Source organism: Silene latifolia, chromosome 5 (genome assembly GCF_048544455.1).
Source record: "Silene latifolia isolate original U9 population chromosome 5, ASM4854445v1, whole genome shotgun sequence".
Taxonomy (NCBI): domain Eukaryota; kingdom Viridiplantae; phylum Streptophyta; class Magnoliopsida; order Caryophyllales; family Caryophyllaceae; genus Silene; species Silene latifolia.
In genome coordinates this window covers 24,648,362-24,720,450 of record NC_133530.1, presented here as the reverse complement: position 1 = coordinate 24,720,450, position 72,089 = coordinate 24,648,362, and the positions used below count along the sequence as shown (strand labels likewise).

Genomic DNA, 72,089 nt, shown 5'->3' with positions numbered 1-72,089 from the left:
TAGCGCCTCTCAGCCTATGCTACTAGTCCCTAGGTCTCACTAATACTAGCTCTCGCCCTGAAGAGTGATTCCTAATGCCTAAATTACCTATCTTTCGATCTTAGCAATTTAGTCGTCTCAAATTATTAATCTATTTTCCCTCCCCTATCTCTCGATCTTGTGGGTCGGTCAAATACTAAGCATTTAACAAGTCTCCTCTTGGTCTCGTTGTCAAATATTGCAATTAAAACATTGAAACGGTGCTATTCTATCGCGCGTCGATCGATCGACCTGGCTTAAGCTAGTCGATCGACCAATCAGTCCAATCGATCGATCGACTAATCCGGTCGATCGACCAAAGGCCGACATCGGTTTACTAATCTACGTCGTCTTCGCTACAGCTCCCCTCACATCTTAGCACGGGGTTTCTAGCTACGCATGATAGAATTGATAACAACAACTAAATTAACAATTAACGGAAACGAATACATAATTAAACTAACTAAGCAATAGAGATGCAAAGAACGAAATATTGATGGCTTTGGGAACTAATCTAATCAATTCTAAACTAACAAAATAATAAACTTAAAGACTGAAATTATGATTGAGCAATACCGAAACTGAAGGCAGAAAGGAAATCCAGATGCAAAATAGCGAACATGATTGAGAAACTAAAATATTTGAATTGAATATAAACTATGCTAAAATCGAGACCTAATGTCTCTCCTAAAAACTGATGATTATTCTGAAAACATAGGTTAGTTTATATAGGAAAAATCCTGCGTAACCTTTATTCCTAAACCTAATCACAATGGGCTTTGGAATTCTCGATCTTTTAATTTGCGCATCAGACCCGTTGTTCAGTCGATCGACCATAAGCATCAGTCGATCGACCAAGTAGCAGCGAACAGTAGCTACTGAACCCGTGGGGTGGTCGATCGACCACTTGGACCAGTCGATCGACCAACAATACGCATGCATTGCATTTCGACGAATTCTGCATCGCGCACCGATCTTAAAACAGCTGCCATTTCTTCGTTCCTTGGTCAAATCAGGCGTTCTACGCGGCGTTGGAAAGCTAAGAGGATAAGCTTTCACCTCCAAATGGAATCACTCGATTATCAGGTCTAGAACTCAAGATATAGCCATCTGAACAGGCTGCAATGTCGAGAAGCACTTCTTTGCTTGTTAAACTCGTACGCACCCATGCTTTTGCTATCTTTAGGACTTGAAACGCGCACCAAGCTCATTCCTCGAGTCAATACTTCATGTCAAATGCAATGTCAATTACTTAGGGATGGATTCGGCTCGATTTCCGCTCAATTCTTCATATTTCTGCAATAATAGACAAAAACACGAAAGTAGAGGAAAATAGGGAAATAATGGCATATATTGCACATTTGAGCTCTGAAATGCGTGTAGAATAAAGTGTGAAACATCATATTTTAGACACGCATCAATCATTCACACTCAATTTGTTCCACTTGTCATTTAATAATTGGCCCTTTAGTTTCCTATATCCTTGGTCTTTGTGCCAAAATAAAGGACAATATTAATCGGGACAGACAATTCTTTCCTTGGTCTTTGTGTGGTCTTTGTGACGAACTAGGTATTTAATTTTTAAGACTCAAGTTTCAACTCGTTAGTTATCCTAATGGGTACTATTCAATAACATGTTTACAACCATTTTAAGCCCTACTAGTTGTTGCACCGCGCCCTATCGGGCGCGGTGCCCCAATTTGATAGAATGCTAAGCGAAGTAAGTCGGTAGTATATCAATAGAAAAGAGTGTAGTAAGTCTGAAAACACCATGTCCAATGCCACAAAGGCATTGGAGGCCTTTTTTTAAACAGCTAAAGACCAAGATTACTACACGAACGCTGTTGAACGATTACATAACACACTTAGTAAACTTTGGTCTCGTGCCACAATGTCGCCCTGGAAAAAATTCACGTGCAAACCGCACGGAACACGTCGTTGACGTTAGCGAAAGCACATGCAACATTTGCATAGAGCCTGAACCTGATGCCAGTGTGTATTAAACATCAAGCATTCAACATCCAGTAATCTACCAGACCAACACCCTGAAACATAATCAAAGTTTAGTCATAGATTTCATATTTGTCAATTTGCCAATTTAGATACTTATATAATATTACTAATAAAATGCCCGGATGAAATACCACATTAATTGGGCAGGAGTCAAAACTATCCTCAAATAAAAAGCTCTTATTAACCACAAGTTGTCATGGCACGACAAATAGCCCAATGCCCTAAGGGTTCTCGCTAATGGCAAGGTAAGGCAGGGTCACGTTTTCACAACTTTACCCTTATGGCCTTATGTTAGATAGCCTCTTGTTTTCAGATACAAAATCAACAGTGGTTTAGTTCCAAAATGATTTGGGATCGATTGACATGAAACCGCTCGCAACATGAGAGCCTCCTGTTTCCAAATGACTGGCGAAAATTGCGTCTATAATTGCGTCAAATGACTACTATTTCACAATAAAAAGAAACAGAACCAATTTAGTGAACTATTTTGTTTAATTTTATCATAATCAAGCACCAAAGTATTATCAACTTTTCGGCTCCATTAGAAATGAAAACCAGTTAAAATCCTTTGTTTGCAGATATGAAGGACTCTTGATTAAGCATGGGTCCGAGGAGGAAACAAAAGACAGTGAACTAAGCATAAATTTACGCAGCCACGGATGTTTATTACCTCCATCAACATCACTGTCATCAGTATCCCATTACGGAGGTGAGGTCGAGGACGTACCATTCTCAACCTGCTCAAAAGACCTTCAGTCAGCTAATGCATCACTCGACTGATAACGCTGCCCATTCGACAATCCGTTCGCTACTCTTTCACCAACGGTTTTATCACTTGCAGTTCCGGCCATATCACAGCTCTCAAACAACTCCCTCAACACCCTTTCGGCTCTTATCGATGCAAATCAATATTAACATCAGAACATTCAATAAACGGAAAAACTATTCTGATGACGACGATGATAAACATAATTCTAGTCACTCTTCAGACGAAAAGAAAAGGTTGTTGACTGTCATATGTGTAACAGCTACGATTGTGCTGTTTGTTTTCGCTGTTATTGTTGATATAGTTATTTAGAAACCTAATTTGAAACCTACAGGAAGGGGTAAGAAAAAAGAATTTGGCTCTAATGCTCAGAATTGAGTTGAAAAAGGGTCCGATTAAGTTGTCACTGTCAGATATAATGTCGGCTACTAATGGGTTCAGTAAGAGCAGGATCATAGGCCGAGGAAGAACAACTGTAGTCTACAGAGGAATTCTCAGTGATGATCAGGTCGTGGCAGTGAAGCGATTTTATCATGTTAATCATCTTGATATCCTTACCCCGTTTACCAATGAATTCACTATCGTGTCTCGTGGTTTAAGGCATAAGAATTTGGTTAAACTCCGCAGTTGGTGTTGCGAAAACAATGAGCGTGTCTTGGTTTATGAGTTTTACGTAATGGTAGCCTTGAATCCTTGATAATATTCTCTCTGTGTCGAATGGTGTGCTCACATGAGAGCAGAGAATGAGTATTGTTCGAAGGATTTCTTCTTCCCTTGCGTACCTACATGAAGAATGCAATGTTCTAATCATTCACAGGGATGTTAAGTCCTGTAATGTCATGCTTGATTATGATTTTACACCTAAGCTTGCCGATTTTTGGGTTAGCCGAGGTCTATAACCATGGGTCCAAACCGAAAATCCATCCCGTCAGGTGGCACAATAGGGTACTTGGCTCAAGAATACGTTTACCCAGGCTTACCAACTGTGAAGTCTAATGTTTACAGCTTCGGGGTGGCACTGTTGGAGGTCATGTCAGGAAGGCAGGCTTTGTTGAGAATAATTAGAGGACTCACGGCGAGTCTATTAACTTGGTCATTTCTGGTATTGATTGCTTGTGTGCTGTGACCGCTTTCTGGTGTTGTGGGATTTCCATATTTTGTGGGTTGTATACGAAGGATCAGCTGTTACTCTGTTAGTCATCGTTCCTTAAAACTTTAATGCCCTTGATTAAAGGTCACTTTTTTTAATTAGTAAGCTTGCATACACAAACTATTTACTAGACTGCTAGATACTTTGTGCTTTATTTGAGCACACCTTTAAAGACTGTGCATATTGACATTTCAGTTCTGCAACTACATTTTTGTAACTAAAAAAAACTGAACACTCATATTTTGCTCAGATGTTAATTGCACTCTATCAGTCATTTACGAAATGAGTTTTCGGGGTCCCCCATGGACTTTCCATCTTATCATCACTCTGATCGTTGACTCGGAGCTGTATATTCGGCTTCTTTGCTGGTAAACCAGAAACCTGCAACTCCTGTGTTAGCATTATTACTGCTTCTTTAGCAGTAGGCCTTTTATTACTGTCAGGGTGAGTACACCATAATCCCACTTTAATCACCCTCTCGATATCCTTCCGACTACACTTTCCCTTTAGCTTTGCACTAACAGCCTTGGTTAGTCTACCTATCTCCCATAAGTTCCAAACCAATTCTACAAGCTGCAGCCCACCCTCGTGTAAAGCCTGTTGAGAATAATTAGAGGACCCAAGTGTTGTAGGTCGGGTTGGGAGATACGGTTTTATCCGCATTAGTGATCGTTTCGGATGGAGGTGCACTGCCATTGATATAGGGCAAGAGACCATAGCCATGAAAGAGGGATTAAAGTTGTAGTCGCCATTGGCGATAGTTGGATCCGTCAAACTTGGCAATGGAGTGCACGTTGAGGAGGATAAGAGGTTTGGTTGGTTCGTCCGAGTTGGGAATAGTTGCGGACGACATCGTGGTTTTGGTTGTTTTTGATCGGAATTGCGTTTGTTTGTGATGTGTGATTAGGGTTTAGGCAGTTGAGGAAGGAAGGAACCTTTCTACTGATACCATGATAGAATTGATAATTGTATTAGTTGAATGAATGATAACAATGATACAGTGGTTAGGTATATATATTGTGTACAAGAGATATGTTAACCTAAATGTGAGATATTCTATCCTAAAGACTAGGAAACAAATAACAAGAATTTACACAATAATAGGCAAGAATAATTATAGTTGATTGAGTCCTCTAATTATTCTCAACACTTTGTGTGCGTTTTTCTCACCTTGTGCTCCAATTCTTCTTTCAAAAAATGTAACACGAACATTGATATGGGCTTATAAGAAATTTATCCCCATAAAATCTTTAAAACATAAACAAATGAGTGGGAATTTTTGATTTGACAAGCACACCAAAACGAGAATAAAGTCAATATGATAACATTACCATAATGATTAGTAACAATGAAATTCACAGGCAACACAAAGCAATTACTCTACACCCATTTTATGCTAAATGCAGAGAATTAAGACCTCGTCCAACATAGGTGTTATCATAATCCAAGTGGTCATTCCTCCACCACCCTAAAACTGAACTATTTGAATACCTTATTATTGGAATTCGCATAAAACAGTAGAGATTTCATGCTCTACACAAATTCTCATTTAAGACGGAACTACCCGTCTTAAGTTTAAGACGGGTCAAGTAATGACCCATTTGCATAGATAGGACAAAGAGCTTGTTATTCCCAAGACATTACCTTTTTGTCTTATCCTTGCAAGTGGATACTACTTGACCCGTTTTAACTTAGGACGAATATAACCGTCTTAAAAGAGACTTATTGCATACTCTATAATCTTTACTGTTCAAGAACATTTTTCACTCAAAACGAACTATCTGAATCCCTAATTGCAATAATGTAATCAAAATCCATTACCCAGCTAAACTATCTTCTTTATAAATCAAATCCCACTTATGTTAAACTCACCAACTTTTTTAATGCCAAAAGCCTTGATTTCTTTCTATACTCAACTTTAACCAGAACCAATTTGCATCAAACAAAGAATATATTATCATGAAATTCCTCGGTAGCTACAACGCAGAACAAAACAAAATGCAACATCTAAGCACGACCATACAAAATGTTATCAATCAACATCTAAAAACGTCAACAAACTCATCGTTCAACCTCATACGGGCGTCGCCACCAGGCCCCAGGCCCCACACCACTGACACAGCAATTTAACTATTTGTCTAATTGATTCATAAAAGAATTTGATTGGTCTATCATGAAGCAAAGTAGAAAACTAAAAAAATAGAACACGTAAAGAAGAGAGGTATTGATGTTGATTAAAGAAAGACCGAACCCACAACACCAAAAGCAAAGGAAGAAGCATTAGCGAATAACTACAAACTTCAAAGTTCAAACCACTGGCAGTTGATGCATAAATTGAAAAAAAAAAAAAAAAAAAAAAAAAAAAAAAAAAAAGGAACCCAGATCATAGAAACCCATCTACTCAGCAACCATGAACATTAAGACAACGGACTTTCTCATTTCTCGACGATTTCACACTTGACAGCAATCTGCCAGTTTGAATCCACCAGAACTAAAAAGAAGAGACAAGTTGCTACGCCGATGCAAAATTATGAAAATTATAAGCTCACTCTCACAGCTTCAGTTTCTGATTGTACACATCCTTCAAACCACTATGTATGTCATAGAGGACAAATGCACCTACAAATGCAACCAGTGAACAAGGTCAAGACTCATAATGACAAAGACAACCACAAATTGTGAGTGTTTAATCAGCTGAACGTTACTCTTAATTGCAGAAAGAAGTAAATTGTAAAACAGCAAGTAGCAGTAAGTCAGTAACTCAAAATATAAGAAGAATACGATAGCGAGTCAGAAAGAAAGGCTATATACAAGAAATCAATCTAAAAACCTTAAAATTCAACAGGGCATGGGATGATTGACTGGTCGACCTTAAAATTCAACAGGGCACGTGATGATACAAATCACAAGTAACAGAGTAAATGAAAAGAGGTAAAGGTCAAGTAATTAATAACACTTAACACATTGTAGATACCCCATTTCTGCACCTCACGCAAATCACCCGGTGATGATTGGGCCGCATGTTTGGTACACGGAACGATTTGTGACAGTTCGTAAGTTTATTGTCAAGTGATTGCTCAAACACTGATGTCTACCTCTTAGTTATCATCTACGCGCCGATACGGTCGTTTTGACAATAATTAGAGTACATTTGGAGTCCGGGCCTAAAACCGTCTTCATTTTCTGATAACCGCCAAATCCCGAGTTAGAATGTTCTGGAATGTTCCGGATATTTCTATTCCATATTTTATAAATCTTTCACAATCTTTTATTCTTTGGTAAAGTATTTCCCGTAATATTCATACAAAATATTAAGGAAAATAAGATTATCCCGTCACTCCATAAACCAAACACGGAAATCTTTCTTCCGCAGGAGAAAACCACTTGGGAACAGACGCAGCAGGTGCTGCGCCTCTTCCAAGAGACGCAGTGACTGCTGCGCCTCTTCCCAGGTCCCTTTCTGCGTATTTTTCGTATCTTTTCATATCTTTTCGAGATTCACTTCCAAAGTTTCTCCGAAAACCCTATTCCTTCGTGTGATTAGTATAAATAGGAGCCTTCGCTCCTCATATTTCTCACGCGAGTGTCCGCCCTTCTCTTCTCCCTTTGCATTCTAGACCACGTTCTTACTTTTTGGCGTCTACGTGCTTGAACATTCGACCACGTATGCTCGGATCCTTCTGAATACCAGCCTCGTTTGCATGACCGACCAATTTGACCAACTCCACAAAAATCAACTTAATTAATCTTAATCGTTTTCCTCTTACGAGGGCATTTTCGTTACATTCGAGTCGAGCATCACTAATCATAAACTTAGATCATCTCGTTTCGTCAAACATGTAAGTCTGAGGGTGTAAATCTCTCTTTTATTATTGTTATTTACTTTTTGTATCATTAATGCAAGGTTTATGTCGAAAATACTTCTTAAAACCGATTTATAAAACTAGGGTTGTAAATGAACTGAGCCTGCTCGACAAGCCATCGGGCTCGGCTCGGTCAAAGCTCGGCTCAAGATCAGTCAAACTGGGCTCGAGCTCGGGCTCGAACTAAGCTGAGCCCAAACCGAGCCAAGCTCGAGCACACTAAGGCTCGGCTCGGAAGCTCGTTTGAGCTCGTTATTTTTAAAATTATTTAATGTTTTTTTTTATATTTACTTAATTTGTATCAACTTTAAAATAAATAAATTAAAATATTAGTTTATAAGATTAAATTACATAATAATTGTTATTATAAGCTAACAAAAAAGATAATATTCTCGTTTGAATTTGAATTTTTAAATAAAAAATTACGTTATAATTAAAATAATGCTTGAAAAAATGGTATGCAAACAAAGCTCAGGTTCGGGTTCGTAAAATATTATATGAGCCGATCCCGAGCCTTGATTAAAAGAGCTCGGGTTCGGGCTCGAACTCAATTTTTATAATATGAGCCGAGCTCGATCATAGGTAAGCTCGAGCTCGGCTCGGCTCGGTTACACCCCTATATAAAACCATGCTTTAAAACCATTTTTACAGATTACCAGAAGATGACCGTCGAGAAAGGACGCAGCAACTGCTGCGCCTCTTCGTGAGGCTGCCGCGGTTCCTGCTTCCTTTCTTCTTCCTTCGTCCTCTGTCAATTCATTGTTCATTATTTGTTTTCGTTTGTTCTTCGATTCTTTGACATACAAGCACAATAATTTCACATGTATATTGTTTATCATCATTAATGCGTATAATTCATCGTTAATCCCGACTTAAATCCCAAGTAATCCAATATTTGCGGGTTTTTGTCATTAAAATCAATCCGGGTTGTAGAGATTCGATTCTTTCATATTGAGTTTCTGGAATTCGATCTTTGGTATATTTCCATCTGTCTATTGTCCTATTCGTCGTTAATTTGTCGTATTTAACCTATTTAGTTCACCTATGTCACTAATCAATCCTTCGTTCATGTAATTATTTCGTTTACGTTCGTCTCATCCATATTTTATTGTTTTTATGACTCATTCGCATGTAATTAATCTGTTAAATCACTTTCATCCGTTCTAATATCATAATCAATCCTTAAATTCACTAACGAATACTAACGATTTGCAGTTCCGGCTTCACAGCCAGAATTCACCCTTGGAATAGACGCAACATCTGATGCGCCTCTTACAGGTTGATTTCTGTCTCTGAACATCCGCTCTGCCTTGACCTAGTTTAATTAGTTTACGTATTCAATTAATTATCATTCGTATTATTGCTAATAATCTTTTCGTTCATTTATTTATTCTTTTTTTCCCAAATTATCCGTCTTAAAGGTATTTTCGACATAAATCATTAACTCAATGTAATTATTGTAATTTTTCATTATTGTAAATTCATTATTGTATCATTTGTATGCCTTCACATATAATTGAATATTAAATTCCTACTTTGACCCAATTGTATGCTAAATTACGTGTTAACCGACTTAGTTAAATCTTCACATGCTAGGATTAAAACTTGGATGTTGCATTGCATGCATATAATCGACAATACATCGAGTATAGACGATTTTCCCTAATCATTAGTAGAGGCCGCTATCGAGGAGGGCGGGATTAGGTGTTCGATCAAAAGAGCTTCCTAATACGTACCCTCACCCCTTACTCCAGATCTTTGTGAACATCCGTGTTCATTGGCATCCATGAGAGTCATTCTAGACATAGAATGCTAAGGGTAACGAGTTCTTGGTGTTCATGTCACTACTTTGTGTCTTGACATGGCACGAGGTATTCAAACGGTTTCCAATTTTCCACAATAAATTGGTGGCGACTCCACAAATGCAAACGCTTGTTTCCCAAGCGCCCCCGTGGCCCCCGTGTCCACAGTTTGGCGACTTCACTGGGGATAATACACTTACGTGTAGCCAAAAGGGTGAAACTTGAACAAGGTTAGGGAATAGTTTGTACAAGACAATTGTCGGTTTTCATAACTCGGTCTTCCTAGATCGTTTCATTCGGCCTTCCTAGGCCCAACCCAACCTATTCGACCAATCGACCCGTCTAAACGGTCCTAATTCTTATTTGGGCCTAAGGATGGATAGCGATTGACGTCATCCATACCATGGTACTTACTCTTTTTTGTATCAAGGACTTTCACTACTTGAGGAAATGGACTAGGAATCGGCCTTACTCTTGTTTGGTATGAGCCTCTCCACAAACTTCAGGTTTGATTGTTCGGTATGGCAACCCACCCTTTAAACCAAACCCCTTTTAAATGCACTCAGCATCCCGTTATAATGCTTGTATAAATGTTTGTACCTTACGTGATCACCATTTCTAAACGAAACCATGACGATTTTTGTAAAATCAAATCCCTTTTAAAATGTAAATTTCGAAAAAGGCCAATGATTAGCGTAAAACCGAGTCAAAACTCTGTCCATTTGTCGAGTCAAATTTCGGGCCCAAGCCCATTTCAAAACCTCACTTCGAGTCCACTCCTAGAATACACTAAAGTTGACTAGGACCAACATTTTTCAAACCTTGTCATTTCTTCAAAAGCTCACTGACACAAGTGGCACACACCCACTTCATGAGTCAAAACATTTCTTTCTTAGTAAGTGTGCTAGAATGGTAGATCGTGTTTTGATTCGTCGTCGATCACTTATCCAGTTTCCAAGATGCCTGAAACAAGCGACTTCAATCAACTCCGGGATAGTAATGATCGAATCCTAACCGTGCTAGCTCAACTCCAAGTTACTCAAGACCAAGTGTATGATCGCCTTGACACCATCGAGGGCCGGATCTACACCGTGTTGGAGCTTGTGTCCTCGACAAATTAGTGTGATAACATTTGTAAATCTCTTACAGGTTCACAAGGGTATACTTCGTATTTTAATCAGTTGATTAACGATTACCTAATAACGGTTGGCTTGCTAGAAAGTTTGACGTTATTATCATACAGATGACGGTGATCAACTGGTCCCTAAAGGTCACACCTATAGGATGTGTTTGAGAGATGTGGTTATGGAAATGTAATCACATTGATGCCTTATATGACTAAACAGTTACTCAATGTGTTGATGAGACAATTATTTAATGAAGATTAAATAATATTAGTTGAGACGAATTAACTATCAATTCGTAAATTTAATATAATAAGTTATATTTAATTAAATGTATGTAATGTTAGCTTGGACGAATTAATCTGTTAATTCGTAATTAAATGTAATCGGTTATATTTAATATCAACCAGATGAATGTGTCATAGTGGTAATAGTGAGGGTACTCAAACCAAGAGGTCATGGGTTCGATCCTCACTAGATGACAATTTACACATTTTATACATTTTTGGAATAACTGAAAAAAGAGAAATTAACTCTCTTAATTTCGGTATATGGGCCGAACATTTGGAAGGAAAAGATCTACCCTATTACACCTTATACTCGGTTTTATAAGGGAATGGGAGATCATTATTTTCTAACCTAATTTTAACCTAGTTTTGCTCATCATTTCTCTCATCAGAAAATCACACAAAAACCCTAATATTTACAGAAAATTGGGGATCTCATTCTAGCAATTTTGAGGGGTATTTCTCGGAGCATCTTGGGTGCAACTGATAGGAGAATATCATTGTGATATTGTTCATAGGCCGAATTAGCTAGGACCGAAGGTTATTTCTAATTCTCTTTACCCTTTTGTTTATGTAATTTAATTTTATGACTAGCATTCATCATGATATATTCGTTATAGTCCTTAAATTCAAAGGGATGCATACAGATAAATCGCACAAGTGGTATTAGAGCCAAAGCCACGAATTTTATTTTGATGATTTTCATAAAATTGGATGTAAACTATTTTTAGGGTTTCGAAAAAAAAAAAAAAACACGGCTGAAAAAAAAATTTCTTTATGCCGATTGGAAATTTTTTTTGAGCAGACGGTTTTTGTTTTTTTTTGGTGATGCGATTTCCATTTTATTTTTTCATATTGTTGTTTTAATCAGTTAAAATAATTATATGAAGAATTGGTAGATGTTTGATTTAATGAAGATTAAGTTAAAATGTAAATGGAATCGTCTTGTTGATGATATAAAAATTTGTTTTTGCTATATAGTTTTTAGCATATACGGTTAATCATGTTTCATTAATTCATATGCTAATCTTATTCTAATAGAAACCATAAACAATTTTTGTTCATCTTTTGTTTTCTATTTTACGGGCTGTTTTTTTTTTAGCCGAATGATTCAAGAAAAATTTGGTTTCTTTTTGTTCTTGAATGCCGTGAAAGAAAAAAATAAGGGGCTGCTACTGTTTTTTTTCCTGCTTCGGTTACTGTTCACGTTCAGCATTTTTTTTAAAAAAAAAATTTGTTTTTTTTCTTTCGGTTTTTGCTGAAAAACCGAGAAAAAGTTTTTTTTTTTTTGGGCTGTTTTCGGTTTTGCCGAGAAAAATTTTAAGGGAAATTTTTTTTTGTTGATTTTGGCCAATGATTATAATTATACATTTTAATGTATGATTAATTGTAGTGAAAAGGTTCACATATAAAGATACCTAATTATTTTAAAGCAGTTTAAAATATTGATGGATTAAATTCATATTACAAGTTTAATATGAATTAAGATTAAAATTAATGTGATTAATTGAGGAATTGTCACTTAATTTGATCAATTTAAATAGGTGGTTTGGATAAATTAATCAACATAATTAAGGAATTGTGTCATGAATGTTTAATTTATTTAGTTAATGTTTTTTTTTGTTGAATGAATCGTTGAATGAATTTAATTTACGTATTTTTGCAATCGGTTGTAATTTGTAATACTTAGTGTGGCCTTAGTCAAATTATGTTTTCGTAATGAAGAAAACATAATTTTTATGTAATTATGAGATCTCGAATCTCCTTTATTTTTCTTTAGTTTTTGGGTTTTTGAAATTAGAATGTAATAAATAGGTTTATTATGTAAATTTATTTATTGTAATTTTCAAAGAAGACTAAAGATGGAGATTGGAGCTCACTCCCGCTACATGGATCAAGATGGAACATCGAGACAAGCTTCTCGGGTCCAAAGATGGATTCCAAACTTGTATTTAATGTTCATTTTGATAGGATAGGCCACACTAGGACTTTATTATTGTTTTTACGTTTTCATTCCTATTGCTTTTCATTCACATGATAGTTTATGCATCATATTCCGCCTAAAACCAAACCACCTACTACTAAAATGCATGAAAATTGACACATGTAGGTTGTATGTTAGTTTTCATAGACATACAGATGTCACGTGTTTATTAAGCCATCATCTTAGTTTATTCATTCACGCATGCTAGATATTAGTTCACTTAAAATGAATTAAAATAAAGTTGATGGGATCTTCCTCTAAAACGGAAATTGAGATTAGTCTTTATTAGGGCAAACAACTATGAATCCCTTCTTCGTCGGTAGGTATAATATGACCCCTTCTACGTTGGGTAAGTAGTTGTGTTGACTTAGTTTACCTCAACATCATAGTCCGAAGAGTTTCTCGTGATTATGATGGACTAAAGATAGAATTTCTGTAAATTTATCGACCAAGAATTCTAACGGTAGAATTAGCTAAAAGGTTAGCTTATCAATTTACAGATAGTTGAGTCTTGGGATCATTTATATAATTCTTGAGGAAGGTCAATTGTATAAATGTTTTGAGTCTTCGCGTTATGACATTAGTTCATTAGACTTAAAATTATGAACGATGCACATGCTTATTATTTTTATTCTTCTTCTCGCAGTATAGAACACGATTATTTTGATAATACTGTTACAACTAAATGGCTGGAAATAACGCAATCCCAATGCCTACTGCCACACTTGATCGCGAGTCGTGGCTGAAAGCTTTCATGGACCACATGAATCAGTCCACGCGACTGAAGAATGATGGGTCCAACTTTGCGGACTGGGAGGCGGCACTACGGAATGCTGACGGTAAACTCAAGTACTTAACTGAGACAATACCGGTCAATCCAGGCCCCAATGCAGGAGTCAACGAGTCACTCGCTTATAGTGACTTCGTTATGGAAGCGGGTGCGATAAAGAACGTACTCATATTTGCAATGGAAACCAATTTGCAGAGACGCTTCATTGCCCAAGGTGCGAACAAGATTTTCACCACGCTCACTAACGAGTTCTCAAAAGCACCGAGAATCGTTACATATGAGCATACCTGTCGCTTCTTTGATGCGAAACTCCAGAAGGGCCAACCGGTTAGCCCACACATTCTTCACATGATTGAGAATGTCGAGAAGCTGGAGGCACTTGATTGTAAAATCAGTGAGAGCATTGGCATAGACCGAATGCTTCATTCTCTTCACGATGGTTTTGCCCTTTTCAGGGCGAACTACTACATGAATGACTTGAAAAAGAGTCCTCATGAGCTACACTCCCTTCTCGTATAGACCGTGAAGGATATGAAATTGAGTGGGAGTGTGAAGCAGGATGTTCTCACGATTTTCAACAAGGGTAAAGGTAAGGGCAAGACTCATGGCGACCTAGCTGTAGGTGAGCCAAAGTTTAAGAAGCCAGGAAACGGTAAGAGTGGGCCCGGTGATACTAGTGGCTCACAGGGCAAGGCAAAGAGCAAGGGTGGTGACATTGAGTGTCACCATTGTCACAAGACTGGACATTGGAGGAGGAATTGTCCCGTGTACCGTGAGGACATCAAAGCAGGCCGCGTCGTTCCTGTTGGTATGTCATCTTATATTCATATGATTGAGATTAACCATACAAGTTTCGGAAATTGGGTACTTGATACTGGTTGTGGTTCTCATTTGTGTAATAATTTGCAGGACCTAAAGAACATCATACCTCTCGAAAAGGGTGATGTGGACCTGCGAGTCGAGAATGGAGCACGAGTTGCTGTAGTCTCGAAGGGAACATACGTAATCCAACTCCCTAGTGGTTTTGAGTTATTTTTATAACTGTTACTATGTACCCAGTTTATCTAAGAACATTATTTCTATTTCCGTACTCGATATAGACGGTTTTGCATTTTCAATAAAGGATAATAGCTGTATTTTCTTTTTAATGAAATGATTTATGGCAAAGCGGTTTCCATGAATGGAATTTACATCTTAGATCAAACCACGGAAGTATTACACGTGAATAATAAGAAATTAAAGGTTGGTGACAAAGATCAAACCTATCTATGGCATTGTCGAATGGGACACATAAATGAGAAACGTGTAAAGAAACTCGTCGATAATAGGACTATTCCCGCATTCGAATTTTCTACATATGGCACGTGTGAATCATGTCTCATTGGCAAAATGACTCGAATTTTCTTCAAAGGTGTTGGAATGCGCGCTAGTGACCTATTAGGACTCATAAATACTGATGTTTGTGGACCTATGTTAATTACCGCTAGAGATGGCTATAGATATTTTATCACTTTCACGGACGATTTGAGTAGATACGGATATGTCTACTTAATGAAGCATAAAAGTGAGTCCTTTGAGAAATTCAAAGAATACCAGAACAGGGTTGAGAACCAACTGGGTAGAAAGGATAAAGCACTCCGTTCAGATCGGGGTGGCGAATATCTTTCAAATGAGTTTGATCAACACCTTAAAGACTGTGGAATCGTTTTACAGTTAACTCCACCTGGAACACCTCAATTAAATGGTGTGTCCGAACAGAGAAATAGAACCTTACTTGATATGGTTCGATCCATGATGAGTCACACGGTAGTGCCTGATTCATTATGGGGTTTTGCTCTTTTGTCAGCTGCTCTTATACTTAACCGAAGTCTGACTAAAGCTGTCGACAATACTCCATATGAAATGTGGAAGGGAACGGTCCCTAACTTGTCCTTTATTCGGGTTTGGGGCTGTGAGGCTTATGTCAAGTGGAGACACGAGGATAAGCTCGGCTCGCGATCGGTCAAGACATAATTTATAGGTTACCCAAAAGAAACATTTGGTCATTACTTTTATTCGCCTACCGAACATCGAGTTTTTGTTGTGGCTAGTGCGACGTTCTTAGAGAAAGAATTTCTCGAGAACAAGACGAGTAATAGAACCTTCGAGATGTCGGAGATTCTAGAACCAACAACCGAGGAACGGATGGAGGAAGTTGTTCCTTCAACTGATGATACGGTTAATATTCCTGAGGAACCTAGGAGGTCGGGTAGAGTCTCTCATCCTCCGGACAGATACATTGGTATGGTCGAGGAGAATGACGTTTTACTCCTAGAGAGTAATGAACCGCTACCTATAAAGGTGCTATGGCCTGTTCTGACTCAAAGCTATAGCTCGAAGCCATGCAATCCAAGATGGACTCCATGTATGCGAATGACGTATGGGACCTAGTTGATTTACCTAATAAGGTAAAACCTCTACAGTGCAAATGGCTTTACAAAATAAAGCGTTCTGTAGACGCGTAACCAGATACCTATAAGGCACGACTAGTGGCAAAAGGTTTCACTCAATAGCACGGATTGCATTATGATGAGATTTTTGCACCTGAGTCATGCTACGTTCCATTCGGATAATCTTAGCGATAGCCGCATTTCATGATTATGAAATTTGGCAAATGGATGTGAAAACCGCCTTCTAAAACGATTATTTGGAGGAATAGTTGTACATGGTGCAACCCGAAGGTTTCATAGATCCTGAACATCCTAAGAAAGTATGCAAGCTTAAGCGTTCCATTTATGGACTTAAGCAAGCTTCTCGGAGTTAGAATCATCGTTTCGACCAGGTGATAAAAGAGTATGGTTTCACTCGATCGGTCGAAGAACCATGCTTATACATCAAGTCAAGTGGGAGCAAGATTGTATTCTCGATATTGTACGTCGATGACATACTCCTGATTGGGAATGACATTCCTCTCCTATCTTCTGTTAAAGAATGGTTGAAGAACCATTTCCAGATGAAAGATCTGGGTGAGGCACAGCGCATTTTGGGAATCTGTATCTACCGAGATAGATCACGACGGACGTTATCACTTAGTCAGGAGTCTTATTTGGATAAGATTCTTGAGAAGTTCAGCATGACCAACTCCAAGAAGGGGAACCTTCCAATGACGTCTGGGATGCAGTTGAGCAAGTCTCAGTCACCCACGACGCCTGAAGGGATTGAGCGCATGAGTCGTGTTCCTTATGCATCAGCTATAGGATCAATCATGTTTGCCATGATATGCACACGTCCAGACGTGGCATATGCATTGAGTATGACGAGTCGGTACCAAAAGAATCCATTTACCTACGGAGGACTAAGGATTGGGTATTGACTTATGGAGGAGATACTAAGCTATGCGCAACCGGTTACGCAGATGCTAGCTTCCAAACGAATCGAGATGATTAGAAATCTCAGTCTAGATTCGTTCTTACTCTTAATGGTCTTTGTCATTGGAATAGTTCCAAACAGGAAGTTGTAGCAGATTCTACTACTGAGCCATTGAAGTATGATAAGCATGGAGGGCACGTTATTTCCATGAGAATTAAACGTGTTCTTGAGTTGTAATAGTCGATTATGAATTTGATACATTATCTTTTTCATATACTATTTATAACTTCATCGTATTAATATAATATTTTGTTTTTCATGTGGATTGTACTGACAACTTTGAACGCCACAAAGTGAACTGAATTACATTATATTTTGTTTTGGTCCGTAATCGCCTACAAGAGCTGATAACTCTGGCTATTATATTGTGCAATCGATTGATGGTGGGTTCAACGAGCCATAAGTCAAACTGTTGATCGATCGATCATAAATGCGAGATTATAACGATACCTCGTAGGACAAATTTTTGTGACAACGTAATGGAGTCCTAAATGTTTAAAAACATTCGGTGCCGGGTCGTGGATAGGACATCCATTGTGTTCCTAGAGTCGATTCTTTTGACTATCGACTGTCTCTTGAGATTAAGGCGTTTTTTGGGTGACTTTGGTTTCTTTCTCATGGTCTGCCATAAATCGGAGGCTAAGTAGATTTTTTCCGGGTCATTTGATACTCGTGCTTACATCTCAGGATTCGAGTTGAGGAAAATATCCAACCCTTATCAGGTATAGTTATTTCTCGGGGCCATTCGAGGAGTAGTAAGCGAAATGCATGGCCATGCTCGAATGTTGATTCGTTTATCAGTTAAGTTACTCTCTAGTCGGGGAAACCACTCTTGATAATGATCGCTTGTAAAATACGACCTTTGTGAATACAGATTTGCAAATTGTTTTACATTGAGTGGGAGAAATTTTAGGATATGAGAATCGGTTATCGCACATACACTTGTGAGGACAAGTGGGAGTTTGTTGGAGCTTGTGTCCTCCACAAATTAGTGTGATAACATTTGTAAATCTCTTACTGGTTCACAAGGGTATACTTCGTATTTTAATCAGTTGATTAACGATTACCTAATAACGGTTGGCTTGCTAGAAAGTTTGACGTTATTATCATACAGATGGCGGTGATCAACTGGTCCCTAAAGGTCACACCTATAGGATGTGTTTGAGAGATGTGGTTATGGAAATGTAATCACATTGATGCCTTATATGACTAAACAGTTAGTCAATGTGTTGATGAGACAATTATTTAATGAAGATTAAATAATATTAGTTGAGATGAATTAACTGTCAATTCGTAAATTGAATATAATAAGTTATATTTAATTAAATGTATGTAATGTTAGCTTGGACGAATTAATCTGTTAATTCGTAATTAAATGTAATCGGTTATTTTTAATATCAACAAGATGAATGTGTCATAGTGGTAATAGTGAGGGTACTCAAACCAAGAGATCATGGGTTCGATCCTCACTAGATGACAATTTACACATTTTATACATTTTTGGAATAACTGAAAAAAGAGAAATTAACTCTCTTAATTTCGGTATATGGGCCGAAAATTTGGAAGGAAAAGATCTACCCTATTACACCTTATACTCGGTTTTATAAGGGAATGGGAGATCATTATTTTCTAACCTAATTTTAACCTAGTTTTGCTCATCATTTCTCTCATCAGAAAATCACACAAAAACCCTAATATTTACAGAAAATTGGGGATCTCATTCTAGCAATTTTGAGGGGTATTTCTCGGAGCATCTTGGGTGCAACTGATAGGAGAATATCATTGTGATATTGTTCATAGGCCGAATTAGCTAGGACCGAAGGTTATTTCTAATTCTCTTTACCCTTTTGTTTATGTAATTTAATTTTATGACTAACATTCATCATGATATATTCGTTATAGTCCTTAAATTCAAAGGGATGCATACAGATAAATCCCACACACCGTAGAAACGAGGTTGCCTCCTCGAGAAAGTGAAGTCGTTGATGACTTCGTGAACGACTTTAGGGACGACAACCCTCCCATGGGTATGACTGCAGCTGAGAAACGACTCCAATACTTAGAAGAGCAATTGATGTATCTTAAAGGGGATGACATTTATAGGGAGAATAATCGCAAGTATGAGGCCGTGAGTTCCAAATTGCCAACCAACTTCAACATGACGGATATCCCTAAGTTCAAGGGGCATGAAAACCCTTTGAGCCACATCCGTGCTTTCAAGGACTATATGCCTATCAAAGGCATCAAACCCGAGATGTTCTTAAGGATATTTCCTTCATCTCTTGACACCATCCCAAAGCAATGGTTCTACTCTCTAGAACACAAGAAAATCGCTACTTGGGAAGACGCCGCGGTCGAGTTTGCTAAACAATATGCGGATAATGCCGAAATTCAAGTTAACATGCGCACTTTAGAGGTTCTAACCCAAAATGACAAAGAAGGTTTCACCGACTTCTTAAGTAGGTGGAGGAAGACTAGTACCTAACTAGTTAAACGCCCGGATGAGGCTACCCTTGTGGAGAAATTTGTGGACAACTTAAAGCCCATCTATGCCAATCATTTGTGGTACCAAAACATTAAAACTTTCAAGGACTTAACCGTACTAGGAACAAGGATCGAAGATGACATCCGTAAAGGGCTCTTGTCTAAAACGGTAGGTCGAGGATATCAAGGCTCAACAAGTCGTTCTTACGGCTCCACTAGCAAGACCGATGAAGTTAACCTCCTCGAGCCATCCAAGAAGAGTGCCCCACCAACGAAATTTACAAATCTTGGGGACACATACTCCAATGCTCTAAAAAGGCTAATGAAACAAGGCAAACTTCAACCCATAGGACCTACGCCCGAACCTGAAAAGAAGTCCAAGTTCTGGGACGAGAACTTATACTACGAATATCAAAGGGGTAAGGGACATGACACAGAAAAATGCTACAAATTAAAAAATGTGCTTCAAGACATGATAGAGGATGGTCGACTACCAATACCGTCGGGAGGTAAGCCCAACAACACTCAGAATCCTCTTGGAATTCTAGTGATCACAAGTGAAGAATCTACCTTAGATTGTTCACACCTCATTTCTCCAGTCGAAGACAAGATCCACGCGATCGAGAATGAAGGGTTCTACTCTACCATTCAATGTTGTTAGGATCGGGATTCTACTTTGAATCGATGGGGAGGGTAGGATCGAATCGGTAGAATCGGATCGTAGAATCGTAAGATTCTATAAATTCATTAAATATATTTTTTTATTTGGTAAAAATATATAATTGAAGTTCGAAACGCTTATTTTATACACAAAATATTGATAGTTAATGAGTTTAATATCATTTCGTGAACATATTTCTACAAATTACACGAAATTTGGGTTTTACCATGTCATTATATAAAAATATATTTTAATATGTTTGCTATGGAGTCGGATCGAAGGATCGTAAGATCGTAGAATCGTATTATGATCCTACCTCTAGAGAATTTCAAATAAATAGGATCGTAAGATTCTACAAACACGATAGAATCGTAGGATCCGGGATCGGTCAAGCATTTTTGAATCGTAAAATCGTAGAATCATAGGATCGAATCGGGATTCTGACAACATGGCTACCATTTCCCCTACCATCGCCGACTTCATCGCATGGGCAAGAAGTGTGGATAGGCAAGTTTGGGAATTAGAAAATGTGGTGACATCTTTACATGACCCCAATGCGACACCCAAAGAACATGCGCCATTAATATTTTCTCAAAATGCCACTATGCAAGAAATAGTCGCCGTGGTTGATAAACTAGTCGACCAAGTCACACAATTAAAGGATGAGATCATGAGAATGAGGGAACTAGCTACAATCAATGGAGTATGGGCCGATGATGATGAGGACGAGTATCTCATTGAACACTCCCTAGTCAAGGAAATAGTCCAAAATGGTGAAGACCAAGATGTGGACCACTTAACTCGTTCGGGGCGTCCATATCAAAGCACTACTCAAAATGGTCCAACCAATGTTATCACACCAAATGATAATGAAGATGACTCTACTGATCATTTGCTCAAGCAATTACAGAAGATAAAGGCTGATCTTTCAGTCTGGCAATTAGTAGCAAGCTCGTTCCCACATTGCCAAGCTTTACTGCAAGCTTTGGCCAAGCTAAATGTAGCGCATAACTCCACACCCGACGATGTAGTCAACTTGGTCTTCCAAGAATCACCGAAGCTAAGTAATCCTATTACTTTCTCAGACGAATATTTGCCACCCTTTGGCGCTAGTCACAACTTGGCTCTTTACATCACCGTCATTTGCTTAAAGAAGAATGTGCTAATGACCTTGGTAGATTATGGCTTCGCGGTCAACGCCATACCCCTGAAAACGGCATACAAACTAGGCATGAAAGAGTCGGATTGGACCCCTACCAATCAAGGTGTCCGTGCATATGATGGTACACGACGAAAGGTCGTACGACTCGTTAACCTAACCATAGCCACAGGGCCAATTGAGCGAAAGGTTAACTTCCAAATAGTGGACATCGAAGCTTCCTTCAACATACTTCTGGGAAGACCTTGGATTCACGCTTCCAAAGCGGTAACATCCACCCTTCACCAAAAGATCAAATTTCCACTAAACGGCAAAGTGGGACGATCACTTCGTCACCCATCAAGGCAATAATCGAAAAGAAATCAAATAATCAAGTCCTTGCGGATCCAGTACATGAACTTGGGGGTTTTCAAAGCATAAGTGTCATAGAAAGCGAATTGGTACCCCTATACTACGATCCCTACTCCAACTTGGTGGTCAACCACATACTCAAATCCCAGGGATACTTCCCTGGAATGCCTTTGAACCCTATCCGAAGAAACACCTTCGCACCCTACAAGGAAGGCAACTCAAAAAGGATACCACTTGGACTAGGATACAAACCCACTAAAGAAGAAGTTCTCGAGATGCTTGCTCAAGTTCAAAACCGTAAGTACGTAGGAGTCCAAATGTGACCCTATCTCCCTACCCTAAATGGATACTTTGTTAAGGAAGGAAGTCTAGAACTCTTTCACGGATTTCCCGAACCTTGACATTATCTTGAAAGGAAGCTAGCCGGAATCGAGATCTTTCACGATTGCTACTTCATTCCTCCAGAAACGGTTCCTACCGTCAAAGCTCGTCAAGCACCTTGCTTAGACGAACAAGCTGTTAGTCTACTATTTGGAGAGGATCGATTTGTTAGAGCCGCGCAGGATGAGATCATTAATATGATACTTCAAGACAACCACTTCAACTCTACCGCGTTAATCACAAAAACAAACGCGAACCAGCAGAAAGGATGGAAAAAATCAATCAAGTGGACCAACAATCAAGGAAGACTCTTCAAGCTCACCACTGGAGAAGGAGAGATGTTCAAAGGAGAACCAGAAGACGATGAATTCGAGTCAGAGTCAGAGTCGGAGTCTAGAGAAGTCACTAAGAAGTCTCCTCCTGTCGTCATCCCCACTTCTTTTGTTTCTCCTAGCTTAGTCTCAAATAGTAACAGTAGTTCGGGAAATGCCCCAAAAACTGTCCATTTACCGCCGCTGACCACAGATCAGATGGCTTCTTTGTTTCAACTTTTCTCAAACTTTAACATGAATAAATCAGGTTCTGCTTACTCTGTGTGTTATCTTGAATGCAATTCTGTTTACGATGATACTGAGGATGACCCAAACTCAATTGAGATACCTCCCTACGTAGCCAAAGAAATACTACAAGAAGGGGAAGGGGGGCCAGTAATAGAGAACACTGAACCCATCAATGTAGGAACCGAACTAGAACCCCAAGAACTTAGGATAGGGACTACCTTGAGCTCCACCGAAAGGGCCAGTTTCATAGACCTCCTAAACGAGTTCAAAGACGTTTTCGCTTGGTTCTACAAAGATATGCCAGGAATCGACGGGGATATCGCCGAACATAGAATCCCAATTAAGCCAGGTTTCAAGCCCGTAAAACAGAAGCTTCGTCGAATGAGGATAGAATGGGCTTTCAAGATCAAAGAAGAAGTCGATAAACAATTCAAAGCCGGGTTCATCAAAGTTTCCGAGTACACTGACTGGGTAGCCAACATAGTACCCGTACCCAAAAAGGATGGGAGAATCCGTGTTTGTGTTAATTTTAGAGACTTAAACAAAGCAAGTCCTAAAGATGACTTTCCTCTACCACATATCGACATATTGGTGGACAATACCGCATATCACACGCTACTATCCTTCATGGATGGGTACGCGGGTTATAACCAAATCAAGATGGCCATAGAAGACATGCACAAGACCGCCTTTGTCACTCAATGGGGAACCTATTGCTATACGGTTATGCCGTTTGGGTTAATCAACGCCGGAGCAACATATCAACGCACCGCAACTACACTCCTACATGACATGATGCACAAAGAAGTTGAGGTGTACGTAGACGACATTATTGTCAAATCCAAAGATAGAGAGGGGCACATTGCGAACCTTCGCAAATTCTTCTTAAGGCTACAAAAGTACAACATGAGGCTCAATCCTCAGAAGTGCGCATTCGGAGTAACATCTGGCAAACTCCTGGGATACGTCGTTATCCAACGAGGTATAGAAATAGACCCTTCCAAAATCAAAGCCTTGATCGAAATGCTGCAACCTCAAACGGACAAAGAAGTCAGAGGATTCCTGGGAAAAGTATAATACATAAGGCGATTCATATCGAAACTCACCATGATCTGTGAACCTATCTTCAAAAAGCTTAAGAAAACAGATCACACCATGTGGGATGATGACTGTCAGAAGGCATTTGACCGAATCAAGGAGATATTAGCTAAACCACCCGTGCTCATGCCACCCCAACGAGATCAACCTCTTGGTTTATATCTCACAATGACTAAAACAGCCATGGGCGCCATGCTAGCTCAAACCGTAGGAAAAGAGGAAAGGGCTATCTACTACCTTAGTAAGAAGTTCTTGGATTACGAGTGCAAATATTCACAACTTGAAAAGACATGCCTCGCTCTTGTGTGGGCAACGAAGAAGCTACGACATTACATGCTTAGCTACTTCGTCAAAATATACTCCAAAATGGATCCAGTCAAATACCTCTTCGAGAAATCCGTTCTCAACGGACGATTAGCAAGATGGACTTTGATGCTCTCAGAGTTCGATCTCAAATACGTGCCCCTGAAAGTTATAAAAGGGCGCGCCGTTGCCGAATTCTTTGCAGAAAATCCCATAAATGATGCACAAACAATAGATACTTGGTCATTTCCAGACGAGGATATAGTCCAAACCGATGTAGACTCCTGGGACCTTTACTTCGATGGAGCATCAAACTTAAGAGGATTTGGAATAGGAGTGTTGCTCATTTCTCCTGAAGGCGAGCATACACCGATCTCTGTCAAACTCGACTTCGAGGTGACAAATAATGCTGCAGAATACGAAGCTTGTCTCATTGGACTACAGGCGGCAGTAAACTTAGGCATTAAAAACCTCTGAGTGCATAGGGATTCGTCCCTGATCATCAATCAAGTTACGGGATCTTGGAAAATCCGAAGCAAAAGCTTAGCACCTTATCAAGCCAGAATAGACCAAGTTGCCCAATTCTTTGATCACGTGACCTATCTACACCTACCTCGGGAAGAAAATCAATTTGAGGATGCTCTTGCAAAACTCGCATCTTTGATTAATATGCCAGATGACATGGTGGAAATGCCTTTGTGCATCGAACGACGATCAGAACCAGCTTATGTCCACCAAATCACCGACGAAGAGGAAGTCATTGAGGAGCCTTGGTTTCAAGCAATCCTAAATTTCAAGCTCAATGGTACCTATCCACCGGATATGGACAAAAGGGGACAACGTGCTATACGTCTACTAGCTTCCCAATACGTTCTCATGCAAGGAGAACTATACAAAAGAACACCTCTTGGTGTAATCCTACGTTGCCTTGATCATTCACAGGCGCGTAAAGTGATGGAAGAAGTTCACGATGGAGAATGTGGTCCTCACATGAGTGGGCCCATGATGGCAAAGAAAATCACACGTTTGGGGTACTATTGGACCACAATGGAATCCGATTGCATCAAATACGTAAGGCATTGCCACAACTGCCAAATATTCGGGAACGTACACATGTCCCTCCTTCATTGCTCTATACGATGACATCTCCTTGGCCATTTTCTGCCTGGGCAATTGATATAATCGGGAAGATAACTCCAGCCTGAACAGGAGGTCACTGTTTCATCCTAGTGGCAATTGACTATTTCACCAAATGGGTAGAACCGGCTTCCTACACTAGTCTCACGGCTAAAAACGTGGCAAAGTTCATACAGAACAACATCATCTGTCGATACGGTTGCCCACATGAGATCATTAGTGATAATGGATCACATTTCCAAGCCGAGACTGAGCAATTTCTAGCCAAGTACAAAATTAGGCATCACCACTCTTCGCCGTATAGACCACAGACTAATGACGCGGTAGAGGCGGCAAACAAGAACGTTGTCACAATTCTCAAGAAAATGATTGACAACTATCGAGATTGGCCAAGTAAAATACCCTTTGCTTTATAGGGATATCGCACATCAGTTAGGACGCCCACTGGGGCCACCCCTTTCTATTTGACCTATGGCATGGAAGCTGTACAGCCAGTCGAGTTAGAAATACCATCATTGCGTATCTTACTCAAAAGTCAAATCCCGAAAGCCGATTGGAAGAGGGATAGATATGAAGAACTCATCCTCTTGGATGAACGTAGGCTACGTGCATTACATAATGTCCAAACATATCAAGCACGTATCAAACGAGCCTTCAACAAAAGGGTCAAGCCAAGGAACATCAAGGAAGGAGACTCAGTACTCAAGTCGGTTAGAGCTCTTTTACCTGTCGATCCACGGGGAAAATTCAAACCTAATTGGGCCGGGCCATTTCTAGTCAAGTCCATACTTCCAGGGGGTGCGGTTAGGATCACAGACCTAGATGGGAATGAATTCGCTAACCCGACAAACCTTGACCAACTAAAGCGGTATTATGCCTAGAATAGGAACAAAAATGCGCCTCGCGTAACCTCACGTGCCGCTCTTGTGGCACTAAATAAACGGCCCCCGGCCAAGCTGAAATAAGCTAATGTCACTCTGCTCTTGCATTTTGACAATTTGTCATCCACATATCATCAAATAAACTAAATTGCACCTTAAAAGTAAGTAAAAAGCTCATGCTTATCTTCTAAAGTTCATTACAAGCTCTTGCTTAGAACAATTATTCTTTTACATTTACTCGAACTACGCGCAAGGGTTTGATTTCATTTTTTTAAATGAATACGTAGGCAATCCTTCACATGATACAACCCATTAATTTCAAAATGTAAATAGAAGGACATTTGCAGTTGCATTTGGAATTCGACAAGAATAATGAATAAAAAGTCACAACGGTTTCATAACCAAATAACCTCTTTTATTTCATCCATTTCTAATAATAATAATAATAATAATAATACGTTACATAATAATAATAATGCTAAAACAAAAATAAAAATAGGCTAGGATTCTAAAAACCCCACCTTCTTAATACAATAATAATAATAATAAATAATAATAATAATAAAGACTTGGGCTATTCCTCCATCTTTCGTTTGCCCTTGTCATTTTTGTCATACTTCTTGTCACGGCCTCGAGACGGACGCTCTTGCGCCACTTCGGACCTAATCACCAACGGTCTTTCTCGAGGCCTAGCCTTCCCATTCTTGTCAATCACTTTGTCCATGACAGGAGAGGTCTTCGGTTTCTTCGAAGGATGAACAACTCGAAACCCGGCTTCCTCCTCTCCCTCAGTCAGATGCTTCTCTTTCTCCTTTTCCGCTTCGCGCACCTTGTAGTCAACGGGCTCGCACTTTCTCAATCTTTCACGCTCCTCGGGAGTAGTAGCCTTCCTCCACCGCAGACAGGAGTCCGACACCCATAAGGTACTAACAGAAGAGTTCAAGAACCACACGTTTCTTTGAGCCCATTTAATGGCCCACTCCCTTCGACTCTCAGTAGTAAGCGCCACGGCAGTTTGCGGGACAGTGTCAAGCTTCGGAATCATCTGTTTTAGTCCAACTTGTCTCATCAACCTCTTCGGGAAGACGCATACCATGAATTCCAAGCCAGGAATGCGCACAGATCGGGTAGGATTCAAGGAAGATACTCCAGTGACAGATTTGAGATGCCACCATGGTACAACCCATCTAATCAAAGGGCCATCATCACTCTTCGATTTGTTTTCCCGAATTGGGACCGAGTGAAGTCCACCATGTAAAGCCTGATCCTCATAGTAATGGAGCGAGCATGATAAGAAGGAACATGAACTGGGGGATCGATCAATCGAAGGTAGGTCGCGATTGGCTTTCCTGTTATCCAAACCCAATAAGATCTCTCCTAAGCATAAACAAGCTGGGCTCCTGCGCAGTTCCATTTGCTCAACTAGGCCCAAGAGACGGGGATCACCTCTCAAATCTTCATCAACATGCCCTTGAAGGACATACACATGCAGCAAGCAAAACCCAAATGCCCTTCGCCTGGCAACATAAGAGACGGTGGGGTCGGCCTTGTTAATGAATCGGTCAATAAAGTCCAACATTCGCACTCCTTTCGAGGTCACTAGACGATCCACCTCAATTCTTGTCAATTCGAGCAAGTCTCTAAATTTGTTCTTATACCCTTGTGAAGTAGAAGGAATAGCAGGCAAGTGTTCTGGGTCCCACCCACCGATCGCAGCAATTTCTTCAGGAAATGGGCAAATGTCACCTCCGGGGAAAGCAAAGACATGATAATTCGGGTCCCAATAATCAAGACAAGCATCTAGGAATGGTTTGACCACCTTGATGAGCTTCAAACTCAACAATGATCCAAGATTATAAGCACCCGTGTCGTGTTTCTCCATGTTGGAAAACTCGTTGGTCCACTCTTTTAGGCGAATCTCTAAAGTATTCATGATGAAGGATTATTTTGAGGACTTTATGTAATAAGACGAGGAAGAGACGGAAAAATTGTGTGAATAAAACCTCTATCAACGTCTCTATTTATACTAAAATCTGTTTTCTAAAATCCGTCAGGACGGAAACACCTGGGAACAGCGCAAAGACTGCTGCCGCGCCTCTTCAAAGGGACGCGACTCTCCGCGCCACTTCCTCAAAGATTGTTTTCGTGATTTTTCGCGTTGGATCTTTCCTAAATTCCTTAGCGAATAATATCCTATTCATACGGGTTATTATTTTCGTAAATACGTCAAAATTGCCATATTTCGTGTTTCCTAATTTCGCGGGTGCGCATTTCGATACAATATCGACATTTTCGTCATTTTAGCACACTTGTACATTTCTTTTAATTTTCTTTTCAGGAAATCATTTCACGTTCCATTTCAAACTTATACGTTTTTATTGTTTTCTTTTTTTAGGGGGTAACCCTCCCTACCGTCCGGTCATTTCCGACCAATTTTTTGCATTTTTGCATTTTTTTGCATTTTCAAGTCATTTGTTTTGCGCTAATTTAGGCCATATGTATGCATACATGCTCTATGTGATTTCTATGTAAATTTCGGCAGCATGACAGCGTAAACCGTCATCTACCAAACCTGTTCAAAACTAACCTGCAAGTACAAGCAACACAACCTAGCAGCAAAGGCACTCAGGCCATCATATACAACCAAAAAAGGGATATGTACAACAAACTGGGGGCTCGAGCCCCAAGCAAAGTCCAAATGTCCAAAATGTAGGTCCTAAATGTACAAATGTGCAAGATACGGCCAACAAAAACAAACAACAAAGCTACTGCTGGTCGCCGTCTAACTCAGCAACTCTCGCCTCGAGAGCAGCAACCTCAGCGTTACGGACCTCGAGCTCTCTCAGCAGACGAGCTGTCTCCTCCCGAGACTAGGCAAGCTCCCGCTCCAGCTCACGCTCCCACTGCAAACAACAAAATTGGCTCATGTCAATCACTTCATTTCAATCATAAGAAAATAAGAAAAATCAAAAATGAAGAAAGGTTCATACCTGACGACCTCGACCGCCAACAAGTGCCTCGATGGCAGTAGCTCGCAGCCGGTTGGTCACCCTCCATAACGCCACAAACCGGGACGGTGCAACCTGCATTTTCAAATAAGAAGTTCTTAATAATGGGATAAATACAATCAAACGTATTCTTACACAAGAAAATCATACAAATTAGAGGCTCACCCTCCGAATCAGATGCTGCCAGTCGTCCAGGCCAGCATCCGTCACAGCTACGTCAAAGTCACGCAGCTCGGAGATCGACGTCCTCCCGGTCGCGTCAATGTACACGGGGGTCTCGGGGTACTCTGGGGGCTCGATGCCCGCCGCCTCAACCTCCTGCAAAGTCAAATGATTCCCATTAATCGATGATCTTTCATCGCGTTCTCAAAAATCAAAATAAAGAAGGATAAAAGCACTTACCACAACCGGCCAGTACGCCAACCTCCCGTAGAGGAACGCCGAGTAGTCCTCACCAGGAAGACGGAGGGCGTCACCACCAACGCCAGCCAAGTCAGCCTCCCTCTCAGCCTCAGAAGGCTCCCTGAACATCGTCCTAGGAGGATCGATGGGAACCGTTAAGACATCCCGAGAGCACTGACGAGCCAAGCGCTCGCCCAAGTACCAGACAGGACCCATCGACGTCCTCAACAGCAACCGGCTCGAGCTCTTAAGTCGAAGGACCTCAGCCACGAAAGGAGGAGCGCCAGCGTACTCCGCCCAAGGCCTGGGCACCCACTAGGAAAAGACAAGCAATAAATCATTCTTATGATCGGTAAAAAGTAATAAAGAAGCAAAACGAATATAAGTGAGATGCTCACGCTGTCCAGTTGAAGAGCGTTCACGTCCCGCCGGTAGACACCGTGAGACGAGCGCTTGCTCCTTGTGCGACACATCACCCAATCCCTCACAACGGGATAGGCCTTCTCCAGCGGCTCCGTCCTCTTGGGCGAGAGGCTCGGAAAATAGGATTACACCCACGCCTGTGAAGCAAGATAGTCAATAACGATCTTTCGTGATTCAATAAGGAAAAGAAGTGATTATTAGTCCAAATGAAGGTTCATACCTCCAACAGTAGTCCGGGTCGACAAAGACCGGGAGAAATCCCCTTCTCCATCAACTCCGGACGAACCATGGCCCTCATGAAGCGGATGAGGACCGCAAAACCAGCAGTGACCCAGTCCCAACGCCCTAGGGAGCTCAGGTCAGAAAGGAAGGGAAGAAGCTTCGTCGACAGCCTCTCTCCCTTGTCTCCGAGGTAGATCAAAGACAAGAACCACCAGAGCCACAAACGGACTCTCTGCTCAACTGTACATGGAGGAGGAGCCGTCTCTCTCCCGTCAATCACCACCAACGTCGGGGTCTTCCCCGTAAAGTAGTCTCGGACATAAGAACTAGGCACCAAACCAGGCACTATAACAGCCTTCGGCGCCAAGTTCCAGCCGATCAACCTCCTAGCCTCGGCCGAGTCCACCCTCATGGCAGTCTCCGGCCACTTCACCTCCTCGGTCCCACACGACAGCCCAGAGATCATGCCGTAGTCCTCCAACGTGACTCCCACCTCACTAAAAGGCATGTGAAAAGTGGAAGTCGTATCCCAGAATCGGTCCAAGAAAGCGCGGACCAGGCTGAGGTTAGCCCGCAGCTTCCTCTTCCCGATATCCCTCCAACCCTGCACCAGGGCGCCGAACGCTCCACGCTTGATCATGGCCCGCTCCTCCACCGACAGCCTCTCGTAGCACTCCATAGCCGTCGTGTAGCCCGAAAACGATCTGATGTTCCCGGCCTCCTATTGTGATTTGAAACAAAAGCTATCTTTAGTTTGAATGAAATTGGAAAAGAAATTGGAGCGAATGAAACGAAAGAATATGATTGATGAGTAATGAATTCAGGATTACCAAGCTCTTCACCGTCCTATAGGACAGGTGACCCTCCGCAGCCTAAAGCAAGTGCCTGCTGTCCCAGGTCTCAGCCCACGCAGGGGCTACCCTCAGCTGGCGACCTCCTCGTCCCACGTCGACCCGTCTCGGGGCCTCTTCCTCCTCAGCAACCTGCTCCTCGAGGATCTCGTCCTCAGCAACCTCCCCGACTGCCCTAGCCGCAGCAAAAACCTCCTCGAGAGCACGAGAAGCGTCAACAGCAGTGTCTATCTCCATGGGAGCTCTCCCAGAGGTAGAAGCCTCGTCACCTGCAAAATTAAAGTAATTTTAGGCCACGTCAAGTGACGACGAGCCTTGATTAGGGGATTTTCGAGTTTTAGAAACCCCGAAATCGCTCTTTTCTCGCCATCTTTGGCCGTATTCCCACAAACCCGATCACTCATGTGATAATTTGGGGTTAAGTCAAGCCTAATTTGAAGCCTAGTCATGGGTTCAAGTCGAAATTTCGGCAGCATTTCGTTATAACGACGATTATGCCCTAGAAAAGTGCCCTGCAAAAGCCGTCACAAACCAAAATTCCGAGATGGTAAGAAGTTTACCCATCATTCAAGGATTCCAAATGTCAAGTTTCATCGCAAATGGGCAAGCCTAAGGCCATTTTCGAAGCAATTTACGATTTAGCTGTGAAACCGTCTCAATTTCACTCAAATGCTCAAAACTAAACAAAAATTCGAAACAAATACATGGTTATGATCCTTATACTACCAATTAGCCATTTACATGGTCAATTTTACAAGGCAAGATCATTTGGGGGAAAAGCCCCAAATTTTCAACATTTTAGGGTTGAAAACCCTAAATTTTGTCGATCCAATTCGTCCGTTATAGGAGATTAATGCAAGAATGATATACATACCTCGATTAGTCATGGCGAATGCAAGCTTTTGGATCAAATTTTGGTAAAAATGTTTGAAGTTTGAGAGAGAAATTGATGATTTATGTTTCGACACAAATGAATGAAACCCTCTGTTTCATCCCGTTTTTACGCAGAAAAGACACACTAAGGAACAGACGCAGCAGGTGCTACGCCTATTCCAAGAGACGCGGCTCTTGCTGCGCCTCTTCCTTAGCTTTCCTTCATACGAATTTTCAAAAATTCGTTATGAGTTCGTTATTTGTGGGCCCATCTTTGGTGCGCCTCTTCCCCGTTGCCGTTTTATCGTTTTTGGTCCGTTTGACGATTATTCTTCGTTCAGACCCGCATTTCTAAGACAACTGCAGACTGTTATACATTATTTATTGCTTCCAAGACCTTGCTTGTCACAACGAGCAAGTATTCCCCCACAGGTGTTTCGACACACCTCCATTATATTCCCCCAACGAGAGTAAGCGGATAGATAATCCCTCTCGAGACATGGAGATAAATTTATGATAAGGTTTTCCCCAACGAGAGTTCACGACATACAATCATCCTTCTCGAGTTCTTATGAAGTTTGTTTGTAGACTACCCAAGCAGATTTCTTCCAGCAGTTCCCGCATGTGTCCTGCTACCCACAATATTTCCTGTTTTCCCATGGAGTGCGATAAAGGTGTCGTTCTCCAGAGGTTCCCAGACCAACAGAGTTCTTACACTCGAGCCTTAGTTACCCCTCAGTTTGAATTATATTTTGGGCCTCCTTCCCATTGATGCTCTCTTTTAGGGTCCCACACCCTAGCACAATCCTTACTTATCCTTTAGCTCCTACGCTTATCCTTTAGCTCCTACGCTTACCCTTAGCTCTTATGCACCTCCGGAAACGTCTCTCAAGAAGTTTCAGGTATGATCTCTTCTTATGGCTGGCGAGCCTCCTTACGTAGTCTAATGGACTTTAAACGACCCTCCCCGATAGTCGACAGACTCTAAAATGTTCCCAACGACAGGTCCTTGGCTCAGACCCCTTGAGCCGCCTCGCGTCGCTATAGTCGTCAGGTTGTAATCTTCGATTGACCTGATGGCTATACTTTGACTTTCGCCTTGTCCAAGCCTCAGTCAAAGTGGGGGCTCTGTAGATACCTCATTTCTGCACCTCCCGCAAACCACCCGGTGATGATTAGGCCGCATGTTTGGTACGCGGAACGATTTGTGACAGTTCGTAAATTTATTGTCAAGTGATTGCTCAAACACTGATGTCTACCTCTTAATTATCATCTACCCGCCGATACGGACGTTTTGACAGTAATTAGAGTACATTTGGAGTCCGGGCCTAAAACCGTCTTCATTTTCTGATAACCGCCAAATCCCGAGTCAGAATGTTCTGGAATGTTCCGGATATTTCTATTCCATATTTTATAAATCATTCACAATCTTTTATTCTTTGGTAAAGTATTTCCCGAAATATTCATACAAAATATAAAGGAAAATAAGATTATCTCGTCATTCCATAAACCAAACACGGAAATCTTTCTTCCGCAGGAGGAAACCACTTGGGAACAGACGCAGCAGGTGCTGCGCCTCTTCCAAGAGACGCGATGGATCGCTGCGCCTCTTCCCAGGTCCCTTTCTGCGTATTTTTCGTATCTTTTCATATCTTTTCGAGATTCACTTCCAAAGTTTCTCCGAAAACCCTATTCCTCTGTGTGATTAGTATAAATAGGAGCCTTCGCTCCTCATATTTCTCACGCGAGTGTCCACCCTTCTCTTCTCCCTTTGCATTCTAGACCATGTTCTTACTTTTTGGCGTCTACGTGCTTGAACATTCGACCACGTAAGCTCGGATCCTTCTGAGTACCAGCCTCGTTTGCATGACCGACCAATTTGACCAACTCCACAACAATCAACTTAATTAATCTTAATCGTTTTCCTCTTACGAGGGCACTTTCGTTACATTTGAGTCGAGCATCACTATCATAAACTTAGTTCATCTCGTTTCGTCAAACATGTAAGTCTGAGGGTGTAAATCTCTCTTTTATTATTGTTATTTACTTTTTGTATCATTAATGTAAGGTTTATGTCGAAAATACTTCTTAAAACCGATTTATAAAACCATGATTTAAAACCCTTTTTACAGATTACCAGAATATGACCGTCGAGAAAAGACGCAACAACTGCTGCGCCTCTTCATGAGGCTGCCGCAGTTCCTGCTTCCTTTCTTCTTCCTTCGTCCTCTGTCAATTCATTGTTCGTTATTTGTTTTCGTTTGTTCTTCAATTCTTTGACATACAAGCACAATAATTTCACATGTATATTGTTTATCATCATTAATGCGTATAATTCATCGTTAATCCCGACTTAAATCCCAAGTAATCCAATATTTGCGGGTTTTCGTCATTAAAATCAATCCGGGTTGTAGAGATTCGATTCTTTCATATTGAGTTTCTGGAATTCGATCTTTGGTATATTTCCATCTGTCTATTGTCCTATTCGTCGTTAATTTGTCGTATTTAACCTATTTAGTTCACCTATGTTACTAATCAATCCTTCGTTCATGTAATTATTTCGTTTATGTTCGTCTCATCCATATTTTATTGCTTTTATGACTCATTCGCATGTAATTAATCTGTTAAATCACTTTCATCCGGGTCTAATATCATAATCAATCCTTAAATTCACTAAAGAATACTAACGATTAGCAATTCCGGCTTCACAGCCAGAACTCACCCTTGGAACAGACGCAGCATCTGCTGCGCCTCTTCCTGGTTGATTTCTGTCTCTGAACTTCCGCTCTGCCTTGACCTAGTTTAATTAGTTTACGTATTCAATTAATTATCATTCGTATTATCGCTAATAATCTGTTCATTCATTTATTTATTCTTTTTTTCCCAAATTATCCGTCTTAAAGGTATTTTCGACATAAATCATTAACTCAATGTAATTATTGTAATTTTTCATTATTGTAAATTCATTATTGTATTTATTGTATCATTTGTATGCCTTCACATATAATTGAATCTTAAATTCCTACTTTGACCCAATTGTATGTTAAATTACGTGTTAACCGACTTAGTTAAATCTTCACATGCTAGGATTAAAATTTGGATGTTGCATTGCATGCATATAATCGACAATACATCGAGTATAGACGATTTTCCCTAATCATTAGTAGAGGCCTCTCTCGAGGCGGGCGGAATTAGGTGTTCGATCAAAAGAGCTTCCTAATACGTACCCTCACCCCTTACTCCAGATCTCTGTGAACATCCGTGTTCATTGGCATCCACGGTAGTCATTCTAGACATAGAATGCTAAGGGTAACGAGTTCTTGGTGTTCATGTCACTACTTTGTGTCTTGAGATGGCACGAGATATTCGAACGGTTTCCAATTTTCCACAATAAATTGGTGGCGACTCCACAAATGCAAACGCTTGTTTCCCAAGCGCCCCCGTGGCCCAGTGTCCACACACATAAATTATCACATTTTAGTCAATCATTGATTTAGAAGCAGGGAAATGAAAGAACAATTCCAGAAATTTAATACTTCGAGTTATGCTGCCCAAAGCCAAATTACAGTCGATAACAACTTCTCACCTACAAGATCTTTGTCCATGTTCCAATTCCAAAACTTTTTTTTTCTGTAATGTTGTCGCAGAACAGTGGTTTGACCACCAGCCGTTTCATTTCATCCTGTGTAGTGCTAATTCAAAAATGTACAAGCAACAACAACACACTTACCTCCTTCTGCTGACGCCTCTTATCTAATTCTTTAAGTTCCCTATCTAGTGTTCTTGCAGAGACGAATGCTTAAGCTTCTCCTCTTCAAGATCCTTTTCATCACCTGAAATGTGTTGTACATATGAGTCTCCAAGACAATACAATGTGTCCAAAATAGTAATGCGAGTTAGCGCACCAGCCACCAGCACATGATAGGCATATAGAGAATAATTACTATAGTGTAATAATAGTAGTACATAAGTAAATATGATCTTTATTAAATCCACCACGTAAAATGATTTAAGTTGAATAAAACGCTATGTAGCCGTAGTAGGCATAGCATTGAAATGCTTTACAAAATATGAATTGTCTCGTATATAAAAAATAAACAATACTTATCATTTGAATTAAGTGAGAAAACAACAGCCACCTAGAAAAAGAAAGTTAAACACATCAACAAATGCTTACTTATCTAAAAAAACAACAAGAATAAAAAAAAATAGTAAAGAGGCACTTCAATCAACACAAGAACCACAACATTGCTTTCAGTCCCATTCTTGTAACTTCGTGGTACTTTAAAAGCTTCTAATGTAAAAGATTCTAAAAAACCCTACCAAAATCCGTAAAACAATAGCACTCATTTTCCCCTAATTTTTCATTACAAAATGCACAAATAAATCTTAAAAAGGTAATACCTCGTATACATTACAACAGAAAAATATTAGTGAGAAAATTTACTCAAGTCTTAAGGACATCTTATTGTTCATTCTGATGGGCAAATTCGATTTGAAATAGATACGAAGAGAAGACCAAAAAAGTTTAAAAATGGAACTAAGGCTGTTAAAAGGTAAGATGATTTAAAAATATTTGAATTGAAGTTTTGAAAGTGACATTATTAAGTTAGTTTGCTGACATTACTCAATTATTTCAAAGGTAAGGCGCAAAAGGAATTAGAAGGAGCAAACATATCGATCTAATTTTCTATCACCATGATCTATACCGGTTGGTTAGTTAGACCGATACCCTAGCGAGCACATAAAAGTGAAGGATGATCAGCGTTATAAGCCGTAAAACTCGTGAATACATGTATAACTAATTATTATCCTAACATTTATAATCGCTATGCCATACTGAAAATGAGCCAAAGCAAATAAATTGATTACCTATAACCCTCAATAGAAAACACACACACATCTTTGTATACAATTAATTTTACCACTTATATGTGTAAAACAAATTCAAAAAATTAGAAAACGGTATGAAAACCTTTATTTAAAGCAAAAGTTCAATAGGATTCTCTATACTTGCATGTGACTCTCACATACTTTAGTTTCGACCTCAATAACCAAAATCAGCTACAATTCAGTAACCCAAGTTTGGGGTTTTTAAAGAATTGTAGAAATCAGTATCATTGCTTTGGGGGCGCCGATAATAAACAGGTGAAATCAAAACCCTAATTAATCCAACAAAATCACTAAATCAAGACCTGTGATTTTGGCGGTGCCGATGATATCAAAGTACCTAATTGCAAAACAACTGAAGAACCCACACCACCAACAGAAACTCCGGTGATACCTCCGGTTTTCCTAGCATTTCACCAGCTACAGTAACGAATCCAAAATAACCCAGAAATTAAAATTGGAATAATAGCATCCCGAATTCCCAACATGCAAATGTTCACCCAAAAAAAGAAAAAAATAGGACAACAAACAATGGAACGCACCTGCTACTGATCCGTAATAAAGCAAAAAAGAGGGGAAAGTTGAATGAAAGTTGCCATATAAGAGAGGATGAGAAGAAAAAGTATGGCTGGAGCCTGGAGGAGAAGCGGCAGATGAGAAATAGAGATAAATGCATGGCTCGAAAGGGGGAGATAGAAACTGAAAGCAATTTGTGCGATAAAATAATAAGAGAAATGGAAAAGATATAATGAGAGAAGGGCACAATGGTCAGAATAGCACAAACTCACTGTTCTGGGAACAGTAACCCATCTTTGGGTTTTTTAAAGAGTATGGATATGGATATGGATATGGATATGGATATGGATATGGATATGGATACGGAAAATAAGAAGAATCAAAGGGACGACGTCGATAGACGATTATTTTTTAAGTATATTCATGTTCACTATAACAACAAAAGAAGTTAATTAACATGAATGATAATTAACTTAGACTAAAGTTTGATAAGAAATATTCAGATTAAACAACAAAAAATAACGGAAACCAAACTAGAAATGCAGTAAAGGCGGGAGCGAACTGATATCAAAATTAGGATCCTAGCTAAACGTGTCAAGCTCGATTGCATTGTTGTTGAAGTCGTATTCTAATGTTAATGAATCTTCAATTGGCAACCAGTAGGCTTGTTCGGCGTCTAGTAAGAATTGATCAATATCCTCGATGTGAAAATTTTTAGCATCACCTTCTTGTGCTCCGTTATTTGAGAGAGATAGCCCATGCTCGGCTTGTTCTATTAATGGATCCATATCATAAACTTGATTATCAACTAGGTCCGTTAATTAGAGTATACCATTATCAACTTCATAAGCATGATATCAGCGTTATCGACATTATCCTTGTCGTCAACATCAAGCATCCTTTTTAGCTCGTCTTCAGAATAGAGTATTATTATCCCTTCTTTCTCCTTTGTCGATGCTTCGTTACTTGGTTCCACTTGATAACCCTCGTCCGCAGCTCGACTCACATAATCTTGATGATGAGGGTTAATGATGATGCCAGAATTATTGAACCCTGACGGTTGTTCATATTCAACACGACCTCGTTTACTCGACCTGACTTCATAATTTATTGGCATAATAGCTGCATAAGTCTGAACCTTCGTAGAATTCGGTTTCTTGGTGATATGGCATAACACAACCATCTGATTATCCTCCTTCTCATCCTTCTCATCATCGTTCCGTAGACGATAATATTCATGCATCAGCCACTCATCCTCATTATTATTATTGTTACTATTTCCATCCGGCTTAAACTATTAGTCAATATCGTCACATATATTTTCCGTATATATTTTGTACATTTATGCATTATCTCTTTCCCATTGTATGTATTATCTTAGCCTAGTTTATAGCCTAGAATATCTATATTATTAGTGTAATCTTTGTATTGTATGATGGATATAAATATGAGATAATGAGAATACCCTAATCAAGGGATTTGGCAACTTTCATGGTATCAGGTGCAAAGATCCCAAAATTTTCTCGCCTGTTTCCTCGTTTTGCCCAAGGCAAACCCTCGTTTTCTCGCCGTTTCTCTAGCCTCACGCTACAATGACAAACGGTGACACATCGAATACCAAATCGTCTCTTCATCCAGTTTATACTGTCACTAACATTCAGAATAAAGTACGTGTGTTAGATGGCGTAAAAGTAACCTACACATCATGGGTGAACCTCTTCACCCTCCATGCCCGCGGGTACAAGGTCTTGAACCATATAGACGGAACGCCTGCCCCTCCTAAGACGGATTCTTCATATGAAGCGTGGTACGAGATCGATGCTCACGTTCTCCAATGGATTTACGGCACCATGTCGGACGATCTATTGCCACAAATTCTTGAACCCGACTCCACCGCACAAGCCGCTTGGGATTGTGTCAAGAATGTTTTCCTCAACAATAAGGGTGCTCGCGCCACTAGCCTTGAGAGGGAATTTCACAACCTCAAGCTCAGTAAATTTCCCTCTTTTGATGCCTACTGTCAACGCCTTCAGGAGTTATCCGGGCAATTAAAGGATGTCGGTGCAGCGATAACTGATCAACGGTTGGTCCTCCAATTAGTCTGTGGCTTACCCAAGGAATACGACACGGTAGCCGCATATATCAATCAGACGCTTCCTAATTTTGAGACGGCTCGAATCATGATTGAATTGGAAAACCACCTCCAGTCTAGCCGTGAAGAAGCCACGACACTCGTTGCCCCCTCTGCCCCATCCACCGAGTCTGACAGCCCTCCCTCATCTCATCCTCAGAAACGCAGCCACGACAGCAAACGCGGTCATGCCAAGGGTAGTCACACTGGTGGCGGGTCTCGCAATCAGTCGCAGCAAACGATGTCCCCTGCTTATGGAAATTCGGTTTCTCCGTGGGGCCCTATGACAGGCTGGCCAGAGCCGTGGATGCCGCCTCCCTGCCCTTACCCCACTTTTCCCGGCTGGACAGGTCCCTGGCAGCCTTGGCCAGCGTTTGCAGCAGGGTCGCGTTCGGCCTCTAGTCGTCGTGGCTCTCGACAGTCCAGCCCTTCCTTTGGACAAGCGCATCTAGCAACCGATGAGGGTCAGCAGCAGCCCACGGACTTGGCTCAGGCATTTGCAGCTCTCCAATTGCAACCCTTCAATCAAGGGCAATTTTACATGGATACGGGCACTTCGTCTCACTTAAGTGCCGACGTAGGTATATTCCGTTTCCCTCTCGATTCTAGTGCGATTAAATCTATTTTTGTCGGTGATGGTACTAGCATACCAGTTCACGGTTCCGGCCATTCCTCTTTAGCTACACCCTCTAGAACCCTACACCTTAACAATATCCTGTATACACCCAAAATAATTAAGAACCTCATTTCCGTTCGACAGTTTACTAAAGAAAACAATGTTTAAGTCGAATTTGACCCGCGTGGTTTTTCTGTGAAGGATTTAGCGAATGGGAATCGGATTCTGAGGAGCAATAGTGACGGTGACCTCTACCCCGTGTCAGCCGAGTCTCCCACGAAGTCCTCCGAGTCCCGCCAGCATTTCATTACTTTCTCATCCGGTGTCTGGCATTCCCGTCTGGGTCATCAGAGTGCTAATGTTTTTAATTTTCTTAAGTCCAGGTCTAGCATTGATTGTAGTAGCAAATTAAACTCTTCTCTATGTAATTCGTGTCAAATAAGCAAGCATAAACAATTACCATTTTTCGACTCCAATTCTACTACTCTCACGCCATTTGATATAATTCATAGCGACTGATGGACTTCTTCTATTACGAGCAATGCCGGGTACAAATACTATTTAATTTTAATTGATAATTTCACCCAATTTGTCTGGGTTACCCGTTAAAATTTAAGTCCGACACTTTCACCAAATTTCTCAATTTCCGTAATTATGTCAAAACTCAATTTTAACGACCTATCAAAGCTTTTCAATGCGACTTGGGTCGCGAATTTGACAACCATGAGTTTCAAAATTTTGCAAATCAAAATGGCCTTATTTTCCGATTTTCATGCCCACAAACATCGTCACAAAATGGCAAGGCCGAACGAATGATACGCCGCATAAATGAAATATTACTAGCCTTACTTCATCATTCCTCCACACCACCCGCGTTTTGGGTAGATGCCCTTCACACAGCTGTACATTTGCACAATATCTTACCCACTAAACTTCTCCATTCCCGCTCACCCACTTCCGCTCTCTATCACAAAAACCCGTCATACTCACAACTACGGGTATTTGGGTGCGCTTGTTAACCCAACCTTTCTTCAAAAAGACCACACAAGCTCGCCCCTCGCTCCACCAAATGTATCTTTCTCGGCTATCCTCAAGAATTCCGAGGTTATAAATGTTATGATCTAGCTAGTGGTAAGCTCATCATCTCTCGTCATGTCACCTTCGACGAATCCGTGTTCCCATTTGCTCACTCCGCGTCCTCTCCTGGAAATAACCACCACCCTGACCCCTCCACGGCTGCCCTCCTCCCTGCCCTGATTGATGCTCTTCTCTAACCCATCCCCACCCCAAACACAAACCCAACCAAACCCCCTCGAAGCCCAGCCTCACCACACACTCCACCTGCAACTAACCCCGCATCCCCTGCTTCCCCTGCCCCTCCCTCTCCTACCCTCACCACTACACCCTTAACCTCCCCAGCCACGGTCCAAACACCCTCACCACCACCACCCCCACCACCACCCCCAACCCGTGAGCATACAATGAATACCCGTGCCATGCGTGGTATCTTTAAACCACAAATCCCCATTGACCTCATAGCCACGACCTCCCCGTCCATCGCCCCTCTTCCAAAATCGCCCAAACTTGCCCTCCAGGAACCGAACTGGCATGCTGCCATGACCGACGAATATCGTGCTTTAATTGATAATAACACATGGGAATTGGTACCGCGTCCCACAAATGCTTCTGTTATCCGGTGCCTTTGGCTTTTTCGTCATAAATTTAAGTCTGACGGCTCGTTACAGCGCTACAAGGCCCGTCTTGTGGTGAATGGTAAATGTCAGCAGGTAGGCATCGAATGCGATGAAACTTTCAGTTCGGTGGTTAAACCCACCACAATTCGAATGGTCCTAAGTCTTGCTACCTCTCGCTCTTGGTCAATCCACCAATTGAATGTCAAAAATGCATTTCTTCATGGCGATCTTGTTGAAACAGTGTATATGCATCAACCGCCTAGTTTCGTTGACCCCTCGGCTCCTCATAAAGTATGTCGGCTTCGCAAGTCCTTATATGGCCTTAAACAAGCTCCGCGAGCTTGGTACCAACGCTTTGCGACCTTCATTCAATCTCGGGGTTTCAAGAGTAGTGTTTGTGATCAGTCCTTATTCGTGTACAGAGATGGTACTCATATGGCCTATTTGATTCTCTATGTGGCAGATATCATTTTGACTGCTTCTAGTACTACTCTTCTTCGTCAGATAATTTGCGCCCTTTCGACTGAATTTGCAATGACTGATCTTGGGACGCTTAACCATTTTCTCGGCATTAAGGTGATCCGCAATAAAACGGGTTTGTTTCAATCACAAGCTTAGTATGCACGGGATATATTAAAACGCGCCACTATGGACTCTTGCAATCCCGTGAGTACCCCCGTCGAACCCGGAGCTAAACTATCTACTACGGCTGGTCCTCTCATTTCGGACCCAGCCTTGTATCGAAGTCTCGTCGGCACTCTTCAATATCTTACCATAACGAGGCCCGATATCACATATGCCGTACAACAGGTTTGTTTATTCATGCACGCCCCCCGTGAGCCGCATTTTCAATTCTTAAAACGTATTTTACGATATGTCAAGGGCACCCTTGACTACGGTTTAACTATCTCCAACTCTGCATCTCACAATATCACGGCTTATTCGGATGCGGACTAAGCGGGTTGTCCTGACTCACGACGCTCTACTTCCGGCTACTGTGTTTTCCTTGGTGATAACTTAGTCTCTTGGTCTTCAAAACGCCAACCGACTTTGTCTAAATCTAGTGCGGAAGCAGAATATCGAGGTGTCGCTAATGCGGTCGCCGAGACGAGCTGGCTACGTAACCTCTTACTCGAGCTTCATGTTCCCACTTCACGTGCCAGCCTAATATATTGTGACAATATTTCTGCCGTCTATCTCTCTGGAATTCCCGTACAACACCAGCGAACTAAGCATATCGAAATTGACATTCATTTTGTTCGCGAGAAAGTACGCATTGGCCTCGTTAAGGTACTACACGTCCCTGCTGAATATCAATACACGGATATCTTTACTAAAGGTCTTCCTAAGTACCTGTTTAACCGCTTTCGTTCCAGCCTTAACGTGCGCTCCGCTCCCGTTCCGACTGCGGGGGTGTATTAGTCAATATCGTCACATATATTTTCCGTATATATTTTGTATATTTATGCATTATCTCTTTCCCATTTAATGTATTATCTTAGCCTAGTTTATAGCCTAGAATATCTATATTGTTAGTGTAATCTTTGTATTGTATGATGGATATAAATATGAGATAATGAGAATACCCTAATCAAGGGATTTGGTAACTTTCATAAACTTCAAGTACTTCTCGATCCTATTGGAGCTTGTGTCCTCCACAAATTAGTGTGATAACATTTGTAAATCTCTTACAGGTTCACAAGGGTATACTTCGTATATTTAATCAGTTGATTAACGTTTACCTAATAATGGTTGGCTTAGAAAGTTTGACGTTATTATCATACAGATGGCGGTGATCAACTGGTCCCTAAAGGTCACACCTATAGGATGTGTTTGAGAGATGTGGTTATAGAAATATGATCACATTGATGCCTAATATGACTAAACAGTTAGTCAATGTGTTGATGAGACAATTATTTAATGAAGATTAAATAATATTAGTTGAGACGAATTAACTGTCAATTCGTAAATTGAATATAATAAGTTATATTTAATTAAATGTATGTAATGTTAGCTTGGACGAATTAATCTGTTAATTCGTAATTAAATGTAATCAGTTATATTTAATATCAACAAGATGAATGTGTCATAGTGGTAATAGTGAGGGTACACAAACCAAGAGGTCATGGGTTTGATCCTCACTAGATGACAATTTAACACATTTTATACATTTTTGGAATAACCAAAAATAAAGAGATTACACTCCTTATTTCGGTTATATGGGCCGAAATTAGGGAAGATTATATCTTCCTAATTGACTCCCATATTTCGGTGAGAATAAGAAGGAAAGGGAGATCATTATTCTACCCTAATTCCTTTTTAATCTAGCCTCCTCTCTCTCATCAGAAAAATACAAAAACAACATAATTTTACAGAAAATTTTAGATCGATTCTAGCATAATTAGAAGGGCATATCTCATATCGTCTTGGGTGCAACTGATAGGCGAATATCTACTTTGATATTGTTCTTAGGCCATATTTGCTAGGACCGAAGGTTATTTCTGAATCCTTTATTTTGTTTATGTATTTTATTTATGACTAGTGATCATCTTAATTAAATTCGTTATAATCCTTCAATTTTAAGGGAAATATACAGATTATTTCCCACAAGTGGTATCAGAGCCAAGGCCACTTATTTTAATTTTGATGATTTTCATAAAATTGTTTGTAAACAATAATCAGGGTTTGCGAGAAAAAAATGTAATCGGCTGGATTGTTTTTTGAGCCGTGGAATTTTTTTCTTTTTTCGTTTCCTTTACTGTTCACGGATGAACAGTAATTTAAAAAAAGAAAAAAAAAATTCTGTTTTTTTTTTCCATTAGGTTTTTGCTGAAAAACCGAGAAAAGATTACGGGTTGTTTTTGTTTCTTTTCAGTTTTACCGAGAAAAGATAAAATAAAAAAAAAAAAAAAAAAAAATTTTTGTTTTGTTCTTGTTTCACGACAATAATTTGTATAAAAAAATTTGTTTTTTTTTTTTTTTTTGGTTTTTTGCCGAGACAATAAAAAAAGTAGTCTTGTTTTTGTTTTGTTTTGGCAAATTAATTATTGTGAAGCGGTTCATAATTATAAGATACCTAATTATTTTAAAGCAGTTTAAAATTTTGACGGATTGAATTCATATTACAAGTTTAATGTGAATTAAGATTAAATTTATAGTGATTATTGAGGAATTGTCACTTAATTTGATCAATTAAATAGGTGGTTTGGATAAATTAATCAACATAATTAAGGAATTGTGTCATGTATGTTTAATTTATTTTTAGTTGATGCATTTTAATTTTGTTGAATGAATCGAATGAATGAATTTTATTTACGTAGTTATTTTTGCAATCGGTTGTAAATTGTAATACTTAGTGTGGCCTTAGTCAAATTATGTTTTCGTAACGAAGGAAACATGATTTTTATGTAATTATGAGATCTCGAATCTCCTTTATTTTTAGTTTTGGGTTTTGAAATTAGATTGTAATAAATAGGTTTATTATGTAATTTTAATTACTGTAATTTCAAAGAAGACTAAAGATGGAGATTGGAGCTCACTCCCGCAACATGGATCAAGATGGAACATCAAGACAAGCTTCTCGGGTCCAAGGATGGATTCCAAACTTGTATTTATTGTTCATTTTGATAGGATAGGCCACACTAGGACTTTTACTGTTTTTACGTTTTCATTATTATTACTTTTCATTCACATGTTAGTTTATGCATCATATTCCGCCTAAAACCAAACCACCTACTACTAAAATGCATGAAAATTGACTCATATAGGTTGTATGTTAGTTTTTATGGACATACAGATGTCACAGTCTTTTTAAGCCATCACCTTAGTTTATTCATTCTCGCATGCTAGATATTAGTTCACTTAAAATGAATTAAAATAAAGTTGATGGGATCTTCCTCTAAAATGGAAATTGAGATTAGTCTTTATAAGGGCAAACAACTATGAATCCCTTCTTCGTCGGTAGGCATAATATGACCCCCTCTACGTTGGGTAAGTAGTTGTGTTGACTTAGTTTACCTCAACATCATAGTCCGAAGAGTTTCTCGTGATTATGATGGACTAAAGATAAAATTTACAGAAATTTATCGACCAAGAATTCTAACGGTAGAATTAGCTAAAAGGTTAGTTTATCAATTTACAGAGAATTGAGTCTTGGGATCATTTATATAATTCTTGAGGGAGGTCAATTGTATAAATGTTTTGAGTCTTCGCGTTATGACAGTAGTTCATTAGACTTAAAAATATAAACGATGCACATGCTTATTATTTTTATTCTTCTTCTCATGATGTAGAACACGATTATTTTTCATAATATCGTTACAACGAAATGGTGGAAATAACGCAATCCCAATGCCTAGTGCCACACTTGATCGCGCGTCTGGGTGAAAGTATTCATGGACCGATGAATCGGTTCACACGTCGAAAAATTATGGGTCCAACTTTGCGGATCGGGAGGCGGCACTACGGAATGATGCCATTGCTGACGGTAAGCTCAAGTACTTAACTGAGCCAATACCGGTCAACCCAGGCCCCAATGCAGGAGTCAACGAGTCACTCGCTTATAGTGATTTTGTTATGGAAGCGGGTGCGATAAAGAACGTACTTATCTTTGCAATGGAAACCAATTTGCAGAGACGCTTCATTGCCAAAGTGCAAACAAGATTTTCACTACGCTCACTAACGAGTTCTCAAAAGCACCGAGAATCGTTACATATGAGCATACATGTCGCTTCTTTGATGCGAAACTCCATAAGGGCCAACCGGTTAGCCCACACATTCTTCACATGATTGAGAATGTCGAGAAGTCGGAGGCACCGAATTGTAAAATCGGTGAGAGCATTGTCATTGATGAATGCTTCATTCTCTTCACGATGGTTTTGCCCTTTTCAGGCGAACTATTACATGAATGACTTGAAAAAGAGTCCTCATGAGCTACACTCCCTTCTCGTACAGACCGAGAAGGATATGAAATTGAGTGGGAGCATGAAGCATGATGTTCTCACGATTCACAACAAGGGTAAAGGTAAGGGCAAGGCTCATGGCGACCTAGCTGTAGGTAAGCCAAAGTTCAAGAAGCCAGGAAACGGTAAGAGTGCGCCTGGTGAGACTAGTGGCTCACAGAGCAAGGCAAAGAGCAAGGGCGGTGACATAGAGTGCCACCATTGTCACAAGACTGGACATTGGAGGAGGAACTGTCCCGTCTACCGTGAGGACATTAAAGCAGCCGCGTCGTTCTGTTGGTATGTCATCTTATATTCATATGATTGAGATTAACCATGCAAGTTTGAAAACTTGGGTACTTGATACTGGTTGTGGTTCTCATCTGTGTAATCATTTGCGGGGCCTAAAGAACATCATACCTCTCGAAAAAGGTGATGTGGACTTGCGAGTTGGGAATGGAGCACGAGTTGTCTTTGTCTCGAAGGGAACATATGTAATCCAACTCCCTAGTGGTTTTGAGTTATTTTTAAATAACTGTTACTATGTACCCAGTTTGTCTAAGAACATTATTTCTGTTTCCGTACTTGCTAAAGACGGTTTTGCATTTTCAATAAAGGATAATAATTGTATTTTCTCTTTGAATGAAATGATTTATGGCAAAAGTTTCCATGAATAGAATTTATATCTTAGACCAAACCACAGAAGTATTACACGTGAATAATAAGAAAATAAAGGTTGGTGACAAAGATCAAACCTATCTATGGCATTGTCGAATGGGACACATAAATGAGAAACGCGTGAAGAAACTCGTCGATAATGGGACTATTCCCGCATTCGATTTTTCTACATATGGCACGTGTGAATCATGTCTTATTGGCAAGATGACTCGAATCTCCTTCAAAGGTGTTGGAATGCGCGCTAGTGACCTATTAGGACTCATACATACTGATATTTGTGGACCTATGTCAATTACCGCTAGAGATGGCTATAGATATTTTATCACTTTCACGGACGATTTGAGTAGATACGGATATGTCTACTTAATGAAGCATAAAAGTGAGTCCTTTAAGAAATTCAAGGAATACGGAGCAGTGGTACCAACTGGGTAGAAAGGTTAAAGTACTTCGTTCAGATCGGGGTGGCGAATATCTTTCAAATGAGTTTGATCAACACCTGAAAGCCTGTGGAATCATTTTGCAGTTAACTCCACCTAGAACACCTTAATTGAATGGTGTGTCCGAACGGAGAAATCGAACCTTACTTGATATGGTTCGATCCATGATAACTCACACGGTAGTGCCTGATTCATTATGGGGTTTTGCTCTTTTGTCAGCTGCTCTTATACTTAACTGAAGTCCGTCTAAAGATGTCGACAAGACTCCATATGAAATGTGGAAGGGAACGGTCCCTAACTTATCCTTTATTCGAGTTTGGGGCTGCGAGGCTTATGTCAAGTGGAGACACGAGGATAAGCTCGGCCCGCGATCGGTCAAGACATACTTTATAGGTTATCCAAAAGGAACATTTGGTCATTACTTCTATTCACCTACCGAACATCGAGTTTTTGTTGCGGCTAGTGCGACGTTCTTAGAGAAAGAATTTCTCGAGAACAAGACGAGTAATAGAACCTTCGAGCTGTCGGAGATTCCAGAACCAACAATCGAGGAACAGATGGAGGAAGTTGTTCCTCCAACTGATGATACGGTTAATATTCCTGAGGAACCTAGGAGGTCGGGTAGAGTCTCTCATCCTCCGGACAGATACATTGGTATGGTCGAGGAGAATGACGTTTTACTCCTAGAGAGTAATGAACCCGTTACCTATAAAGGTGTTGTGACCTGTTCCGACTCAAAGTTATGGCTCGAAGCCATGCAATCCGAGATGGACTCCATGTATGAGAATGACGTATGGGATCTAGTTGATTTACCTAATAAGGTAAAACCTCTATAGTGCAAATGGCTTTACAAAATAAAGCGTTCTGTAGACGCACAACCAGATACCTATAAGGCACGACTTGTGGCAAAAGGTTTCACTCAAGTGCACGGATTGCATTATGATGAGATTTTTGCACCTGTAGTCATGCTACGTTCCATTCGGATAATCTTAGCGATAGCCGCATTTCATGATTATGAAATTTGGCAAATGGATGTGAAAACCGCCTTCTTAAACGGTTATTTGGAGGAAGAGTTGTACATGGTGCAACCCGAAGGTTTCATAGATCCTGAACATCCTAAGAAAGTATGCAAGCTTAAGCGTTCCATTTATGGACTTAAGCAAACTTCTCGGAGTTGGAATCATCGTTTCGACCAGGTGATAAAAGAGTATGGTTTCACTCGATCGGTCGAAGAACCATGCTTATATATCAAGTCGAGTGGGAGCAAGATTGTATTCTTGATATTGTATGTCGATGACATACTCTTGATTGGGAATGACATTCCTCTCCTATCTTTGATTAAAGAATGGTTGAAGAACCATTTCCAGATGAAAGATCTGGGTGAGGCACAGCGCATTTTGGGAATCCGTATGTACCGAGATAGATCACGACGGACATTATCATTTAGTCAGGAGTCTTATTTGGATAAGATTCTTGAGAAGTTCAGCATGACCAACTCCAAGAAGGGGAACCTTCCAATGACGATCAGGATGCGATTGAGCAAGTCTCGATCACCCACGACGCCCTGAAGGGATTGAGCGCATGAATCGTGTTCCTTATGCATCTGCAATAGGATCGATCATGTATGCCATGATATGCACACGTCCAGACGTGGCATATGCATTGAGTATGACGAGTCGATACCAAAAGACTCCGGGTGAAACACCTTTGGATAGTGTCAAAAACATCCTCAAGTACCTACGGAGGACTAAGGATTGGGTATTGACTTATGGAGGCGATACTAAGCTATGCGCAATCGATTCTGTGAGATGCTAGCTTCCAAACGGATCGAGATGACTCAAAATCTCAGTCCGGGTTCGTCTTCACTCTTAATGGTGTTGCGGTCAGCTGGAAGAGTTCCAAACAGAGTGTTGTAGAAGATTCTACTACTGAATCCGAGTACTATGCCGCTTCGGAGGCAGCAAAGGAAGCGATATGGATGCGTCAATTCTTACAAGGACTTACAGTAGTTCCTAGTTCGAATGACCCGATCACCATCTATTGTGACAATAGAGGTGCCATCTTCCAGGCTAAGGAGCCAAAGTCTAGCAACAAATCTAGACATGTACATCGGAAAGCTCACCTGATCCGTGATTACGTGGAGCAAGAGGAGATAGTGATAGACAAGATTGCAACGGATGATAACATCGCGGATCCTCTCACTAAACCGTTGAATTATGATAAGCATGTAGGGCACGTTAATTCCATGGGAATTAAATGCATTCCTGAGTTGTAGTACTTTATTATGGATTTGATGTATTATCTTTTTCATATACTATTTATAACTTCATCGTTTTATTATAATATTTTGTTTTTCATGTGGATTGTACTGACAACATTGAACGCCACAAAGTGAACTGAATTACATTATATTTGTTTTGGTCCGTAATCGCCAATGTGAGCTGATAACTCCGGCTATTATATTGTGCAGTCGATTGATGGTGGGTTCAACGAGCCATAAGTCAAACGGTTGACTGATCGATCACAGATGCGAGATTATAACGATACCTCGTAGGGCAACTTTTTGTGACAACGTAATGGAGTCCTAAATGTTTAAAAACATTCGGTGCCAGGTCGTGGATAGGACATCCATTGTGTTCCTAGAGTCGATTCTTTTGACTATCGACTGTCTCTTGAGATTAAGGCAGTTTTTGGGTGACTTTGGTTTCTTTCTCACGGTCTGCCGTAACTGGAGGCTAAGTAGATTTTTTCTGGGTCATTTCATACTGTGCTTACATCTGCAGGATTCGAGTTGAAGAAAATATCCAACCCTTATCAGGTATAGTTATTTCTCAGGGCCACTCGAGGAGTTGTAACTGAAATGCATGGCCATGCTCGAATGTTGATTCGTTTATCAGTTAAGTTACTCTCTAGTCGGGGAAACCACTCTTGATATTGATCGCTTGTAAAATACGACCTTTGTGAATGCGGATTTGCAAATTATTTTACATTGAGTGGGAGAAATTTTAGGATATGAGAATCGGTTATCGCACATACACTTGTGAGGACAAGTGGGAGTTTTTTGGAGCTTGTGTCCTCCACAAATTAGTGTGATAACATTTGTAAATCTCTTACAGGTTCACAAGGGTATACTTCGTATATTTAATCAGTTGATTAACGTTTACCTAATAACGGTTGGCTTGCTAGAAAGTTTGACGTTATTATCATACAGATGGCGGTGATCAACTGGTCCCTAAAGGTCACACCTATAAGATGTGTTTGAGAGATGTGGTTATAGAAATATGATCACATTGATGCCTAATATGACTAAACAATTAGTCAATGTGTTGATGAGACAATTATTTAATGAAGATTAAATAATATTAGTTGAGACGCAATTAATCGTCAATTCGTAAATTGAATATAATAAGTTATATTTAATTAAATGTATGTAATGTTAGCTTGGACGAATTAATCTGTTAATTCGTAATTAAATGTAATCAGTTATATTTAATATCAACAAGATGAATGTGTCATAGTGGTAATAGTGAAGGTACACAAACCAAGAGGTCATGGGTTCGATCCTCACTAGATGACAATTTAACACATTTTATACATTTTTGGAATAACCAAAAATAAGGAGATTACACTCCTTATTTCGGTTATATGGGCCGAAATTAGGGAAGATTATATCTTCCTAATTGACTCCCATATTTCGGTGAGAATAAGAAGGAAAGGGAGATCATTATTCTAACCTAATTCGTTTTTAACCTAGCCTCCTCTCTCTCATCAGAAAAACACAAAAACAACATAATTTTACAGAAAATTTTAGATCGATTCTAGCATAATCAGAAGGGCATATCTCATATCGTCTTGGGTGCAACTGATAGGCGAATATCTACTTCGATATTGTTCTTAGGCCATATTTGCTAGGACCGAAGGTTATTTCTGAATCCTTTATTTTGTTTATGTATTTTATTTATGACTAGTGATCGTCTTAATTAAATTCGTTATAATCCTTCAACATTAAGGGAAGTATACAGATTATTTCCCACAGATCCCCACAACCCTATTGTTGCCATTGCACACATCAGTTATCTTGGACTTCTCCGACCATGTTCCAATACCTTTAATGCAACGACTAATCCTCTTTCCGTTGGGAGTTAACTTGTTAAGTTGACAGAAAAAGAACCCTTCATTGACGTCATTGACGCGTCTCCTTTCTTTAGTGGAATTCAAGATATTAAAGGGATGATCACTGTAAACATTGATACGTGCATATTGTATAGTCTTTTTAGCCTATTTTAGCACGTATTTCCATGCATTCTTGTACTGTTTATGCCCCGAATTGGCTACTTTGGTTCGTTTTGTCCGTTTTGTAGAAATGAACGCGAAAGTAGTGGAATCGTACCATTTTTCGTCCTTTTTTGCATGCATTTTGAGGAGACGGGATTTTCCGGAGTGAGTTTCTGCATTGGGATGCGTGAAGGCACGGTTTCTGGCGATCGGGAATGAGTTTGAGCTGATTTGAAGGAAGAACATTCGATCGAGTGGTTTTATTACTCGATCGAATGGTTTCTACGTCATTGGTTGATCGATCGAGCACTTTTATACTCGATCAAGAAGTGCTGAAAAGAGAGGTTACTCGATCGAGTAGATTTTCTAAAGTTTTACTCGATCGAGTGGATTTATTCTACTCGATCGAGTGGTTTGGTCTGGCGTGGGCTTTAATTAGCCCGTAAGCTTGTTTTAGCTTTTGGGCTTAGTTTATTTTCTATTTAAACGCAACTTTACTAGGCCATTAGCTATTTTATCATCTATTATTTTTAGCTTTCACAGTAAAAACATTAAGTTGCTTTTCCCTTCTTCACTGTAACTTTATTTTCGGGGTTATTTCGCTCGGATTTGCGTGTTCTTTACGCCGGATTATTACTATTGTAATCTCTTTCTCCTTTCTTAATAATAATCTTTATTTAATTGTTTGCTTTAATTGCTTGTTTTACTTCATTTATTCCTTTGCCCTAATTACCTTTTTATGCAATTTAATTATCGTTTTAATATGTTGAATGCTGGTTATTTATCTGTTGTTAGTTTTGATAGTATTAATAGCGATATGAGTAGCTAAACTTGTTTCATGTTGGGATTAGGGGATCTACGGTAGAAATGTGACGATGTAGTAAATAAGTTAGATGAATTAATTGTGAGATTCTGTCACCATAGCAATATAACTGTATTCTACCAACTTAGTTGAGTGCACGCTTCTGAGTCATCCTTTTTAATCTGGCTAAATTTAATCCTGGATCGGAAGATTGGACTAAATACACCTGCTATGAACAGTAGACTACCCTGACGAGGACGGAAGTTAAGTTAGTGGAAGTTTAGGATAGAAAGTGGACCGGAAGGACCTTTCCATATCTGTCTCATATTAATTTATCTAAGTTGTTTACAGTTGAGTCACTGAACTACCGTAGTGAACCGAAATCCTGACATGTCCCTTCTTATTTGATAGTTTAATTCTATTTTTCTGCCTTTACTGCTCTTGTCTCTGCTTCTCTTTCCTTTAAACCTTTTAGTTTAGAAAACCAATTTAAACAACCCTCCCCCCCCCCCCCCATTTGTGACCAAATAGACGGACTTTTACAGATATCTTGCCTCCCTGAGGAGATCGACCTGACTTCCCTAGCTATATAGTTAGTTTAGTTAGTTTATTTTTTATAGGTACACGACAGCCCTGTCAAATTTTGGCGCCGTTGCCGGGGAGACAATTGCCCTATCTGTCTTTGTTTCGTTTATTTTATCCGTCTCAGGGAATTTTTATTCCTTGAGGCAGTTCTTATTTATTTTCTTTCAGTGTTGTGTATGCCGAGTCGACGGGTTTGAGTTAGTTGCGGTGATTCGAGCCAGAGAGACTATTTAGGCATAGACTTCGTTTGCAAAGAGAATCACGAAAGGAAGCCTTGAGTACTTTCGAACCAGAGCTTCAGCATTTCCTTTTTACAGAAAATCCATCTTTTGAAGAAGATACTTCTAGTTCTATAAGCCAACCGGTAAAGATGCCGAACATTGCTAGTCACTCGGAGCCTAAAGCAGCATCAATTCCAAAGGGTTTCAATCTCCAGACTGAGGATGGGAATACATTTGACATCCGTCCTTCCTATATCAATCTGGTGGAGAGAAATCTCTATAGAGGTGTGGCAGGTGAAGACCCGAGGAAGCACATAGAGGTCTTTACGGACTACTATTCTACTATCCCCGCCACAAAAGGGGTAACTCAAGACAAGATTAAGGAGGTTATGTTTCCTTTTTCTTTGACTGACTCGGCCAGGGAGTGGCTGACTGATTTGGACCGCACGGCCGCAGAGGTTACTAACTAGGAGACCCTTGCTCTTGCTTTTTACAAAAGATATTTCCCTCCACAGCGCACCAATGAGCTGAGGGCAAAGATCACAAGTTTCAAGCAGGCACCTGATGAAACTTTAGATGAAGCATGGTCCCGTTTCAAGAAGTTAGCGAGTTCTATTCCTTACTATGGTTTTGATCCGTGGTTTCTGTCTAACCAGTTCTACAATGGGTTGTACGATGATCACAGAGCCATACTTGATGCGTCATCTAATGGGAGATTCCAAGAGAACACTGACGATGATAAGGGATGGGCCCTTATTGAAGAGATGGCGAATCACAATGATGAGTATGGAAACCCGAGGGATGGTATTAGAACAGTTCATGCAGTTGATAAGCAAGTTATGGCTCAGCTAGAAGCCATGAATGCTAGATTTAATAAGTTGGAGTTACATTCTACTGGGGAGCCTCAGACGGTCCATATGCTTACTAGAGGGGAGACCGTCACATGTGAGAGGTGTGGTAGCAACGACGGCCATACTGCTGTTGGCTGTCTTACAGAGAAGGAACAGGTCCTTGCCTTTCAACAATATAGGCAAGGAGGGGGTTCCTATTATAATAACCAAGGGGCAGTCCATCCCAATTTGAGGTGGACAAGTCAAAATGTGCTTAATCCTACCTCTCCTCCGCACCAGCAGCAGCCATATGTCCCTCCACATAAGAATCAACAAGGCTTTCAGAAGCCTCCTTCCTTCCCTCCTCCCAATCACGGTGCATCATCTTCCGGAGGGGTGAGTGAGATAGGTAAGCTAAAGGCGATGTTGCAATCTTTTACAAAGCAGTGACAGCTGAGTGATCAACAGAAAGATGTGTCCATCAAGACACTTGAAACTCAAGTTGCCCAGTTAGCCGCGAACCAATCTGCAAGGAAACCGGGTCATATACCGTCACAAGCTAACAAAAATCCACATGAGACGGTAAATTTAATCAATTTGAGAAGCGGTCGTTCATATGAGGGATCGGAAGTGTTTAAATTAGGCTAAAGAAAGTGCTCGATCGACTAGTTTCTGGAGGTCGATCGAGTAAAAATGCTAAAGAAAGTGCTCAATCGAGTGAAATTTCTACTCGATCAAGTGAACAGGAAAAAGGAACTGCTCGATCGAGTGAAATTTCTGCTCGATCGAGTGACTTTGTTGAAGAAACTACTCGATTGAATGAGATTTTTGGTCGATCGAGTAGTATGGATAAGGAACAGCTTGATCGAGAGCCTGCTAGTGCTCGATCGAGTGAGAAATCACCTGAAAGACCTCGTTCGAGAGGAAAGAAGCGTCCGAAGGATTTGGAGCTTGATCCGGCTGACACGTTGGAAGAGAGGAACAAGGGACTCGAGATACCCATCACGGTTCCCTTCCCGAGACGTTTTCAAAGTACTAAAGCTAATCAACAATTCGGCAAATTTGCCGAAATCCTGAGAAGCTTGCAGGTCACTGTGCCATTCGCCGAACTGCTGACACAGGTACCCTCTTACCTTAAATTTATGAAAGAAATTTTATCGCGTAAGAGGCACATTAATGATCATGAGACGGTAGCTTTGGCCGAGGTAGGGACGGCCCTAGTTCAGAATAAGTTACCTCCTAAACAGTCAGACCCGGGTAGTTTTTCGATTCCGTGTCACATTGGTACCCATTTGATTGATAACGCGTTATGCGATCTTGGCACTAGCGTGAGTGTCTTACCGTTGTCTCTGGCTAAGAGACTTGGTTTGACAAAGTTTAATTGCACAAACATGACTGTTCAGATGGCCGACCATAGCATATCACGACCACTAGGTGTAATAGAAGACATACCTGTTAAGATCGGGAGGTTCTTTATTCCCGTTGACTTTGTTGTACTTGACATCCCTGAAGATGCCCATACCCCTATTATTTTAGGGAGACCATTTTTGTTTACTGCCCATGCAGTAATAGACGTCGGGGGCAAGACATTGACTTTTCAGGTTGGGGACGAGGAATTGGTATTCCATCAGTCTAAGTTCCGGAGGGCCCTCATGCAAGCTCAGCCTTGCAATGCTCTCTCTTCTATTGACCCTATTATTGACACTCCAAATGAAAATTTGGAGCATTGCGCTGCTATTGTGACCCCTCCGCCTCAGGTTGAGAGCAAAAAGGAGGAAAGTTCGTCTGCTTTCCTTGCTGCAGGTGTTGGAATAAGTGTCCTCCAACAATAATGCGATCACAACTGTCGATCATGATGATCACATGTTTAAATCTCATATTTAAGAATACATGTGGGAAGTAATATTTTACAGTCAACTGGTCCACACATATCAGTAATGATTGGCTGACTAGAGTTTGACATTACTGTCGTACGACGGTGGTGATCAGTTGATCCCGTAAGGTCATACTTATACGATGATACTCTTAATTGAATATTTAATTGATCGTATGACGATACGAGTTAATTAAATTACTTAAAATTTACGGACGATTTTGGAAGTAATATTTACGTGTCTCATTGTAATTTGATTAAATAAGATGCGGTCTAAGTGATCGAATTGTTCTATTATTTAGATGAAATTATTGTTTACGGAAACAATTGAAAAGGAATGAATAAATCATTATAAATACAGAATGTTGTAGCTTATAATTCGGAAACACTTTTGGTACAAGTAATTATGAATTACTATGTTAATTTTTATAAGTGACATATTTTATTAATATGTTGATTTTTAATTGTTAAAAAATACATTTTATATATAAGATGTCATGTAATGTGTTACATATGATATATTAACAAAATCACAAATAAAATGGACTTCTCCATTTTATATGAATGTACCGAAATAATGGGTAAGTAGTAAGGTTACATTGTGTTTTAATTTATAATGTAAAAAGACAATGATTACTACACATTCTAGCCTTGCATGCCTACAATTCTTGGAAAGAATTGAAGCTCGTGCATTGGCCCTTTCCCTACCCATGCACCCGGTTTCCCAACCTAGCAAGCCAAGGGTTTTTACCCTTTATAATCTCTATAATGCAAATAAAACCACTTACTAGTTTTTGCATATATTATTTATTCATCAATAACTTATAGAAGTTTAGTACGTAAGAGAAATAAAACTCCAAAATCCTTCCTCTCTATACCGAAATAATAGAGATCAAAATAATAGTTTTTGAGTCATTTTAGTAAGATTATAATTATTCTAGATCAAATAATAATAGTCTTTTAAAGGTCATCTTGGGTATATGCTTTAAGGAGGGATTCTATCTTTGAATCCTTGTTCTTCCATTTGTAAGGAAAGCTCAAGAACAAGTGGGAAGGAGAACTCACTTGTGCCCTAAATCCGAAACTACTATAGTAAGAAGTGACGATTTCTTCTCTATTCTTATTTAAGTTTGCATGCATAAGATCTAGTTTTAATTTTATGACTAAATTAAAATGTCACATATATGAATATGTAAATTAATTAGATTAATAATTCTAACAGCAGGTACAGATTAAAATAATGCAGGAGCTGTCAAGGGGTGTTGTGCAGTTAATGTCAGTCAAACTGGGAGTGACAATGTTAAAGCCGGTGAGAAAGGAGCAAGGGTGAGAAAAGTTCGCGCATATGTGGATGTCAACTATTCTCCCCCTAACGATTCAAGTTCAAGCTCGTGGAAACTGAAGAGGACAATAAACGTTGTTGAGATGACGTCCTCCAGTCAGGAGCCCACCGAGGGGCTACTGAATTGCCTTGGGAAGTGAGCGGGGAAATGTCCCGTGTACCAACTTGTATAAACAATTTTTAATTTTCAGTTGAACTTTATTTATTGCTTTTAATTAGGACAATTAGAATTTAGACAATTTTTAGCGTAGATTAGAGACTATAGACTGTTACTTTGCGTATTTGGTATTTTGGGATACTTTTGCGAGTGTTTCTATGCAGGTTTGGGAATTTTACGCAAATTCAAAGGAAGAATGATGAATTCAAGAGCTTACACGAGGAAAAGAGCTCGATCGAGTACTTTTTGTACTCGATTGAGTGAAATGTGGTCGATCGAGTGATTCCATTTTAGTCGATCGAGTAAAGCAGAAATGGGGAGTTCTCGATCGAGTAAATTTCTACTCGATCGAGTAGATGGATCCATGAAGTCCTCGATCGAGCAGTTCTAAACCACTCGATCGAGTGAAATGCGAAATGACACGCAGGGAGTTTTCTTTAACTTCCTTATTTTTGTTTCTTATTTCATTTTACCCCAAAAATTTTCGACACCCTTCCTATTTTGCGACAAAAACACCCCAAATTCCCCCATATTTCTTGTCCTTTTGCCAAATCCGTCACCTCCATTGTGCTTATTGTTGATTAATCGTCATTTTCCCTCTGTTTTCCCTTTGATTTACGCTCATTTACACGGTCTATTGAGGGAATTAGGGTTCCGCGGTTTTCGATCAAAAAAATCACCTATTTTGCTTATTTCTTGTCGATTAATTGTTCTTTATGGGTTCTATATCATCAAGTAAGTGATCCTTACTCTTCTTTATCCTTTAATTTCTTTAATTTTTGCTTCTTATGAGGATAATCAAGAATTAGGGTTTCGATTTTCTGTTTGGGTCGATATTTTCGACTATAATTTCGATTTAATGCTTAATTTGTCTTGCTTGATGATCAATTCCCATTCCTCATTGATTTTTACATGTTTAAATTCGAATTTTGCACGACATTTGCGTTTAGGGGTTTTTACAGTCGAAACTTTCAACTGAAAATTGGTCTGTGCTGCTGCATTATGCTTAATTCGCCTCTATTGATGCTTAATTTGCCGCCATTGATACCTGCTACCCTTCCTCTATCGTTGTTTACTTGTTGTATTCGAATTTTTGAGGAAATAGTTGGGAATCTATGTGCTGAAGGTCGAATTTTTCAATCGGGTTAGGGAATTTTCATGCCGTTTTCATCTTTGATTTTCATGCTATTTAGCTGCTATTTTCTTATCAATTCCCCTGCCCTATTTATTCAGGATGGATTCTAGCTCGATGCCTTCGTCGAGCTCTTCTGCCAGTCCGTCTTTGTCTCTGTCTGAGACAGTAGTCCCTGCTGTTACTACCGTCTTCGCACCGGCCAAAGACTTACGTGTTCTTAGTTTCACCCGCAGAGTCTTGTTTTTACGCTAGCACTAGCACTTGCTAGCTCTGTTTCATTGCTACCCTAGTCACAGCCACCACCACCACCGCTAGCACCTTTGCTAGTCTTTCTTCCTCGGTGGTGGTCACAGCAGACCACAACCTCTACTTGACCACGGTGAGCACACGTGGCGGACTCACCGATAGTTGCGGTGTTTGTTTTTCGGGCGGCTCTAGTTCCTCACACCGTCACTGCACGGGCTTCTACTTCGGGTTCTAGAGGTCGGGGCCGTGGTCGTGGACGTTCCCGTTCTACGCCAGCTCCTAGTACTTCTACTTCTGCTGCTCCTTCTGGCACGGTCACTGTCCGAGGGGACAACTCCCTCGACTCTCACCCCGAGTACCCGCAGGTAATTTTCGTTAACGGAGTACATCGTAAGAGGTTTTATTACTTAGTTGGCTGTGAGTTTTTACCTACCCGGTTCTTAGATAAACCGGCACTTGAGAGACTCGGCTTCTACGAGTCAGTTTGTGAGCTTTTACGGGGCACGGGGATGGCCGGACTCATTACTATGAGTGGCCACACCTTTCTGGAGCTGAGTCTTGAGTTCCTCAGCTCCTTCACCTTCTCCTCCGGGGCACACGTCGCTGCCCCCACTAGTTCTTCTGTGTCTTTCCGGTTGTTCAACCGGACTTTTTCGATGACTTTGGAGGAGTTTGGTAGAAGACTTGGACTTTCCTCTACGGGCGACACTGTCGCCCCTAGGAGGGTCGTTCGTCAGCTTTGGCGGACCTTGGCCCAGACCACCTTTCCCGAGCGAAAGCTCGCGCAGGTCCACCTTCCCCCTACCCGTTACTTTCTTAGACTGATGGGGAGCACCATTTTTGGCCGAAAGGAGCCAAACAACATCAACAACAACGAGCTCTCCATCTTAGGCGGTTACCTGAACATTGACTGCGAAGGTCCTTTTACCCTCAACATCGCCTATCTGACCGCCCAGTACTTCCAGGCCCAGGGGGAGAAGGTCACGGGATCTATTGCCTGCGGTGGCATGGCCACCATTCTTACCCGTTCCCTTTTCCCTGTCTGGCCTCGTGACTTACAGTACCTCCCGGGAGAGAGGTATTTGAGCCTGGCTGCCATGCACTCTCAGCATTGGCTGACCATAGACTTCGAGACATGGAAGATAGACGGTTCCCTGTATGTGGACTTACCTTGCACCATTCTCCCCCGTCTAGCCCCTTTGTCTACTATTGCACGGGGCGCCCGATTGCCACCTCTACCTGACTACCACCTTTCACTCCGACCACCTACTACTTTACCCGCCGCCAAGAAGCGGCGTAGACTTGAGACTGGAGAGAGGTTCACACCTTCTGGGAGCGGCCAGCCTTCCACGGTCACTCCTACACCTACCCCGATCCCTACCTCCACTCCTACTCCCGCACCCGCCGACCAGACACAGACACATCCGGTCCTACCGGCTAATTTTGTACCTCCACCACCCTTTGAGGCGTCCTCGGTCATGGACCAAGGGCGTCGTGACGGTTTGTTAGTTGAGATTGCAGAGAGACAGGCTCGTATGGAGAGGGACTTAGCTTTGACTTTGTTCCGTCTATACGAGTACCACTTGAGTCGACATCGTCCGATCCTAGAGGGTTGGCCACACCCTTCCTTTTACCGGTACCTAGCTGAGGGGTACCCGGAGTCTGCTGAGGAGGAGGACGACGACGAGGACGAGGACCCGGCGGTGGCAGCGGAGAGAGCTCGAGCTGAGCAGAGGAGGAGGAGAGAGCGGGAGGTGGACCCAGACTTCACAGTGAGGGTGAAGGATGTACGCGCGGCCGACGAGGAGGTCAAGAGTAGCTCTTGGTCTACTCACTTCCCGATTTTCGTGGTGGTTTGGGAAGTTCGTGTTTTGTATGTAGATCTCACTCTTTTATTTTTGTCTCCTTTTTACTTTATTTTTCATTCTTTATTGGTTATATATTCCCGTTCCCCTGTATATATCTGCTGGTGTATGTTGTAGGACAACGAGGGCGTTGTCCGTTTTGGTTTGGGGAGGGTATTGCATCCTTTTGAGTCTGCATTTACATTTGTTTTGCATTCACGTTTATTTATTTCAGCTTGCATTGTTTATTTATTTCATTAAAAATAAAATAAAAAATAAAAAAATTAGAAAAATTCAAAAATTCAAAAAAATTTCACGTTTATTTTTGCATATAGGTCGAGTCGGAACGGTAGATTTTCGTGATGAAACTGCACTATAAATTGTCATTTTTACTTGAGCCTTGCACTTCTGTTGATAGTTATTAGCTTTGTCATACGCATAGTCTATGAGTTTCTGTTCAAATATAGCTGACTGTTTAGACTTGACCTGATAAATTGGCAAACTACTCCATAAATCTGAGGTTTAGAGCCCATAACTGGTTACGTTCATGTTCATCATTTTTGCACTTCTATGACATTCAATTTCTTGTCAAATGCACACATTCGGGTTTGTGGTCGGTGTCACATGTAGGGAGGTGCTTGCAAATTTTCCTCTTTTCTTATATTTTTCACCCATTCAGCTCCACTTAAGCCAAAACTTGCCTTTTTGACCCATTAGCTACATCCCAAACTGAGACTGCCTAGTCAAGCTAGTTTAGTATGTCTTTTGTGGTATGATTTTCCGTCTGCAGTTTGGCCCTTATCTTTTTGTATGGAGTTGGTGTAAATAGATGAAGGAGAAAAAGAAAGAGAAAAAAAAATAATTGAAAAGGAAAAAAAAAAAAAAAGAAGAAAACGTGAAGAAGAAAAAAAATGAAAAGTGTGATTCACGTGAATGAAAAAGAAAAAGAGTTGAAAAAAAAGTTTGATTTATATCATTTGATTCATTTAGACGGTGTTAAAAAAGGAAAGTTTGTGACCGTCTAACTCCTCCGTTCTTATTCCATATTTTTGAGAAGATTGTGTATGAGATTAGTGAGATGTGTGCCAAATGAAGGGCACTTGTACTTTATTTTTCAGTCAGTTGAGATTCGGATGGTATTATATGGTCCTGTTAGGAACTAGCTTGACGCTCTTACCTCCACATTATCGTAACTTGTTTTGCCTTTTCTCACCTGAACCTCACTTTTCCCATATTATTTGTAAGCCCTCGGCTGTGACGGACATTATTGGTTGGAGTGTGTGCATTAGTACTTGAATCGTCTTTAATTTTTGTTGCATGCATGCTATGTAGGTCGCAGTTAGGTGAATGACTGTTTCTCTTTCTCTCTTTTACCTATAACATTCACCCTTTGCTTCATGAGAGAAGAGTGACCACGTGAGAGTCCGATTTTGTTGGTCTTGCAAGGTCGATAGGTTGGCTATATTTCTGAACAGCTTATAACTCGTTTGCGTATTGACTATTTAGCTATGACTGTTAATTTTTGTTGCATTAAATTGGTTCAAGTAGACAAGTTAAGCTAGCTCTGAGTTTTTATTTCCGTTCCATTAGTTGCATTTTAGTTTACTCGAGGACGAGTAAAGGTTCGGTTTGGGGAGATTTGATACGTGCATATTGTATAGTCTTTTTAGCCTATTTTAGCACGTATTTCCATGCATTCTTGTACTGTTTATGCCCCGAATTGGCTACTTTGGTTTGTTTTGTCTGTTTTGTAGAAATGAACGCGAAAGTAGTGGAATCGTACCATTTTTCGTCCTTTTTTGCATGCATTTTGAGGAGACGGGATTTTCCGGAGTGAGTTTCTGCATTGGGATGCGTGAAGGCACGGTTTACGAGGCAGTCGGGAACGAGTTTGAGCTAATTTGAAGGAAGAACATTCGATCGAGTGGTTTTATTACTCGATCGAATGATTTCTACGTCATTGGTTGATCGATCGAGCACTTTTATACTTGATCAAGAAGTGCTGAAAAGAGAGGTTACTCGATCGAGTAACTATTCTACTCGATCGAGTATATTTTCTAGAGTTTTACTCTATCGAGTGGATTTTTTCTACTCGATCGAGTGGTTTGGTCTGGCGTGGGCTTTAATTAGCCCGTAAGCTTGTTTTAGCTTTTGGACTTAGTTTATTTTCTATTTAAACGCAACTTTACTAGGTCATTAGCTATCTTATCATCTATTATTTTTAGCTTTCACAGTAAAAACATTACGTTGCTTTTCCCTTCTTCAATGTAACTTTATTTTCGGGGTTATTTCGCTCGGATTTGCGTGTTCTTTACGCCGGATTCTCACGATTGTAATCTCTTTCTCCTTTCTTAATAATAATCTTTATTTTGTTTGCTTTAATTGCTTGTTTTACTTCATTTATTCATTTGCCCTAGTTACCTTTTTATGCAATTTAATTATCGTTTTAATATGTTGAATGCTGGTTATTTATCTGTTGTTAGTTTTGATAGTATTAATAGCGATATGAGTAGCTAAACTTGTTTCATGTTGGGATTAGGGGATCTACGGTAGAAATGTGACGATGTAGTAAATAAGTTAGATGAATTAATTGTGAGATTCTGTCACCATAGCAATATAACTGTATTCTACCGACTTAGTTGAGTGCACGCTTCTGAGTCATCCTTTTTAATCTGGCTAAATTTAATCCTGGATCGGAAGATTGGACTAAATAGACCTGCTATGAACAGTAGACTACCCTGACGAGGACGGAAGTTAAGTTAGTGGAAGTTTAGGATAGAAAGTGGACCGGAAGGACCTTTCCATATCTGTCTCATATTAATTTATCTAAGTTGTTTACAGTTGAGTCACTGGACTACCGTAGTGAACCGAAATCCTGACATGTCCCTTCTTATTTGATAGTTTAATTCTATTTTTCTGCCTTTACTGCTCTTGTCTCTGCTTCTCTTTCCTTTAAATCTTTTAGTTTAGAAAACCAATTTAAACACCCCCCCCCCGTACCCCCCCATTTGTGACCAAATAGACGGACTTTTACAGATATCTTGCCTCCCTGAGGAGATCGACCTGACTTCCCTAGCTATATAGTTAGTTTAGTTAGTTTATTTTTGATAGGTACATGACAGCCCTGTCAAAGTCAAGAAACTGAGGGTACCATTCCGGCAACTCTTGGCCGCTATGCTTAATACGTAGAAAATAGTCGACGAGTTCTAATTTTGTAGGTCGAAAACGAACACCTAGAGGTACACTAAAAACAGCCATGATTTATATTATTATTAGTGAATTGAATGGTATAACGAAAGAAGCTTACGAGCGAAAGAAAGTTGATGAAGTATTTATTGTATGAGGTTAAAGGGTGTATATATATAGGGATTAGAATAAATATGAAGTTAAATGGTTAATACTTAAAATATATGGAAATATATTTCCTAAATGGTTATATGTAAATATGTATGAATTAAGTTAAATAAATGGTTAAAATATTTGGAATTCAAATCATGCTAGGAAAGGTTAACGTCGTAGCCAAGTAATTTCTCAGGTTACTTAAACTTAATAATTACGCAGCAAAATATTTCCTAGAAATCCATGAAGAATTGAGCACATGAGATCATACAAGAGCAAGAACTAAAAATCCAAGATTAATTAAGGCCACGATACCCAAATCGGACTAAATTATAGTTTTAATCAGGGGCAGAGCCAGGATTTAAATACATATCGGTTATATTTTAAAAAAAATTATGACGTGCTTACAATTTTTTTTTTTTTGAGGTTCAAATAGGCATATATGCAAAATCTGTAATTTGGGGCTAAATAATACGATATATTGAGTTTAACAAACAGTAAAAAAATGTATTTATATAAATTAAGAGTATGTCAATAATTTTTTATTTCATACCATTTTATATTCGTTTAAAACCTTATTATATTCGTTAAATTGATCGTCACCTTCTTGTACTTCATTGGACCCTGATAACGCATCATTGTACGCTGCAATTCAACACTCGGAATCCAGACGTATGCGCATCATTATTGTAGGCTACAGTTCCTTTGTCTTCTTGTGCAACAATAATTACTATTAGACCATCTCTAAGCAAAAGGTCGACGTAATCGGGTCAGTCGAAATTTTTTCTCTTAATCACACCTTATTCATCTTGATCCACTTTCACCTTCCCAAGCAGAAGGTCATGACCTAGGTCACCAACCCAATCATTTGCCCACTTTCCAACATTTCTAATCATTTACCATATTCACTACCCCACCAAAACCTCTCCCTTACTTCCACTTTATTTAGTTTTTTTTTTTTTTTTTGGTTTTAAATGTTGTAACAAATAAAATTGTGACACATGGAAGATCAATTGGTGGATCAATTTACTCTACCTTAGGTCACAAATTGACCTTCTCTACCTTGGGTCATCCTAATCCTTCTCTTAATTTGTAATTAACTTGACCTAAACAAGGTCATGACCTACCAATTGACCTTACTTGGGGATGGTCTTTGAGAATATTATATAGAATACTCACTCTGCCTCGGTCATTTGTCGTGCTTTTCCTTTTTTTTAGGTGTCTCAGTCATTTATTATTCTTTCTATTTTAAAATGTTTTTAAAAGGTTCAATGTCAATATTACCCTTGTTAATACTTTGGAGGGAGTTGAATATTCCTCATTACTAATTCCAAAATGAAGGCTGGTTCCCACTTTTTAAATCTGGGCCCCAACTTTTTTTTTGAGTTGATGTTCCCGCTGGTAATGACGCACAAGTGAAAGGATAAATTAGTATTTTTAGTGGTTTTATTGGTCTTTGTGTTAAAATGAGAGGACAACAAATGATCGGGACGAAGGGAGTATTATATTAGGAATATTAGGAAAATATATTGTCGTTAAGATCATATATTTGTTAGGATATTATCTTGTGGAATATCCTTGGATTATTCTCCAAGACATTCTACTATATATTGTAATTACTTCTGGATTATTAGAAGTGTTATTCTCATCTTTCTCTCAAAATCAAGCATCCCTTCCATCTCATCTACATACGAATGCTTTGTGATGGTTCTAACTTCTAAGTTTAACCTCGCAAGTGCACGGTTGTCGTTGCACAATATATATGAGGGTCGAATCCACAAGGAGCAAGGGAGATACCAATTGTTTGTTGCTTTTTCACATACGCATTTTACTCTTTTACATACACAAATTACTTTCGTATCCCTTCATTTTCAATTTTCTCTCATACCTCACCTCTCATTCTATATTATCAATCATAAGGAGTAATAAAATAAAAATAAAAAACAATCGTCCCTTTCCCACCACCGCCACCATCTCCATCCCCGACCACCGCCAACAATTCCTTTTGCCGGCGACCCATTCCCAGTCAATTCATGTTTTCCTATGTATGAAATAATTCATTAATTAATTGGAAAAAATGACAAGACAATTTAGTCTTGAAAGATAACTTGATTGAAATATAAAATTGACAAGCACTATGTAAAACCAACTTTGTTAATGCCGCACTGCACTACATCTTCGGCAAATTCGTTTTTTATGCCCAATACAATTTCGTGTAATACAGGAGTAACAAATTAATGTAAATTTTCGACAAATCGAAATAATACTTGTTCGATACATGAATTAAGATCCATAATTTGAAGGAATTAAGATCCATAATTTGAAGAATTTGAGTGAAATTTAATTAGGTTTTAGGAGAAAGAGAAAAATAAAATCAAGGTTTTTAGTTGAGGGAGGGTAGTGTTTGGAAACATTATGAAAAAAATGTATGTGAAAGAGTAAAACCCGTATGTGAAAGAGTAATACCGTTGTTTTTAATCTTGTGTTTAGCTAAGTCGACAATAATTGATGTTTTTGTTTTTAGCTAATCAACCAACTAAATAAAATGAAATGCAACTAAGCTAGATATGAAATATGAGCAAGTAAATGTAATGTTTTAATTCAAAGGATTAAAAGATCTAGGACTTGATTTCCACCAACAAATCTTAATTTATCGTCATGATTCTCTTAACTGGTTATTGGGATGATACGTAAAGGGAAGATGACTCTAATTTACCTAGAACCCTCGTCTCGAATTCGCACTAGGACACTATACCTCCTAACTTCCCTCCCTCTCGGGTTCGGTAGTTGGAACCCTTAATTTAAAACCCGAATCCGCCAAGAACGTGCACTTTTCCAAGACACTCTATCTCCAATTAAGGTCATTAAGCTCTCATGTTCCAAGTCATCCAACTCCTCCTCTCTAAGGTTGAATTCAAACTCTAGTCTAGAGGCGCTCTCCCTTTCGATCTCAACCTAGGTTAGCAATAGGACCAAATTTCGGGTACCCGATTCTCGACCTAACTAACTTTCGTTGGCGGACAAGGGTTACAACCCAACACTACCCACAATTGACCAATTCAACATATCATCAATCCTCTAGCCTTCTTGCAGCATGAGCTGAATCAGGGGCTCCCAACCTTGACATGACACCCAACTCAAGCCAAGACACCCCACCTACACCACCACCCAAACAGCCTGTCAAAAGGTTCGCCAAGTCTAGCTTTCAACTGTCAATATGGCCAACTAAGGGGAGCCTAAACTAAGTCCAGCATGAGTCTCAAGCATCCAAGTCATGCCAAGCAAATACAATGTTAAAATTCAGCACAAAAATCAAGCAAGTAAACCAGTCACATCCCGCAAGACGTCACAAACTCGAAATGACCGGCCCGTAATAACAAGAATAACACGACCAAAACAATGACTGGACTCGAATCGACTCAATCTATTTTTTTATTTTATTTTTTTTTAGACAAAGGTGAATCGACTCAATCTGAACGACTCCGTAATTCGTATCTGACTAAGACCGTAACAAGAAAACATCAAAGAATTGAACTTGAAGAAGTTAATTGAATAATAACGTACTAATTGCATTCTCAATGCTTGATTTTAATCTTTAATGGCGCATTCAATCTCTTTTATACTCAATTAGATTTGAGTCGGTTTAAAACACCCTCCTATCTTCAATTTAGCTGGTAAGTTCTTCTCCCTCTTGTTTTACTGATGATTTTACTGAATTCAAGGATTTTGGGTAATTCTTAATTTATCTGTTTATTTCAAAGATTCAATCTTTAATGGTGCATCTCTTTAATTTACTGTTATTAAAGAACCAATAATTTTCCTCATACCCAGATGAATGAATTGATTATGGTATCTTTATATCAATGTTTGTAATTTCTGTTTTATAAATTAGGGAAATTAAACAAATAAGATAGTTTTAGGGTTTGAATGAAGTTTCCCAGATCAATTGTGATTTGGGTTTTCTGTATTAGAGCAGTGATCTGGAGCTATAATTACCATCTATTTGACCCGTTGTGTCCGTCTTAAATAAGAATTTGTGGATTACTTATTCATTGAATCACTATATCAATGTTTGTGATTTCTGTTTTGGGGTTTACAGCTGATCAATTTATTGGGTTAGAGATTGTATTAGGGTTTGAATAAGGTTTCCTTTGATCAAGTGTGATTTGGGTTTTCTGTATTGGAGCAGTGAGCTAGATCTATAATTTAGTTTTAATTTTGTGCATATATTTATGGAATTTGTGTTTCGATTTCCGTTTGTATTTGAAGCGAATAATTGATTATTAGGAATAGGATGGAATAACGCAAAATGACTCACAAAGTCGTTAGGGTTTCTTTTATATTGTAAAGTAGCAATCAGTCGATTGAGTTGCCGGCTCATTTTTCATTCTGGGTCATTAAGGAACAACCATTGCATGCCTGATGCATCCAATCCGTTATACGAGAGCATTTGAGGTAGTTGGAAAGTGTTGGAAAATTTTCAAGTTCTGATGTAGATGTAATTACCTGGCTAGTGAATGTGTAGTGATGTAGATTTGTTGTTGCCCGTGTATGAGACATGACAAAGGAAATGTATAAACTATGTTGTGTTTGGATTTGTTTTTGTAAACGATGTTGTATACTTGTTTGCATAATTGAATTGGGCTGGTAGGTTAATGCGTTTTGTGGTATATCTTATGATTCTGATGAATTCGGATGGGATATTGGGATATGGTTTTTGGCATGAGAAGTGGCAATGGTGGCCATATGAGTATATGACGAAGGACTAAAGGCGCAAAGTTAATTGATTTGGTTGCTTTGATGATTTGACAACTTGTGAATCGTGACACAGTTTGTACATTATACTCTTGGAGGCTTAGGGGTAGTCCAAGCACAACACACGGAAAAGCACCCTAGGGGAATCTAATAATTGAGTTGTTTACTTTGTGTGTGGATAAATAGTACAGAGTAATAAACTGGTAATCACCCTTGGGGGTATTTAATGATTCTCGCACTTACCTGTTCATGTTTGTAATGGACTATTCAGCTGATTTAGAACTTAGAAGGTCAAACATGGCTTGGACTTTTGAAGCCTTTGAAGCTAATGCTGCAATTGATGTTAAGACCTTAAGGCGATATTTGTTTGGGGGTGGATTTTGTTCTAAGTATCTATTATCTTATTCCATTTCACTGTCTCCTGGCATTGACGAGCGTTTCGCCCTCCTGGAAGCATTAGCCATACCATTTTGATTTGTTGAGTAGCGCAACTACTTGGCTGAGACATTATCAGTTGCATAGTTTACTATTGCTGTACCAAATTTGTGATGACTGCCGGAAACACGTTTTTTGAAAGGTTACACGAGATGCATCTAAAGAGAACAATGACTTCCTAGCCAGTTTGTATGGAGTATGAGCTAACATATATGTTGTGTCTTGAAATCAATATTTTACCTTTTATATTGTCTTTTTGAAGATGAGTGTTTTTGCACATGTTATAGTAAGAACATTCAAAATCTTCGCTGGCCCAGTTATTGACGGAGATTATTACGCACTTGGTCCAAATATCTCTCAGTTGCTCTATGTTGATGTTATTGCTGGTCTCCACTCTTCAGTTTATTAATTCTCATTCCCTCTGATTCTCTTGTGGTAATCAAGAAGTGGTTGTAGGTTGAAATGTTTATGCTAGGCGTCCCCTGCATTTTACCTATTGGTGCGCTATGGGCTCTTAAACTAGCTTTCCCATCTTTCTAAACAAAATTGTATGGCTCCCTCTTATTCTGCGTGAGACAACTCCATAAGAGTAAAATGTGATTGATATTAAACGAATTTGTTCACAGAATCAAAGATCTTTGGGGGCCAATTAGGACAGTCTTTGACTAGCATGATTCTTACGATTCTTCTGTGGAGTTCTGCCTCTCATCTCAGTCATAGAGAGGATGTTGCAATTTTGACTATGAAGCCTCTTTTCTTTGTCCCTTTGATATCTGTCTTTTCTTTTCCTCCTTCGTCTTCTCTTGCTCTTTTCGGGGTTCAGAGAGCGGACCAGGACTCCAGGAGTAGACGGTAGCGCGTGGAATAATATTTGCCTGAACTTCCTAGATATTATGATAGTTGCCAAATTTGTTTCACTTGAATGTATGTTCTGCTCTATCAAATCCCTATTTGAGACTTGATCTCATAATAGGGAGTTTTATCCTGATCTTGGTCAGGCCGCCATATATGTGGGTAAACCCGTCTCAAAATGTGGTTGTAATAGCCTCAAAACCTTTACGCCAGCCCAGATTTTATGACTGTATTTCCTATATTCTGACCTGCATGTACTATCTTTATAAAAATGTTTCAGGTAGCATTAAGGAGCTGCGTAATGGCTGATGGTGGTATTCGAATCAGTGAAGGCTTAATCCTCCAGCTGGTGGAAGATGATGAGAAGTCGAAAGGGAAAACAAAGCCGAGTACACCGAGAAAGCCTCGCTCATCACCAAAGCGGACACATCAAAAGCAGATTCCAACTGAGCCTGAAACTCAGAAGGGAGCTCCTACAGCTGAATGGCCACTCCAATCACCATTGTTTTTTCCCACACCCCAGCTACCAACATCTTCAAAACCCGAGTTAGAATCAGTTCGGTCTGTCTTGAAGGAGAGTGAAAGCGTCTTACAAAAAGCGCAAAAATATGAGGAGAACATGGTCAAAGAAGTGACAGAGAGAGCAAAAGAACTCCATGAGAAAGAATTCAAGCTTCCACAACGGAAACCAGTTATCTGCCAGATTGAGAAAAATGCTTGCTTGGAATGTTACAAGGAGTATGTCAATGATCCCCTCAGATGCTCTACTATCGTCAGCAGTTATCAAGAATGTGTTCGGAGAGCAAGAAAGCAGGTGCAATTTCCCAGCTCATAGAACCGTCTTCTCAGTGCGACAGTGCGTATAGCCAAATTTCTCTTACACTAACTGTGATTTATAGTGGACTGATGTCTTTTGTGATGGGAATGGGTATAATTGCTCGTATTTCTCCATCGTTCCAGGTTATGGGCTAGTTTGTTCTCGACTTAGTCAATTCTCCATGTTTTGGGCTTGATCATGACATTATCATTGGCACTAAGTTCAGGTACCATCTTTGTATTTGAGTTGTGACTTGTGAGTATTACTCGTTTGGTGTCCATTAATATTTTACGTTTAGTTTTAGATCGGTTTATAGGTCAAGTTGAGAGGACTAAGGAACCTCTCTCAACTTATGTACTCCACCACATCTGACAGTGAGCTCCTGCTTGTCCGCCCATAAACTCACCGTCTATCTTCTGTTTTTTTTTTTCACCAATCCTCAGCCCATATGACGATTTTTGCTCGTCTTGTTTTGATGTGTGTATCACCATCAGAACGAAGCTTAATTGTATACGTTTTTGCCCCCTCATATATTTTGAAAAACGTGTGTACAATCAAATGGAATAGAGAACGCATATTTTAGAACGTACTCCGTATAAACTATCCAAGATTCCAGGACCCTACTTTGCTCATTAACTGATTGGCTAATCCTTCCTAGCCGAGGCCCGAGGCCAATGGTT

The 72,089-nt window shown here is 39.9% G+C and overlaps 2 protein-coding genes and 1 long non-coding RNA gene across 5 annotated transcripts; 2 read left to right on the top strand and 1 right to left on the bottom strand.

Annotated features, from left to right (window-relative positions):
* Nucleotides 1-35,613: 35,613 nt before the first annotated feature.
* LOC141656010 (uncharacterized) lies at nt 35,614-37,303 on the bottom strand. Its single transcript, XR_012548285.1, has 3 exons — nt 37,195-37,303; nt 35,730-35,832; nt 35,614-35,681 (listed from the first exon to the last, which is right to left on the bottom strand). It is a non-coding gene; the product is annotated as an uncharacterized LOC141656010 (long non-coding RNA).
* Nucleotides 37,304-38,997: 1,694 nt separating this feature from the next.
* Nucleotides 38,998-40,320, top strand: LOC141655087 (uncharacterized). Its single transcript, XM_074462186.1, has one exon. The coding sequence runs from the start codon at nt 38,998-39,000 to the stop codon at nt 40,318-40,320; it is 1,323 nt and encodes a 440-aa protein (XP_074318287.1).
* Nucleotides 40,321-68,004: 27,684 nt separating this feature from the next.
* Nucleotides 68,005-71,712, top strand: LOC141657081 (uncharacterized). 3 transcript variants are annotated; one of them, XM_074464204.1, is made up of 3 exons: nt 68,005-68,224; nt 70,873-71,406; nt 71,553-71,712. In XM_074464204.1, exons 2-3 carry the CDS (start codon nt 70,894-70,896, stop codon nt 71,562-71,564), a joined length of 525 nt encoding a protein of 174 aa, XP_074320305.1. In that variant the 5' UTR covers nt 68,005-68,224; nt 70,873-70,893; the 3' UTR covers nt 71,565-71,712. The 3 variants fall into 3 exon arrangements, with proteins under 3 accessions (XP_074320305.1, XP_074320302.1, XP_074320304.1); XM_074464201.1 differs by having other exon boundaries at nt 68,006-68,224; nt 70,873-71,440; XM_074464203.1 differs by lacking the exon at nt 68,005-68,224 and adding an exon at nt 68,227-68,280 and having other exon boundaries at nt 70,873-71,440.
* Nucleotides 71,713-72,089: the final 377 nt, after the last annotated feature.

Excerpts from the sequence above, each read along its gene's own strand:
- LOC141655087 (XM_074462186.1), top strand. The coding sequence starts at position 38,998 with ATGACAAACGGTGACACATCGAATACCAAATCGTCTCTTCATCCAGTT.
- LOC141657081 (XM_074464201.1), top strand. The coding sequence starts at position 70,894 with ATGGCTGATGGTGGTATTCGAATCAGTGAAGGCTTAATCCTCCAGCTG.